The sequence below is a fragment of the Dasypus novemcinctus genome, chromosome 3 (genome assembly GCF_030445035.2).
Source record: "Dasypus novemcinctus isolate mDasNov1 chromosome 3, mDasNov1.1.hap2, whole genome shotgun sequence".
In the NCBI taxonomy this organism is placed as follows: Eukaryota; Metazoa; Chordata; class Mammalia; order Cingulata; family Dasypodidae; genus Dasypus; species Dasypus novemcinctus.
The window spans coordinates 181,966,671-182,038,759 of NC_080675.1; the positions used below are offsets into that span (position 1 = coordinate 181,966,671).

Sequence of the window (72,089 nt, forward strand, 5' to 3'; positions counted from 1 at the left end):
AAATAATGACTGAAAATTCCCCAACTCTTAGGAAAGACATAAATGTACATGTCCAAAAAGTACAACATACTCCAAACAGAATAAATCCTAGTAGACTTACTCAGAGACAGAAGCTAACCAGAATGTGAAATGGCAAAGGTAAAAAGAGAATTCTGAAGGCAGCAAGAGTAAAGGATTCATCACAATCAAGGGGTCCTCAACAAGACTAAGAGCCCATTTCCCACAGAAAACCACAGAGGTGAGATGGCAGCTGTATGATGTATTTAAGGTGATGAGAGAGAAAAATTGCAGGCCAAATTTCTTTATCTGACAAACTGTGCTTAAAATGAGGGAGAGCTGGGAAGTGGACATGGCTCAACTGATAGAGTGCCTACCACATGGAGGGTCCAGTGTTCGATCCCCAGGGCCTCCTGACCCGTGTGGTGAGCTGGCCCATGCTCAGTGCTGCCACGTGCAAGGAGTGCCATGCCATGCAGGGATGCCCCCACATAGGGATGCCCCCCACACAAGGAGAGCGCCCCACAAGGAGAGCCACCCCAAGTGAAAAAAGCACAGCCTGCCCATGAGGGTTTGGCACTGCACACACGGAGAGCTGACACAGCAAGATGATACAACAAAAAGAGAGGCAGTTTCCAGGTGCTGCCTGATAATGCAAGTGGATGCAGAAGAACTCCCAGTGAATGGACACAGAGTGCAGACAATGGGGGGGGGGGGGGGGAGAGGGGGGGAAGGAGAGAGCAATAAAATAAATCTTTTAAAAAAAATGAGGGATGAACAGAAACTGAGAGTGTTCATCAACAAAAGACCTGCACTACAACATTTACTGAAAGGAGTTCTGCAGGTTGAAAGGAAAGAAAGAAGTGGCTTGGAGAAGTGTAAAGAAATGAAGATTATCAGGGTAACCAAAGTGTAAATGTAAAACTCAATGGTATTGTATCCTCAATACACAACTCTACTCTTTCATAACTATAAGAGTCAGAATAAAATTGAACAAGAAAAAGGCCTATTTCCTGATAATGGACATGCAAACTATGAAGTGGTAAAGTGGGACAAAAACATAAAGAAGGGACACTAAGGGATATGAGTGCAAAAATCATGTGCTATTGAAGCTAAATAGGGCTCTTTTCAAATTAATATATTATAGATACAGTTTGTACAATATAGACACTAGGGTAACGAAAAAGAAAGTATTTTACAATTATACAGAAAAACACAAATGAGATAGGGACCGGTCAGATATATCACAAAAGATCAACTCTACATAATAAAGTAGCTCACAGTAGAGGAGACACACAAAATAGATAAGACAAGAGAAGATAAGATAAAAACCAAAGGACAAAATGACTGAAGCAAGTCCTGCCTTTACAGCAATAGCACTGAATATTAATGGTGAAAATTCCCCAATCAAAATACAGAGATTGGAAGAATGAATGAAAAGCATGATGCAACTATTTATTGTTTGCAGGAGATGCACCTTAGACCAGTAGTTCTTAACCAGGGGTCCACAGACCCCTTGAGATTTTAAGGGGTCCATGAGCTTGAATTGAAAATTTAAAAAACCATTATTCTTGTGGAGATGTGTTGGCATGGGTGTGGTATATTTATTAGATAACAGTATAGTGTGGACTTAATAAGGATTCATGGTTTTCACCCGACTGGCAAAAAGGGATCCATGAAACAAAAAAGGTTAAGAACCCCTGCCTTAGACCCAAAGAAAAAGTAGGTTGAAAGTGGAAGTTTGGAAAAAAGATATTCCATGCAAATAGCAACAATAAAAGAGGTAGTGTAGCTATATTAATAGCAGACAAAATAAACTTTAAGTCAAAAGCTGTTGTAAGAGACAAAGAGGATAGACAAAATAAGCTTTAAGTCAGACAAAATAAACTTTAAGTCAAAAGCTGTTATAAGAGACAAAGAGGACTTCCAGGAAGGTGGAGGATTAGGTCAGTTCAGGACTCACTACTCTCCCAGGAAAATAGCTAGAGGACAGGCAGAAGCTGGCCAGAAATATCCTCTATTGTTTAGGACACCAGAGGAAGGTGGGATACCACTCAGTAGAGAGAGGGCCAAAGAAATGGGAACTTGGCAGGTAAGATCCATGAGTAAAGCTGCAAGCTCAGCTGCTGGTGTCCATACTCCCACCCCTGGAGGAGATAGCAGTGGGTCCTCTGGACCCTGGCTGACGGCCTTGGAATGAGGGCATCAAAGGGGTCCATTTACTCTGGAAAGTGGAGAGGGAGGGACTCAGCCTATGGCTGATTGGGCCTTTGGCCAGTTGGTCTGCAGCATCCCATGGGTCATGACCATCCAAGCTTGGCAGAGCTGTGACATTGTTTTCCTGGGAGCTGCCTCCTCAAACACCCTTCCTATTGACTTGAACAGTTACTGAGTAGAAATTTAATTCCAACCTGGGAAAGAGGGTGGATGTGGCCAGCCAAGGGAGGAGAGTTTACAAAACAGGACTCAATAAATTGAAATGATAGAAAGCACACAAAGCACTTTCTCTGATCGTAACAGAATGAAGCTGGAAATAAAAAACAGGTGGGAAAGTGATAAAATTCACAAATATTTGGAGGTTAAATAACACAGTTCTAAACAGTCTGTGGGTCAAAGAAGAAATTGCAAGCAAAATTAAAAAATATCTTGAGATGAATGAAAACAAGAAAATAACTTATCAAAACTTATGGGGTACAGTGAAGGCAGTGCTAAGGGGTAAATTTATACCCTAAGCACCTATATTTAAAAGAAGGAAAAGCAGAAAATGAAGACCTAACTGAAAATTTGAGGGAGTTAGAAAAAGAATAGCAAGCCAATTCCAAAGCAAGCAAGAAGAAAGAAATAACAAAGATTAGAGCAGAAATAAATGAAATTGAGAACAAAAAAAGCAATAGAGAAAATCAACAAATCCAAAAGTTGACTCTTTGAGAAAATCAATAAAATTCAAAAACTTGTAGCTAGACTAACAACAAGAAAAGAGAGAAGATACAAATAAAATCAGGAATGAAAGGGCAGACATTACAACTGACCCTACAGAAACAAAAAGGTTCAGAAGAGGTTATTACAAAAAGCTGTACACAGATAAGACAACCTAGATGAAATGGACAAATTCCTAGAAATTCATGAACAACCTATATTGACTCTATAAGAAGTACAAGAACTCAACAAACCAATCACAATCAAAGATATTGAATCAGTCATCAAAAATCTTCCCCCCAAAAACCCAAAAACCAAAAAAAATTCAGGACCAGATGTCTTCACAGGTGAATTCTACCAAACATTTCAAGAAGAATTAATACCAGTTCCCTTTAAATTCTTCCAAAAATTGAAGAGGAGGGAAAATTACCCAAAATATTTTATGAAGCCAACATCACCCTAATACCAAAGCCAGGTAAAGATATTACAAAGGAAAAATATTACATACAGATTTCTCTAGTCAATGTAGATGCAAAAGTTCTCAACAAAATACTTGCCAATAAAATACAACAACAAATTAAAAGAATTATACTTTGCATTCAAGTAGATTTTATTCCTGGTATGCAAGAATAGTTCAACATAAGAAAATCAATAAACATAATATACCACATTAACAGACCAAAGGATAAAAAAATACATCATCACCATCTCCAAATCCTCAAAATTGGGGAATGAACAATGGACTAAAGTAAACTTATTATTATTCTACTATAGGCTTATTATTATTCTAGGAATGGAGGAACTCTTATCTTTGATATAAAGGCAGTGGCTACCAGAGGTTCTGAGGGATAGAAGACAGAAGAATAGGTGTAATACGGGGTCATTTTCAGGACACCAGAGTTGTCCTGCATGACACTGCAGTGACAGATACAGGTCATTGTATCTGTTATTACATTGTTATTCTTTCATAACCTATAAAATTGTGCGGGATGAAGTGTAAACTATAATCCATGGCTAGTAGCAATGCTTCAATATGGGTTCATCAATTGTAATAAATATACTACACTAATGAAGGATGTTGACGTAAGAAAGTTTGGGAGGGGGAGGGAATGGGGCATATAGGAATCCCTTATATTTTTTATGTAAGATTATGTAATCTAAGTCTTCTTTTTTTCTTTTTATTTATTGTGTTTTTTAAAAGATAAATAGATCACACAAAATGTTACATTAAAAAACATAAGAGGTTCCCATATACCTCACTCCCCACCACTCCCCCGCCCCCAGCTCCTCCACATCAGCAACCCTTTCACACTGTGACACATTCATTGCATTTGGTGAATACGCCCTGGAGCACTGCCACATCACATGGACCGTAGTTTACACTGTAGTTCACACTCTCCCCAGTCCACTCAGCGGGTTATGGCAGGATATACAATGCCCTGCATCTGTCCCTGCAATATCATTCAGGACAACTCCAAGTCCCGAAAATGTCCCATATCACACCTCTTCCTCCCTTTCCCTGCCCCATCAACTCCCATGGCCACTGTCTCCACATCAATGACACAATTTCTTCCATTGCTAGATCACAACAGTTCTATAGTAGAATACCAGCCAGTCCACTCCAATCCATATTATCTTCCTCCATCCTGTGGACCCTGGGATGGTGATGTCCACTCCACCTCTAAATCGAGATGGGGCTTAGATCCCATATGGCTGGTAGATGCAATTCTCCTGCTTAAAGTTGTAGACACTCTCGGTTTCTTGGTGTGGTGGTTGACCATTCTCACCTTCCTGTCAGCTGACAAGGGATATTGATGTAAGGAAGTTTAGGAGGGGGAGGGAGTGGAGCATATAGGAATCCTTTATATTTTTTATGTAACATAGTGTAATCTAAATCTTCTTTAAAAGTAAAGAAAATAATAGTTTGAAAAGAAAAAAGAATTAAAAAGCACATGATCATCTTGATTCATGCAAAAAAGGTACTTGACAAAATCTAGCATACTGTCATAATAAAAAACACTGCAAAAGATAGGAATAGGAAGAAAGTTCCTCAACATAAAAAAGGGCATATATGAAAAACCATAGCCAACATCATACTCAATGTGGAAAGATTGAGAATTTTCCCTCTAAGATTAGGAACAAGAAAAGGATGCCCAAGGTCACCACTGTTATTCAACTTTGTGCTAGAAATTCAGCAAGAGCAAATAGGCAAGAAAAAGTAATAAAAGGCATCCAAATTGGAAACCAAGAAGTAAAATTCTATTTTCTCTTCACAGATGACATGATCTTATATTTAGAAAATTCCAAAATGCCTACAACAAAGCTACTGGAGCTAATAAATTAGTTTGTCAATGTGGCAGGATACAAGATCAACATTCAAAAACCAGTATTTCTATATTGTCTATAATGAACTACCTGAGGACAAAATGAAGAAAAAATCCATTTATAATAGCAAAAACAAAAACAAAAACCCTCAAATATCCAGGAGTTAATTTATTTTTTTACACACTTTTTTTTTTTTTAAAGAAACTTAGATTACATAAACACTACACAAAAAATATAGGGGATTCCCATATGCTCCACTCTCTAGTCCTCCCACATCAGCAACATCCTTCATTAGTGTGGTATGTTTGTCACAATTGATGAACACATCTGGAGCATTGCCGGTAAGTGTGGATTAAATTTACATTATAGTTTATACTCTATCCTGCACACTTTTGTAAGTTATGACAAAATATATAATACCTGTATCTGTCATTGATATGTCATTCAGGATAATTCCCAAGTCCCTAAAATGCCCCCATATTACATCTATTTTTCCTTCACCCTTCCCTCAGAACTTCCAGTGGCCACTGCCTCTACATCCATGATAAAATTCTTCCATTGCTAGGATCATAATAAGTCTACAGTGGAACAACTGTAAGTCTACTCTAATCCATCATCCATTCCCAAATCCTGAGGATTCTGGAATGGTGATGCCTTCTCTAACTCTACCTTCTCTAAGTCTAACTGAGAGGGTCTTAGGTCCCCAGGGGCAAATGGATGGGACTTTCTTGCTTGCAGTTGCAAACTCTTTCTGTTCCTTTTTTTTTTTTAAAAGATTTATTTATTTATTTAATTCCCCCCCTCCCCTGGTTGTCTGTTCTCTGTGTCTATTTGCTGCGTCTTGTTTCTTTTGTCCGCTTCTGTTGTCGTCAGCAGTACGGGAAGTGTGGGCGGTGCCATTCCTAGGCAGGCTGCACTTTCTTTCACGCTGGGCGGCTCTCCTTATGGGGCGCATTCCTTGCGCGTGGGGCTCCCCTACGCGGGGGACACCCTTGTGTGGCAGGGCACTCCTTGCGCGCATCAGCACTGCGCATGGGGGCCAGCTCCACACGGGTCAAGGAGGCCTGGGGTTTGAACAGCAGACCTCCCATGTGGTAGACGGACGCCCTAACCATTGGGCCAAGTCCATTTCCCCTCTTTCTGTTCCTTGAGATGGTTGTTGTCAGTCATTTTCTCCTCGTTAGTTGTCCTGGATGAGTCCAATGAATTGGAGAATAGGTGTTACTAGTTTGTTGAGATTCAGAGCTCAGCTAGAACATGGACAGCCCAAATATTTAAGTCTCATGGACATACAACTATCAACTCTAGTACTAACTACAGGTTCAAATCAGGAGTTAATTTAGATAGGGATGTAAAGGAACTGTATTCAGAAAACTACAAAAACACTGCAAAAAGAAATCAAAGAAGACCAAAACAAATGGAAAGACATTCTGTGTCTGTGATCTCCAAGATAAATATTGTGAAGATGTCAATTTTCCTCAAACAGATTTATAGATTTAATGCCATCCCAATAAAAATTCCAATAGCCTACTTCATGGAAATAGAAATTTCAATTACCAAATTTATTTGGAAGAGAAAGGGGCCCCTAACAGCTAAAAACATCATAAAGAAGAATGTGAAATTGAACAACTCGTACTTCCTGACCATGGAGCATAATATAAATCTACTGTGGTCAAAACACCAAGTCATAAAAATAGAAAATTGATCAGTGGGTTTGAGTTTAAGGTCAGAAATAACTCTATGGTCAACTCATTTTGATAAACCTACCAAGTCTACTTTACTGGAACAGAACCATCTCTTCAACAAATGTTGCTGGGAGAACTGGATATCCATAACCAAAAGAATGAAAGAGGACTCCCATCTCCCTTCCTATACAAGAATCAACTCAAAATGGATCAAAGACCTAAACATAAAAACCAGGAGCATAACACTTCTAGAAGATAATATAGGAAAACATCTTCAAGCTTGTGGTAGATGGCAGTCTCTTAAACCTTACACCCAAGCACAAGCAACAAAAGGAAAAATAGATAAATAGGACCTCCTCAAAACTGAACACTTTTGCACCTCAAAGAGCTTTGTGAAGAGGGTAGAAAGGAGCCTACTCTATGGGAGAAAATATTTGAAAAGATCACATCTTTCAAGAGTTTATTATCTATGATATATAAAGAGATACTTCACTCAACAATAAAAAGACAAATGACCAGATTTTTTAATGTGCAAAAGACTTGAATAGACCTATGTCTAAAGAAGAAATACAAATGGCAGGGGGGGAAATCACTTTACTAGCTGTTAGGGAAATGCAATCCAAAGCTACAATGAATATCATGCATACCCATAAGAATGGCCACTAATAAAAATATTAAAACAGAAAATTACGGGTGTTGGAGAGGATGTGGAGAAAAATGAGTGCTTATTAACTTTTGGTGGGAATATAGAGTGGTACAGTTGCTGTGGAAGTCTGTTTGGTGGTTCCTGAGGAATTTAGGTATAAATATGATATGTGATAGGCAAGACAACTACTAGGTATATTCCCAGAAGAACTGTGAGCAAATATATGAACAGACATCTTCACACTGATGTCTACATTATCATAGTGGCATTATTCATAATTGCCAAAAGATGGAAACAACTCAGATGTCCATCAACTGATGAATGGTATATACAGATGATGGAATATTATTCAGCTGTAAGACAAAATGAAGTCATTGTTGGAGAAAAAAGGTGCTCCCTGGGACATGGAGACTGATATGACCACAGGCAGAGAATTTATTGAGAAGCTCTCCCAATGGAGGGAGTCTGAAGAGAGACTTCAGTCCACTTCTGGAAGGGGTGGATTTGAATTTATACAGAAGTTTCCCAGGTGGAGAAATAATAGTCAGTGGGAGGGGTCAAGGGTCCGAGTGACGGTTCAGGGGCTAATTGGAAGCCCTAGAGGTGAAAAATTTCCCTTGTATGACTAGAGGGTAGTAGGTTAAGGTGTTAGGTGTTCTTGGAACACTGGAGGGGTGGGTTTTTCTTTGATCTGTAGGGAGTAAAGGGTTTCTTTATCTCCCTTTGATATGCAGGTACTGAAGGTTTCCATCTCCCTCTGATATGTAGATAGTGAAGGTTTCCATCTCCCTTTACTTCCATCTCTACTGGGGCTTCTTAGTTTAACCTTTGGGGGAAGTGCCATGCCCTTAGACTCATAGGCTTATGGGGGAGGGGGTTAGCTTTCCCCAGTGCATATCAGTGGGAACTGAGCTATGGCTTGTTAATTATTGCACATCTCTAACAGTCATGAAGCACATGACAACATAGATGAAACTGGAGGAAATTATGTTGTGTGAAGCAAGTCAGACACAAAAGGACAAATATTGTATGATTGTTCTATTATGAATTAAATATATTGAGTAAACTTGTGGTGTTAATAATATAGGTCACTATAAAACAGAATTAGGTTAGAAAATGCAAAGCTGTGCAGAGTTGGTAAAAAAAAAGTTTGTAAACCTTTGGAAATGAATAGAAATGGTGAAAGCACATCATAGTGTTTGTAACTAGCAGTGCTAATATATGGGTATGGTAATGGTTGAAAGAGAAAGTAAGGTCCTCCATACCACTAACAAACTACACTGACTGTAGAAGAAATTGAAGACCTCAACAGACCAATTATAGGTAAAGAGATTGAATCAGTCATCAAAAACTCTCCAACAAAGAAAAACCCATTGAGATGGCTTCACAGATGAATTCTACCAATCCTCTCAAGAAGAGTCAATACCTGTCCTTCTCAAACTCTTTCAAAAACTGAAGTAAAGGGAACACTACCTAACTCATTCTATGAAACCAACATCACCTAATACTAAAGCCAGATAAAGATACTACAAGAAAAGAAAATTACACACTAATCTCTCTAATATAAATAAATAGAGATGCAAAAATCCTCAACAAAATACTTGCAAATCAAATCCAACACCTCATTAAAAGAATTATGCACCATGATCAAGTGGCTTTTATTCCAGGTATACAAGGGTGATTCAACACAAGTAAAATAATTAATGTTATGCACCACATAAACAAATGAAGGGAAAGAACTACATGATCACCTTGATTGATGTAGAAAAGGCATGTGAAAAAATCCCGGCATCCTTTCTTGATAAAAACTCTTAAAAATAGGAGTATTTTTAATCAACATGATAAAAGGTATATATGAAAAACCCATAGCTAACATACTCAATGGTGAAAGACAAGTTTTCCGTCTAATACCTCGAACGAGATATGGATGACCACTGTCACCACTGTTATTCAACATTGTATTGGAAGTTCTCATTAGAGCAGTTAGTCAAGAAAAGGAAAAAAAAGTATCCGAATTAGAAAGGAAGAAGTAAATTTTCACTATTTGCAGATGACATGATCTCACATGTATTACACCCCCCAAAATTCACAAAAAAAGCTACTTGAGCTAATGAACATCTTCAGCAAAGAGCATGGGTACAAAATCAACATGCAAAAATCAATAGTGTTTCTATACACAAGCAATAAACAATCAGAAGAAGAAATTTTTTAAAAATTCCATTTACAATGGCAACAAAAGAATCAATATGTAGGAAAAATGTTAACCAAAGATGTAAAACACTTGTACACAGAATATTACAAAACAATATTACCAAAAAAATTGCTAAAAGAAATAAATGAAAACCTAAAATGGGAAGGACATTCTGTATTAATGGGTTGGAAGATTAAATATCATTAAAAATCAATTCTAACAAAATTGATTTATAGATTCAGCACAATCCTAATCAAAATTCCAACAGCTTACTTTATAGAGATGGAAAAGAAAATGATCAAATTTATTTGGAAGGTTAAGAGGATGTAATAGTCAAAAGCATCTTGATAAAGAAAAATGAAACTGGAAGATTCATGGCTCCTGACTTTAAACATATTATATAAATCTATGGTGGTTGAAACAGAGATTGGTACTGGCACAGGGATAGATATATTGACAATGAATTGAATTGGCAGTTCAGAAATTGACACTCACATCTATGACCAATTGGCTTTTTTTTTTTTCATTTTAAAAACAATTTATTGAAAAATTCATACATGAACATACATAAACAATAAATGTATAGCAAAAGTTGTGACCTTACAAATAAAACATGCATAACATCATACAGGACTCCCATACATTACCCCACCACAAATACCTTGCATTGTGAAACATTTGTAACAAATTATGAAAGAGTATCATCAAAGTATTACTACTAACTATAATCCATGTATTAGTTTGCCAAATGGCTGCTGATGCAAAGTACCAGAGATCTGTTGGCTTTTACAAAGGAGATTTATTTAGGTAAAAGCTTACAGTTCCAAGGCTGTGAAAAGTCCAAGTTGAGGCACCATAAGAGTGCTTTCTCAAGGAAGTCAGCTGCCACGAGAAGCAAGATGGTGGGCAATCTCTGCCTGGTCTCTGCCTTCCGCTCCAGACCCAGCAAGGGGGCAGTGACCCAACCTGAATCATGCCTTCCTGACATAGCTGGATCAAAAGCCCTAAAGCAATATTAATGTGTAATCTAATCAAAGGCCCATCAGCTGAATTTAATGCAATCAAAAGGTATCACACCCAGAGGAACAGTTTACAACCGTAATCTTTCTCTTTTGGGGATTCATGAAATAATCCCATACTGCCGTTTGGTGTATTTTATCCTCAACCCACCTATTATTATTATTTTTGTTCATAAACCATATTAATTTAGCTAAAGTGTGCAATCAATGGCATTTGGTATAATCACAGAGTAGTGCATTCATCACTTCAATCAATATTAGAGCATTTTCATTTAAAAAAACAACAACAAAAAAACAAACCACTATCATACCCATACTTTAGCACTACTAATTAAAAATCCTATGATAGATATACTTTCACCATTTCTATTAATTTCCAAACATTTCCAAACAACTTTTAATCAGTTGATGGAGACCTAGGTTGTTTTTAATTTTGGCAATTGTGAACAATATCTCTATGAACATTGGTGTGACAATGTCTGTTAATGTCACTGCTCTCAGTTCTTCTGGGTATATACCTAGTAGTGGAATTGCTGGGTCACATGGTAGATCTATATCTAACTTCCTTAGAAACTGCCAAACAGACTTCCACAGTGGCTGTACCATTCTACAGTCCCACCAACAGGAAATAAGCATTCTTTTCTCTCCACATTCTCTCCAACTCCTGTAGTTTAAAAAAAATAGTTATAGCCAATTCATTTTTTTTATTTTTTAAAGATTTATTTATTTATTCCATACCCCGCCATTGTCTGCTTTCTGTGTCCATTTGCTACGTGTTCTGTGTCTGCCTGTTTTTCTCTTTAGGTGGCACTGAAAACCAATCCTGGGACCTTCCGAAGTGGGAGAGAGGTGCTCAATCTCTTGTGCCACCTCAGCTCCCTGGCCTGCTGTGTCTCTTATTTTCTCTCCCCTGTGTCTCTTTTTGTTGCATCATGTTGCTGTGCCAGCTTTCTAATCAGGCCAGCTTTCCATGCAGACCAGCACTCTGCTTGGGCCAGCTCACCATGTGGGCCAGCACCCTGCATGGGCCAGCTTTCCACTTAGTCCAGCTCACCACACAGGCCAGCTTGCTTTCACCAGGAAGCCCTGGGAATTGAACTGTGGACCTCCCATGTTGTAGATGGAAGCCCAATTACTTGAGCCACAACCACTTCCCCCAATTCATTTTTGATAAGGCTGCCAAATTCACTCAATTGGAAAAGAATAGTCTCCTCCACAAATGGTAATGGAGAATTGGATAGCCACACACAAAAGCATGAAATATCTACCCCACATCATAGACAGAAATGAATTCAACATGGATCAAAGAACTAAATATAAGAACCAGGATTATAAAATTCCTAGAAGAAAATGTTGGGAAGCATCTTCAGTTTCTTGCATTAGGAAATTGTTTTTACACTACACCCAAAGAATAAGCAATGAAAAAAAATAGATAAATGTGCCCTCTTCAAATTTAAAAACATTTGTGCCTCAAAGGATTTTTTGTAGATGACAGGATCCTATATGAAGAAAGACCCCAAAAATCTACAACAAAAAGACAACCTACTCAATGGGAGAAAATATTTTAAAACCACATACCTAATAAGGGTTTAATATCAAGAATATATGAAGAAATACTACACCCTTTATTAAAAAGACAACCCAGTTTAAAAATGCACAAAGACTTGTGTGATGGTTTGGAACTGGGCGTACCCTGGAACACTATGTTCCTAAAGCTAATCCGTTTCTGTGAGTGTGAACCTATTGTACAAAGGTTTACATGAGGTTGCTTCACTTAAGGCACTGTCCAGGGTGGGTCATAATTTTTTTACTGTAATCCTTTATGAACAGGATAAATACAGTGACAGAAATCCAGGAAGTTGAATGTGATGAAACCCAGAAGGGAAGGGAGAGGCCAGCAGACACCGCCATTGCTTTGCCATATTACAGAAGAGTCCAGGAGTGCTGGCAGTAGGTCTTCAGGAAGAAAGCACCATCTTGATGATGCCTTAATCTGGACATTTTCATGCCCTCAAAACTCTAAACTTGTACGCTAATAAATTCCCATTGTTAAAAGCCAATCTATTTCATGGAATATTGTTTTCCACAGACTAGGAAACTAAAACAAATTGAATATAGATATACAAATGACTAAAAAGCACATGAAAAGATGCTCAACATCTCTAGCTATTAAGAAAATGCAAATTGAAACCACAGTGAGCTATCATTTCACATCCACTAGAATGAATAGTATTAAAAACCCAGAAAACTACAAGTGTTGGAGAGGATGTGGAGAAATAAGAATGTTCATTGATTGCTGGTTGGAAAGCAAAATGGTGAAGGTGCTGTAGAAGACACTTTGACAGTTCCTCAGGGAGCTAAGTATAGAATTACCATATGACCCAGGAATCCCACTACTGTAAATAGGTTTATACTCAGCAGAATTGAAAGCAGGGACTTGAACAGATATTTGTACACATATATTTGTTCATAGTGGCATTATTCATAATCATCAAAAGATGGAAGCAACTCAAGTATCATCAACTGATGAATGGATAAACAAAATGTGGTATTTACACATACAATGAAATATTATTCAGCCATAAAAGAGGATGAAGTCCTGATGCATGTGGCACCATGGATGAACCTTGAGGACCATATGTTGAGTGAAAAAAGGCTGACACAAAGGTCCAAATATTGTATGATCACTCTGATATTACTAAGTATATTAATCAAACTCACAGAGTTAGAATCTAGAATATGTGTTACCAGAGGATAGATTGGGGCTGGATAATGAGGAGTTGATGCATAATCTGGACAAAATTTCTATTTAGGTTGATTACAAAGGTTTGTAAATGGATGGTAGTGATGGTAGCACATTATTGTGAATGTAATTATCAACACTGAATTATATAGGTGAATGTGCTTAAAAGGGGAGAGACTCTAAGTCACATATGTTACTCAAATAAAACTGAAAGACCAAACACAGGACTGCATAACACAGTGAACCCTATTGTAGATGATGGACTACAGTTAAAAGTACAAGAATGTTCTTTCATGAATTATAACAAATATACGACACTAATTGAAGGTGTGTTTAATAGGGTGATATATGGAAAAAATACATTTAGTGTTAACTATGAATTGTAATTAATAGTGCTATTGTAATAATCTTTTATCAATTGTAACAAGGCAACTACTCCTAAAAATTGTACAATTATATTAAAAAGTGCCATCATTAATTGTAACAAATGTTCCACTCCAGTGAAAGGTGCTAGTGGTGGCATGGTGTATGGGACTCCTGTATATTATATTTGATGGTTCTGTAAAACTACAACTTCTCTAATAAAAAAACGTTTAGGTAAATGAGGAGCCTTCACACTATGCCTAAGTTTTATATCCTTTTTAATAATGAAATAATAAGTGTCATTTTCAAGAATTAGTGTGGCATGTGATGTCCCCAAAAGACACACCCTATTAGAAGAGCATTTTTTAAATTTGAAGAATGTATGTTTTTATTCAACTGTATTTTCTTTAGTTTATAATTGTTTATATTTTCGATGATTAAATATACAAAATAAAGTTAAAAAAAAAAAAGAAAAATAGTACTTGGATAAATAACCTCCTGAGTATATAGCTCCTCTCTGGATCTTCCAGAGGTTGAGAGAGACCCAGGATTTAAAAAATTAGTCATTGTGTATACATTGCTGCGTAAGCCAGTAAATATTTTTTTCTGTGAGGCTAACAGCTGTCCTGAGCCGGTGCTCTGACATTCTAAGTTTCCCGCTTATTAACAGCCAAGGTTTAAGACCCATACACTCTTAACGCGGACGACAGCAAGCATGACATCACGACTGAGAATATCTCATTAAAACGAACTCCTTTCTTAGTAAGAAAGATTGGTGTAACTTCTGTCTAAAATACTTTCGTATTCCAGGCTTTTGGAATGGGAGGGGGGTGTGTTTTAAATTCTCTAGTCATATCCCAAAACTTTGCATTTTTAGAGTCAAAGATGTTTTTCCAGTTATTTTTACCAGGCATGATCCTGTTGTTCTCAAGAATGCTCCCTGCATCAAACCTGCAGAGTACTGAATTCCCTGCGTCAAACTCCTTCCTCATGCTTCCTCTTCCTGGGACACCAATGACAATTATTTTAATGCTATCTCAGTAGCACCTCATAACAACCCGGGATATGCTAAAGCAAATGTGAATGTCCTCATTTTCAAAATAGGAAAATGAAAGTTGTAAGACTGTGAGGGAAAGTAATCAGTTAGTTGTAGAGCTAGAATTCAATGCCGAGTTTTTCAGCTCTTAAAAACCCATACTCTTATTTTAGAAATTAGACCCCAAAAGGGGCATTTGATGCTTTTTGTTCTGGAAGTATCTCACATTGTATTTTCCAAGAAACATGCTCATTTAAATTTTTGGCTATTTTCTTGTAAAAGTAGTGCAAAGTAACTTTAATGAAATCTTGATCAAAGGTGTCTGTGTTCTCTTCTGGAACAGTTAATTTCTTCTTTAATGACATATTGCCTAAGGCCAGAGATTTGCATTAAACCATCCCATTGTATTTTTTCACTAGAGAGGAACTGACCCTTGTCTCTGTTCTTATCTGGAAACCAGCTAGCTCCATGACTGGTTTTCAGCTATAGTTTATTTCTAAGCACATTTCACCACTGTCTCAAGCTGGATGTGAAGAATCCCACACAAAGCACTCTAGAGTGCGCACTGCTGCAGGGCCACTGCGGGGCGGCGACAGCTTGTGCTTCCAAGTGATCCCCTGCCCTCTGCCCTCTTGTCATCTTTCCCTCTCCTAGACTATAGCTCTGCTGTGGCCACAAGGGTTAAATGGAATGCAAACTGCCTTGAGTGGATTTCTTAAAAGAGGCATTGTTGGATGGAAAGGCTGGCCTGTGTTTAAACTCTGCCCTTTCTGCAAATGCCAGATAACTTTGTCACTAGTATTTCAGAGGAAGTTCTGTTTTGAACACAATTCCTAAGTTTGACTAGATGACAGAGCATCACCTATATTGCTCAATGCGAAATCACTGCAACTTTGATTTTCTGTGTGTCACTAATTTTTAAAACATTTTGAAACTTGAGGTACTCATGGAGCCATTTTTATAACCGTATATCCTTCTATAGTTCTGGCTTCTCTTTCATGCAGGCCATAGGGCCCATGCCAGGAAGATTTCTTCAAAGAAGGAAAGTTTATGAGCCAGGGTTAGTTGTATACCAACCCTGGCTCTTCCACCTCTTTAGGAATCTGATTCTTCTTCCTCGTCCTCCTCCTCCTCTTCCAGAGCATGGCTCCTTGTGCTCAACTCCAGTGCAATTTGATTGATTGATGCTTCATTGTCTACGTGCATCAATATATCTTGTGAAGGTTCAGGTGCAGGTTGAGAAGAAAGCATCTCATCCCCTCTGCTAGAACTAACCATTGACTGAAGGGCCAATTCTTCAACCTTGAGTCGGTTCAGCTGATCGTGCAGTGCTGCCTTCAACAGAAGTAGCGTTTCCTCCTCCTTGTGCAGCTCCTGAAGCTGGCTCAGCATCCTCTAGAAGAGAATTTTAATAAAACAGTATAATGTTTAAAAAAGAAGTTTTAATTTGGAGGCATTAACTTAACAATGTCCTTAAATTAATATATTGATATATGCATATTATAATTACCTTGAGGGAAGAATTGTGAACAAGAAATTAGATGTATGATGTGACTGCCTTGAGCATGTAGGAGCAGGAGTTAAATGTGGACATGCTTAGAGAATTCTCCTGCCTCAGCAATGTAACCTTAAGTCTGTGTAAGGAGAATGTCCTTGGGGACCTTTACTTCAAGCATATAACTCTGTAACTTTGTCTTTGCTGGTTCTTTATCTTATGCATTAACTATATGTCCGTGCTTAGCATTCCATGAGTAGTGATACCCTTTAGAACAGGACATTTCACAGACTTTGTGTCTCTCCTTGGGGGGGCTGACCACATTCCTGTGGACAGACACTGTTGTCTCAGAAGATTTAATTACTCATGAGTTGCAAAATCAGCAAGAGATCTGCAGTTTCAGACTTCCTTCAAGGGGACAGTCCCTTGCCTGCCAGCTGAAGTCTCACCCAGGAGGGAATGCTCTGCCTGGGACCATGATTCCAATCAGGGGCTCTGGCCACCTGTGGAATGGGACATCCCAACCTCATGAAAGATCAGATGTTGAGTTTTCTCCTAGTTTGGTAAGTAATTGTAAATATACTCTCTCTCTCTCTTCCCCTCTCCCTCTCCCTCTACACTATTTAATTGGCTTATTGCATTATGTTGTGAGCAATCAATAACTGTGATCATTTAACTGTTTATTAGTATTGGATCACCTACATATCAGTTATAAAATAAATTGCCAGTTTTGATTCATGTCTTAATTCTCTGCCCTTTTCTGTGTTGGAGCAAGATGGCTGCCTACATCTGCCAGGGTGCGGGCTTTCAAGGTTCCTCTCTTCCCAGGTCTTGCTTCTCTCTGAGCTTAGGTCTCCTATTTTCTCCACAAGGTCAGCTGTAGACTATGAGGCACTCTAGGCTTTGCCTCTCTCCCCAGGGCTTCTGCCATGTCTAAGGAGATGTATCTGTTCCTCTGTGATCTTCTCCTGGCTCAGGTCCTCTCTTCTTGGTGCTTGCTTCTCTTTCCTCTGTGTGCTTACTTTCTGGGGCTCCAGCTTAAAGCTTCAGCATCAAACTCCGACATCAAGAACCCCAACATCAAAAACCCTCAACTCTGTCCTTTGCCATGCCTTTTATCTGAGTCCCCACCCACCAAGGGGTGGGGACTCAATGTCCTAATGACATGGCCCAATCAAAGTCTTAATCATAACTTAATCATGCCCAGGTACAGACCAGATTACAAACATAATCCAATATCTATTATTGGAATTCATAACCATATAAAACAGCTATAGGTGCCTAACACATCTTGAGAGCCTCCTTGTTCAAATGTGGCCTCTCTCTAAGCCAAACTCAGCACATAAATGCTTTACCTTTTCCCATCATGGGACATGACTCCCAGGAATGAGATTCCCCGGCACCAAGGGATTACTACTAAGCACCAATTAGCAATCAACTGGAAAAAGACCTTGACCAAAAGGGGGAAAGGTAAAGACAAATGAGTTTATATGACTAAGAGACTTCAAAGTGAGTCGAGAGGTCATTCCAGAGGTACGCTTATGCACATCTCAGTAGGATCTCATTGACTGCCAAATTAGACACTACCCCAAATGGTGGGACTCCTGAGGCCTCTGGAGACACCCAGGCACTATGGTCAGGGCAGATATCTCATGAGTTTGGCACCTTGCCAGTGGGCCCTACTTTGGGTTTGTGCTCCCCAGTGTGACAGAATTGGATTCAGTTGTGGTTTCCCTACACATGGTTCTGGTCCTCAGTCCTTTCTATTTCAGACTGTAGTTGGTGCTGGAACTGACAGGTGTACACCCAAGAGACTTGAATCTTTGGACTGTCCATGTGCCAACTGGACCCTGAACTCAGTGGAGTTGTAACACCTACTCTCCAGTTCGTGGGACTCACCCAGAACAACTAACATGGAGGTGAGGATGGACAACCACCATACCAAGGAACCTAAAGAGTCTATAACTGCAAGTAAGAGAGTCCTGTCCATCAGCAAAATGGGATCAAAACTAGCTTACAATTAGAGGTGGAGTAGGCATCATGATCCCAGAATTCTCAGAAATGGGGAATGAACTATGGACTAAAGTGGATTTTTTGGTATTCTACTACAGACTTATTGTGATTCTACCAAAGGAAGAACTTGTGTTATTGATATGGAGGCAGTAGTCACTGGAGGTTCTGAGGGCAGGGAGAGGGAAAATTGGTGTAATACGGGGTCTTAACCAGGACTTTGGAATTGTCCTGAATAACACTGCAACAACAGATACAGGCCATTATGTATCTTGCCATAACCTAAAGAATTGTGTGGGAGAGAGTGTAAACTAAAATGACAACTATAAATCCATGCTTAGCGGCAATGCTCCAAAATGTGTACATCAATAACAATTCATGTACCACCCTAATGAAGGATGTCATTATGGGGGTAAAAGTGTGTGGTGTAGGGAGCAGGGCATATGGGAACTCCCTATATTTTTTATGTAACATTTATGTAATCTAAATATCTTTAATAAAAATTTAAATTAAAAAAAATGGTAATGTTGGCCTTATGAGTTCAACTGTGCTCTCCTGTTGGAGTATAGTACGTGCAAATCCTTACACATTGGAATCTGCAAATACAACAGTGGTGCACTCCATTTTAGTGCAATTTTGCTTAAAAATGGCTGTAGAAAAGAGAAATTTCAAAGAGGAACAACACTTGCCCCTGTACTTTGGTAAGAGGGCTCACAATACACCAAGAACTGGCCAAATAACATGGAAGGAATAATGAGGCCGGGTTCCATAACATTCTCCATCACATTGGAGGCACCAGTAGAAGTGCTTATCTTGGACCCAGGAAGTCTGCAATGTGCTTTTGCTATAATTTCAAAAAAGGAAATGGCTCTCAGGGAAATACATAAACTGTGCCCACTCATCACTGAGAATGTAAAGCCATATTGGGAAGCAGTCAGGCTGAGCACTTCAAATTGTTGGTGTCTATGACACTGATTGAGTTATTCTCATAAGTCTTATCATGCTGGATTCCTAAGGGGAAGTGATTTAAGGGTCACAGTGAATGTGGCAGGACATTCTACCATCACTTACTCCTCCCCAAGTAGATGCCATATTTTGTATGGAAGGACATTGGTTGTTCTGGCATTTTCAAACATATACACCAGCATCTCTCACATTGGAAATGATCATACCCCATCTTCCCCAAAATGAGGAATCAATTCAAATATGTGATGAATGGAGAATAAACAAGGGCTCCAATAAGGAAATGCTATTGGAGAGTATTCCCTTGAGGATACAAATAGTGTGAATACCTCCTTCAATCACAATCCTATCAAATTCATAAATTTCCAGCTTTCCTCAGGAACTCCTCAATCATTCAGAGTCACTGTCAGAAAAAACCACAGTCATGCCATTATAGTATTCAAACAAGTTGAATCTGCTAACTAACATTTCCACCTTCACTCAAAAATAAATCTCTTGCCTCCCATAATGGAGAGATCACGGCTCCACGGACTTGCCTCTGAAAGATGAACGTGAAACGACTATGGTTATGATTTGAACACTGCATTATATCACACTGCTAGGAAAAATAGAACATGGAAGGCAGTCTTCTGGTAGCCAAATGGATGGCTTCCAGAGAAATATACACGTATGCCACTGAAAATCAAAGTGGCCATCATTTTCTCAAGAATCAATCACAGTCATTGCACTAGAATGAAAAGAAGGATCCCGAATACCTGTGCCTGTGTCTTCTACCAGTTGCGGACCTCTATGTAATACCTCTATGTAATGATTTTTATATCATCATATGTCTTCAACAAGGTAAATTCTTATTACTGACCCAAGCCAAGAGTCTCTCCAGGCGTCCAACCCCTTTGACTTGTAAATGCTTACCAGATGCTCCTTTGTGATGGCCTTGCTTTCCATTGCCTTGGAATGCTTAGGATGCATTGCAGTGCCAAGAGCTAAAATAATTGCCACAGTCAAGGATCTGCAGCTGCTTTCCCATGGAGACCCCATCTGTGACAACATGGATAAAGACATGATTTGAAGCTGGTACAATGAAATCATGTGTGCTCCACACCTGCCTTCTATGATCACATGAAGCACCTTGGTCACCCTAGAAAAATGACTCATTAATTGCATTGAGCGCATTCATCACTAAACACAAACTGGTGAATAGGACAGCTTCCTGGTCTTACAGTGTGTTTGTAGAGCTTACACTTTAAACCAGGCGATCCCCTGGATCTTCCCTAGCTTATATGCACAAGAATGGGACAACCAGAAGATGGGCATTTGGAATGCATCAGAACTCTCACTTTAAGGTTTTATTTTGCAAAGCCTTCAAAATCTGCACCTAAGATGGCAAGAAAATTGCACAACCACCTCGTGCCTTTTCCCTAAATCATGTGCTATCAATTCACGGACTTTCACAGAAGGCCTTGACCTGCCGCCAGTTGGAGATGTGGGCATTTGCAGTGCACCAACTCATTAACGCCACCTGGCCGCAACAGCAAGTGAACGGTCAGTAAAATCATCATCTCTTTAGATCCCCAAAACAGGAGAGAAGAAAAGGAAATGATGTCCCCTGAAACATCTCCACATCATTTTCATTGACTTTCAGACACAGATTATGGTCTCCTGAAGGTGCCAAGATCTCACCAGATATATTAGGAGAGATATTGCCATAATGGGACTCAGTTCTCAAGAAAACTTGAATCATTTGCATTCTATGATATTTGTATACCAAACACTAATAGTAGTACCCTACTCAATCCCTAGAAGGTCAAGAGATGATTGTCCTCATAGAAGGAGTCTGCAAATTGGCTATCAACTTTATCATCCTGAAATAAAGTGCCATGTTTTATGCAAAAGGATATTTGTGACAACTGTACTTTATCTAGTGTTATCAAGTGTCTACCCAGATGCAACTATTCAATGGCCCAAGATATTCCACACATCAGTTCAAATATTTAATCAATGTAGCATGAATTGCCCTCAGGCAATTGATGAACTGTCTTTTATGAGTATTCCCATGGGCATTCAAATGGGTGCCCAAACACCCTCAAATAAACCAATCCTCTTCAGTCCATCCACAATCAAATTTCCTCCAGAGGAACTCACCAATTAAATTCATGTTCAATACAAAAACTCTGATCCTGACTTCCTGTTATTCAAAGTAGTCAAGCATGGGGCCTATGTCAGGAACTGACATTTCAACAAGCAACAGGACATCACTGTAGTTCACCCACCTCCCATTATGTCCCGCTCGTGGTTCCAAGTCAGTTTCCTCTGAAAGGCACAGGTGATAATCTGCAATGCATTGAAGAAAAACACACACATCATACACACATGGTATTGTAGTTCTAGTATGTCTATGCATTTTGCAGTGTGATCATGGTGTATTCAGTTACATTCCCACAGTGTCTACATCTAGGACAACATTAGCAAGACACCTAGTAAAGTTTCAAAGGTGCTCTAAAGGGGGTTCTGCTTCTGCTTTCTCTTGTCAAGTGGACTACATCACCTTAGTCAATCTTCCAATGGGTCATATTTCTAGGGTTGAGTCTCAGCCCAGAAATGTACTTAAAGTGTACTCAAAGGTGAAAACATAAAATATTCTGTATGTTGAGTACATTACCTGAGATTTCATACTCTAATAGGACATCATACAAACAAGTTAATTGGAGTCTTTTGGGTAGGGTTCACTAGCTAATATTTCCACTTTCAACATGTCTGTTGAAAATAAGTCACCTCCCATTATGGACAGCTCATCATTCTTCATCTGTACCCTCTGAAAGACACAGGTGAAAAGAATACTGCTGTCAGTTGAGCTCTGACTTATACCCCACTGCCAACTAAAACAGAAACTTTTGGCTTATCTGCAAAGATAACATATACAGTGGAAACTCACATTTACTACAATGTTTTTGTGTCTGAATCCCAGTTCAATATATTAAAAATAAAGAGTTCCAGGCATATGGTATTGGAGTAAGAAAGCAGGCTCAACTCTTCCACAAAAACAACAGACAAGGGCAAAATGCTGTTGGAGGATCTGCTCTGGGTGTCAGCAGACCAGGAAAGTGCTGTGCATTCCACAGTAGGGCATAGGACAGGGAGATGAAAATGCCAAAATGAAAACCATGAGTTACTAACCCTGTGTCAAGGAATGGCACCTATCCCCCATCCTTAAGGTGAACAGCCTGGATAATTCCTGTGGCTCCCTGAAGCCAAGGGAGATGGGGACAGACATCTTCCTCCCTGGAAGAGGGAGGGTGTGGCAGAAGGCAGAGAATGGTTTCTCCCCAGTGAAACTGGCCAGCAAAGCCCACTTTGAATCTCAGCTCTGGACAGACCAGAATCATGGGCAAGTGGAGGGTGAAGGAGACACTGCCATGGGAAGATGTGTCAAAGAGCGCCATCTGCTGGCAGGACGGGAAGCCGCGAGGGGAAAAACCACCTTTAGGTCTCTCTAGTCCAGAATCCCTGGGAAAGGACCTGCACCCGTTAGTGATTTCCTGGGCGATTTTGATAACTTAGGCCGGGCAATTTTAAAGACTCAGAGTAAGTTGAACCAAAAATCAAAGAAGAGCCGTGAAACAAAACCACCAGGCAAGAGAGAGAAATTGACTTCATCGCAGTAAATTCACCAATATATTCAGATACCTGGACATCAGCAAATCAATAAACAAATGTATATCACTATTACCAGCTGTTAATAAAAGGGGAGTATATGGGAAAAATACACCAAATGCAATCTATGAACTATAGTTAACAGTAATATTTTAATAGTCTTTCATCATTTGTAACAAAATTACCATATCAAGGCCAAGTGTCCATAACAGGACTGTATAAGAGATATGGGGATTTTCCTTTTGGAGTAATGAAAATATTCTAAAATTGTGGTGATGAATGCATAACTCTGATAATAAAGAGAATCACTGATTGTACATTTTGGATGGATAGTATGGAGTGTGAATATATCTCAATAAAATTGCTTATTTTAAAAATCCAGATAAAGATACTATAAAAAAAGAAAATTATAGAAAAATTATTGTAATGAATATAGATGCAAAAGTTCTCAACAAACTACTGGCAACCTGAATCCAAAAGCATATGAAAAGAATTATACCACCACCAAGTGGGTTTTACCTCAGGTATGCAAGGGTTTTTCAACACAAGAAAACCAATTAGTGTAATAAACCTCATTAATAAATTGAAGAAGAAAAATTACCTGATACTCTCAATTGATGCAGAAAAGGATTTGACAAAATAAAGTATCTTTTCTTAATAAAAACATTCCAAAAGTTAATACAGAAGGAAACTTTCTCAACATAGTAAAGTACATATATGAAAAACCCACAGCTAACATTTTACTCAACAGTGAAAGACTGAAAGCTTTCCCACTGAGATCAGGAACAAGACATGGGTACCAAGGTCAGCACTGTTACTAAATATTATGAAAGAAGTTCTAGCTAGAGCAATTAGGCTAGATAAAGAAAAGGAACCCAAAAAGGACAGGAAGAAGTGAAGCCTTCACTATTCTCTGATGATATGATCCTATATCTAGAAAATCTCCCCAAAAAAACCCAAAAGAAAGCTACTAGAACTAATAGATGAGTTTGGCAAAGTGGCAGGTTACAAGATTAATAGGCAAAAACAGTAGCATTTCTATATAGTACTGAGGAGTATTCTAAGAAAGAAATCAGAATAAAAAATCCAATTATAATAGCAACTAAAAGAATCAAATATTCAGGAATAATCTTAACCAAGGACATAAAGGACCCATATTCAGAAAACTACAAAACATAGCTACAAAAAAAAAAAAAATCTAAATAAGTGGAAGTATACTCTGTGTTCATGGATTGGCAAGACTAAATATCATTAAGATGTTAATCATAACCAAATTGATTTATAGATTAAATGAAATCCCAATGAAAGTCCCAACAGTCCTTTGTACAGAAATGGAAAAGTCAATTATCTAATTTATTTGGAAGGGTAAAGGGCCCAAATAGCCATAAATATCTTTAAAATTAAGAATGAATTTGGAGGGCTCTCACTTCCTGACTTTAAAGCATATTACTTAGCAACAGTGGTAAATACAGTATGGTACTGGCATAAAGATAGACATTGACTAGTGAAACCAAACTCAGAAATACTCACGTCTATGGTTAAGTGATTTTTGGCAAGGCAGTCAAGCCCCAACCAGCTAGGCTGGAACAGTCTATTCAACAAACAGTGCTGGGAGAACTGGATATCCATACCCAAAAGAAAGAAAAAGGACAAACTCCTCTCACACCTTTTACAAATATTAACTCAAAATGGATCAAGGACCTAAATATAAAAGCTACACCAATCAAAATATAAGAAAATGTAGGGAAACATCGTCAAGATCTTGTGGTAGGCAGTAGTTTCTTAAACTTTACGCTCAAAGTATGAGCAATGAAAGAAAAAATAGATAAATGGGAACTCCTCAAAATAAGCACTTATTCTTCAAAAAACATTGTCAAGAAAGTTAAAAGGCAGCCTACTCAATGGGAGAAAATATTTGGAAACCATGTTTTGAGAAGTGTTTCAAATCCATGTCAAATAAAGAGAACATACAACTCAACGATAAAAAAGACAAGCAACCCGATCTAAAATGGGCCAAAGCTGACCAGGCATTTCTACAAAGAGGAAGAACAAATGGCCAAAAAGCACATGAAAAAATGTTCAGTATCAGTAGCTATTAGGGAAATGAAGATCAAAACTGCAATGAGATACCATTTCACACCTTATACCATGACCACTATAAAATAAACAGAAAACTACAAGTGCTAGAAAGGATGTGGAGAAATAGGAACACTCCTCCACCGCTGGTGGGAATTAGAATTGGTGCAGCCTCTGTGGAAGACTGGAGGTTCCTCTAGAACCTGAATATAGAACTACTATATGAGCCAGCAATCGCGTTACTAGGTATATATTCAGAAGAACTGAAAGCAGGGCACGAACTGACATTTGCACACTGATGTTCATAGCAGCACTATTCACAATTGCTAAAATATGGAACCAGCCCAAATATCCATTAAGCAATGAATGGATAAACAAAATGCGGTGTATACATGCAATGGCATATACTATTCAGCTTTAAGAAGAAATGAAATTGGGATGCATATGGCAATATAGAAGAACCTTGAGGATTTTATGTTGTGTGAAATAAACCTGTTACAAAAGAACAAATATTGTATGGTCTCACTAATATGAGCTAAATATGATGAGTAAACTCATGGACAGAATCTCTAGAGTACGGGTTACTAGGAAATAGAAGGTGGCTTGAGAATGGGAGCTGATGTTTAATGTATGTAGCATTTTTTATAAGGTTTATTGTAAATGTATGGAAAGGACTAGAACTATGGTAATATGTATAATGAGAATCACTAACACTGCTGATCTATAAATAAGATTGTGGCTGAATGGGGTAATCTGTGGACATAAATGTAAATTGAAAGGAAATTAGGGAATAATCTAGGGAATGTATGACATAGTAATTTCAGTGGTACATGAAGATTGTGGTTAATAATATAAATATAAGAACGCTCTTCCTTTACAAAGTGTTAAGAATATGGTGATACATAAGAAAATTATAGCTAATGTACATTATGGATGATAGTTAACAGTAATATCTTAGTATTTTTCAACAATGGCAAGAAGATATTATACCAGTTCTTAGGGACAACAAGAGGGGAGGACAAGGGGGTATGAGATTTTCCCTTTTGGAGTAATGAAAATATTTTAAAATTGAGGTGGTAACAGCACACTCTGTGATGAAAGTGAGAGCCACTGAATGCACACTTTTTAATGGACTGTAGGAAGCATGGGCTGTCTAACACAGAGGATCCAGTGGTGGGAACTGGACTATGGTTAACAGGACAAATATGAGCATGTTCTCTCATGAATGATAACAAATACGTAATACTAATACAGGGTGTAAACCATGTGAGTGTGGGGAAAATACACCAAATGTAACATATGGGCTATAGTTAGAAGAAGTATTTTGATGATGCTTTTCCATAGTTGGTAACATGTTTCATGACAATGCAAGGTGTTGATGAAGGGGTGATACACAGGAGCACTGTATGATGGCATGCATGTTTGTTGTGTGAGTTCACAACTTTTACTCTACTTACTGTTTATGTGTATTCATGGATGAATGATAAACTTCAATACAATTTTATTTAAAAAATAAAAACTAAAGAATCCCCAAACCCTGCACCTGAATCATCTTCTAGCATCAGCATATTTCTATTGATAATTATTTTTATGTTATCTCTGTCTTCAACAGGATAAGTTCTCGTTATTTAAACAGGACAGGGAACTTCACAGATATACCTTCCCTTTACTTGGAAATTCTTACCAGAAGCTCTTTCAAGAAAGTCTTTTGCTACTTTGCATAGAAGTTCCACCACATTTTTACAGCACAGATTGGTGATATAACTGACCTCTGGTCAGGAATTTTTAATTGGACTCGACCATAGTTCTCATATTGGAAAAGCAGTTAAAACACATGTGATCATTTGAACAGTGCTCTCAACGTTTTACTCATCCTTCCTGTTTTAATGTCACAGGCCACCTTGGTTATATTTTAGGTTTCTGTATTTAGAGAACATTTGCTGAGTTTTCATATAAAACCGAGACACCCTCCCTAAACTATATACAAAAAGGTAAAGAAAGTGTAACTGACATTGTGAAGTCAACTAAACTCCCTAATAGATTTTTGAACACCTCGAAATTTAATCTTACGCATCCAATAATATTCCACTTATGTCTTGCACTATTTTAATGAATCACAGTCCATGTATTCAAGGAATATCACACAAGAACTGACCTGGCCCTATTTTGCTATTCAGACGCAGATCACAGTAATAAGAAGGAAGCAATCAGTCAGATTTTTCACTTCTTTGGATGCAAAAATCTCAGGAAGGAAGGTAACCCTGGATCCAGAATTGTCTCTATTATTTTTCATGTAAAATTCAGAAACATAAATGGTTCTTTTGAAGATGTCAAACCTCACTCACTCAATTTTGCAAAGATAAAGCCATATTGGGACTCATTCTGTGTGAACACTTGAATCCATTTTTATCTATTGATTATCACTATCATAAATAATACCATGCTCTTTCCGTGGCTGCTGAAATTCTGCTATCACTTCATTTATCCACGCATATAAAGCCCTATTTCCTGCAGAAGATCTTCATAATCCTCAAATTTTCTCTTTTATTCTCCAGTGTTCCTCTGGTTGGAAAATATCATTGACCTTCCCCCTCCCCCAATACAGAAATCGGTTCAAACGTTTAATGATTTTAGACAATATTGGGCATCTTCAATTAATTGCTATCATGGAATTTGATATTAAGGATTGACATTTTATTATCTGAAGACTGCCTATAGTGTTGTATTTTTTTCATAGTGTGACCTACACACACATATATATGCTGTCACTTTCCTGAAACATGGGTCATGTAGTCACAGAAATGTCACATACGTGGTTGTGACAATGCACCAACGACTTCCAAAAACCAGATTAAGGGAAAGACTAGATTCGGGTCAGTAGATTCCTCATCTATTAGGAACCAAGACATGTCTCAAGGCAGAAAGTAACCATGGTCCCAGAAATGTCTTAATGTAATTTTCATGTAATTTTGGAAAAAGGAAATTGACCTCATGAAGGTGCCAATTATTTGCTGAATAAATTTACAGGAAAAAATTGGATCTAATTTTGTCTGAATACTTGGATCAGTAGGTTCCATAAAATTTGATTATAACTCTTATAATTAATACCATCTCTTTTTGTAAGGGGAAGAGGCTGCAGGACCATGATATTTAGGGACTGAAATTCTGCTACCACTTTACTCATCCATATATATAATGTCATGCTTTATGCTTAAGAACATTAGAAATTCTCACATTTTGTCTCTTATATTCCCAGATACCCTAGGTGAAAATTCATCCCTCACCCAAAAAGAGCCTAATATGATCAAACATATTATGATCCAAGTCAAAGGTGGGTATTGGAATTTATTGATATTAATGACTATTCACATGAACATAAAAATAAAAGACAAACCTCCTCAAATCCCAATCATATCAGAAAATTAGTCAAGATTTCCTCAAGAGGAACTCGCCACTTATTAAGACCCAAATTCAGAGAAAAAGCCATAGTGACATTCATGAAGTAAAGTTAGGTTACTGAGGGGTCGTATTCACAAAATGAAGTTTCAAGTCCCACTTGTCATTAACAGCTGATCATACTGCACCTCTTCCTTTCAAAGAATATAGGTTTAAAAAACCGCTGGGAAATGAGCAGAAGTATAAGCCAGATTGCTGGGAAAAACAGAACATTGGAGGCATGCATCAAAGACTGAAATTTATGTCTTCCATAGAAATATATGGGCCTCCGTGGGAAAACGGCGCTGAAGTACGGAGGCAGAGACTCTCACAAAAAAAGTGGAGAGAGGGCAGGGGCGTATCTAAAGGAGCTGCTTTGGGTATGTATAGAGAAAGGGCAGGTACTCTGAATCATCTAGGAGGGTACTGGAAAGATAAAGAAGCCAAAGGAAAGCTGTAAGTGGCTTGCCCCTGTGTCTGGAAATGGCACTTACACCCCGCTCTCAGGGCAAGTAGGCTTGGAGGAGCCCCTGGCTCGCTGCAGCTGGCAGAGTGGGAGGGGGTATTCCCTGGGAGGAAGAGAATCTGAAGGAGGGTGAAGCGTGGTTCCTTTGCAGTGAGTTTGGCCAGCTGAGCCCTCTGTGAATCTTGGAAGGGATCCCGACCTGATGGGGAGAGGAGAGGGGGATCTGCTCAGGTAAGCTGTCATGCCCAGCCGCCCGGGAGAGAGAGGCATGGTGACAGGTGCCTAATTGGCAGGACTCTAGCAAACTGTAGAAGTCTAAAATGCCTGAGGGAAAGAGGGCAGATAGCTTTCCAAACCCTAGTTGACCTAAGGAGACAGGCTCGGCAGAGGAATTCCCGCCTTGCACGTATGAGACCTCTGGTTCAATTCCTGGGTCTCTTTGGAGAAATGATCCAGAGAGTGATTCCCTGGGTTATCAGGCATCCAGTGATACCTATGACAGGGAGCATATCAACAATTTTTTTGCTTTAGGTTTTCTTGGATTTGTTTTGTTTCTTTTAAGTTCCTTTTATCCCCCATTATTTTACTCACTAAAACCCAGCACATCAATTGCAAAGGGCAGACTGCAGGGTGATTGCAAACACCGGCGGCCTTAGAAGTTATTGGGGGCCTAAGAGGGAAGGCTATTTTTCCTTGGTTGTTTTTTGTTGTTGTTGTTTTGTTTTGTTTTGTTTTTTAGTTGCTGCTGTTTTGTTTCTTGTTTGTTGCATTTCCCTTTTCTTTGTTTCCTCTTTTTTTAACCTGTTTTTTCCTACCTAAGTTATTTCTTTTCCTTCCATCATTTTTCTATCTTCTGTTTCCTGTTGTTTTTCTTTCATTCCACCTCTTATTGTTTGTTCTTCAATTTTTTGCTTTATTATATTATATATTTTCCTCTTTGTTTCTCATTTCATTTTTTCTATTCCACTTTTTAATTCTTATTCCTCTGTACTTCTTATGATTTTTACTCATGTTATTTCTTTTCCTATGTCTTGTATGGTTTATCTTCTACCTTTTTATTATTATTATTATTACTATTATTCTTTTTCCCTTCTTATCTCTTTCCTTTTCTCTGGCCTTAATTTTTTTGAAGGGAACATGGAGAACAGCAAGAAACCGAATAAGAAGAATGAAGTGTCAAAGTGAAACTTTACCACACACCCAAAAACAACAACAAAATAAAATCCTAGAGAAAGACGCTAATGAACTGAATAAACCCATCAAGATAAACAGATGCTTAGACACAACAAAAAATTATAAGCCAGAGTAAGAAACAGAAAGACATGGCCCAGTGCATGAAAAAACTAGATGTAGAACATGGAACAACTAATCAGAGATGTACAAACAAATATCATGAATCAACCTAATTAAATGTAGGAAGGGATTCATGTTATTCAGAAGACACTGGGAGAACACACTGAAGAAACTGTAAACATACATTAAAACATAATGGAGGGAAGCAAATGTGGATCAAGTGATAAGGCCTCTTTCTACCATATGGGAGGACCCCAGGTCAATCCCATGTGGTGAGCTGGGTGCCCATGTAGCAAGCCGAGTGCCTGAACGGTGAACCAGCGCCCATGCAAGTGAGTCACACATCAAGATGATGACACAGCAAGAGAGAGATGAAGGGGATAGTTAAGGTGAAGTGTGGCAGAGACCTGGAACTGAGGTGGCTCAATTGACAAGGAAACTCTCTCCACATCAGAGGTCCCCAGGATTGAATCCCAGTGAATCCTAGAGGAGAAAGATTAGAAGTGAAGACAAAAAGAGAAATAGATACAGGAGATCACACAGCAAATGAACACAGACAGCAAAAACAGCAGGGCGGGGGGGGGGGGGGGTTGTTGAAGGGAAGAAAAATAAATAAATAAAGTGCATTTCTTTTTTTAAAAAAAGAAATGAATATGATGGTGTTGAATGGCACAAAGCAAGTAGTAAAAAAATACACTGAAGCATGTAACAGCAGATTTGAAGACAGAGGAAAGAATTAATGTGGAAAACAGTACAGCTGAAATCAGACAGATAGTAGATTAGATAAAAAGTTAGAAAAAAATCAAGCAGGGACTCAGGGATTTGAATGACAACATGAAACACACAAACATACACATTAGAGGCATCCCAGAGGGAGAAGAGAAAAGAAAGGGGACAAAAGGTGTGTTGGAGGAAATAATAGCTGAAAATTTCCCAACTTTATTGAGAGATATGGATGTACATGTCCAGGAAGCACAGTGCACCCTGAAGAGTACAAATCCTAACAGGCCTTCTCCAAGGCATATACTTGTCAAATTGTCCAATGCTCAAGACAAAGAGAGAACACTGAAAGCAGCAAGAGAAAAGAGACCTATCACATACAAGGTAAACTCAATAAGATTAAATGCTGATTTCTCATCTGAAACCATGGAGACAAAAGGCAATGGTATGGCATAGTTTAAAGTGCTATAAGGAAAAAACCTCCAGCCAAGAATTTTCTATCCAGCAAAATAGGCATTCAAAAATGAGAGAGTACTCAAAATATTCACAGATAAGCAGAAATTAAGAGAGTAGGTCATTAAGAAACTTGCCCCTTAAGAAATACTAAAGGAAGTTCTTCAGATCAAAAGGTAAAAACAGAAGAGAGAGAGTTGGATGAGGGTGTAAGAACAACCAAAAAAATAGAAACAGAAATAAAAACATATGCATACATAAACCTAAAGAAAATAAGGCTAATTAAGTAATTACCTGACAGTAATAACATTGAATATTAATGGTTAAATTCACCATTCAAGAGACACAGATTGGCAGAAAATAAGGAAATATGACCCATCTATATGTTGTTTACAAGAAACCCACCTTAGACCCAGGGAGGCAAGAAGTTGAAAGTGAATGGTTGGAAAACAGTTTTATGCAAACAATAACCAAAAAAGGGCATGAGTAGCTATACTAATATCAGACAAAATAGACTTTAAATGCAAAACAATCGTAAGAGACAAACAAGGCCACTATATATTAATAAAAGGGGTAATCTATCAAAAAGAAAGAAAAATAATAAATATTTACACACCCAACCAGGGTGCCTCAAAATAGATGGGGCAAACACTAAGTGGAGAAAAAGATGCCTCTACAATTAGATGTGGGGGATTTTAATATACCAGGATCACCATTAGACAGACCATCTCTACAGAGAAGCAATAAAGAAACAAGTACTTTGAATAATACATTAGAGGATCTGGGCCTAATAGACATATACAGAACATTACACCCAAATACAATGGGATATGCTTTCTTCAGAAGTGTACATCGATCATTCTCCAAGATAGACCACATGCTAGGCCACAGAACAACTCTCAATGAATTCAGAAAGATTGAAATTGTGCAAAGTAATTTCTCTGACCACAATGGAATGAAGCTAGAAATCAATAAGGGGCAGAGAACCAGGTTAGGCACAAAGATATGGAAATTAAACAATGCAATCTTAGACAAACAGTGGGCCAAGGGGGAAATCACAAAAGAAATCAGTAACTACCTTGAAACAAATGAAAATGACAACACAATGTATCAAAACCTATGGGATGCAGCAAAAGCTGTACCAAAAGGGAAATTCAGAGCCATAACTGCCTATTAAAAAAAGAAAAAAGAACTAAAATAAAAGATCTAACTGCACACCTGGTGGAATTAGAAAAAGAACAAAAAACTAACTCCAAAGATAGAAAGAAGGAAATAAAGATTAGAACAGAGCAAAGGAAATTGAAAATAAGAAAGCACTAGAAAAAATAAACAAAACCAAAAGCTGGTTCTTTGAGAAGATTAGTAAAATTGACAAATCCTTAGCTAGACTTGCAAAGAAAAAAAAAAAAGAGTAGATGCAAATATATAAAATAAGAAATAAGGAAGGGGATATCACCACTGACCCCACAGAAATAAAGAGTATCATAAAAGAATACTTTGAAAAATTGTGTGTGAACAAGGTGGATAATTTAGAGGAAATGGCTAAATTCATAGGAACACACAAGCAGCCTACACTGACAAAAGAAGAAATTGATGAACTCAACAGGTCAATCACAAGTAACAAGATAGAATTAATCATCAAAACCTCCCAACTAAGAAGAGCCCAGGACCAGATAGCTCTGTGGGTGAATTCTATCAAACATTTTGGAAAGAACTAATGCAAATCCTGTTTAAACTCTTCCAGAAAATAGAATTGATGGGAACATTGCCTAACTCATTCTATGATGCCAACATTACACTAATACCAAAGCCAAACAAAGACACCACAAGAAAGGAAAACTGTAGAACAATCTCTCTAATGAACCTAAATGCTAAAATCCTCAACAAAATACTTGCTAATTGTATTCAACAAAACATCAATGTAATTATACACCATGATCAGGTGGGTTTCATCCCTGGTATGCAAGGATGGTTCAACATAAGAAAATCAATCAATGTAATACATCACATAAACAGATCAAAGAAAAAAATCACATGATCATCTCTGTAGACACAGAAAAAGCATTCAACAAAATACAGCACCCTTTCCTGATAAACAATGCAAAAGATAGAAATAGAAGGAAATTTCTTCAACATGGTAAAGGGTATATATGAAAAATCCACAGCTAACATCATATTCAATGATGAAATCCTTAAAGCTTTCCCTCTAAGATCTGGAACATGACAAGGATGCCCACCTTAACCACTCTTATTTAACATTGTATTAGAAGTACTTGCTTGAGCACTGAGTCAAGAAAAAGATATGAAAGTCAGCCAATTGGAAAGGAAGAAGAAAAATTTCACTATTTACAGATTACATGATCATATACATAGAAAGCCCTAAGAAATCTACAACAAAGTTTTTTAGAGCTTATAAATGAGTTCAGTAAAGTGGCAGGTTATAAGATTAATGTGCAAAATTCAGTAGCAGTTCTGTACACCAATAATGAGCAATCTGAGCAGGAAGTCAAGGAAAAAAATCTCATTTACAATAGCAACTAAAAGGATCAAATATCTAGGAATAAATTTAACTAAAGATGTAAATGACTTATACATAGAAAACTACACAACACTGTTAAGGGAAATAAAAGAAGACTTAAATAAATGGGAGAATATTCCCTGTTCCTGGATAGGAAGACTAAACATCATTAAGATGTCTATCATACCCATACTGATTTACAGATTTAATGCAATTTTACTGAATTGGAAATTACTGAATTGGAAAAGCTATCTATGAAATTTATTTGGAAGGGCAAGAGTCCCTGAATAGCCAAAGATATATTGAAAAAGAAAAATGAAATCAGAGGCATCACAGTACCTGATTTTAAAACATACTACAAGGCTACAGTGGTCAAAACAGCATGGTACAGGCACAAGGATAAACAAACTGACCAATGGAACTAAATTAAGAGTTTTGATATAGATCCCCACATATACAGTCAGCTGATATTTGACAAAGCCATGAAGCCCACTCAGCTGGGAGAGAATGGCCTCTCCAACAAATGATGCTTGGAGAACCAGATATCCATATCGAAAAGAATGAGAGAGGAATAAAACCTCATACCTTATACAAAAATTAACTCAAGATGGATCAGAGATGTGTGTATATATATATATATATATGTGTGTGTGTGTGTGTGTGTAAGAGCCAAGACCACAAATCTCCTAGAAGATAATGTAGTGAAGCATCTACAGGATCTTGTATTAGGAAATGGTTTCATGTGCTTTACACCCATAGCATGAGCAATGAAAGAAAAAGTAAATAAATGGGGCCTTCTAAAAATTAACACCTTTTGCACCTCAAAGGAGTTTGTCAAGAAAGTGAAAATGCAGCCTACTCAATGGGAAAAAATATTTGGTAACCATTAGGGGCCTAATATCCAGCATATATAAAGAAATCTTATAACTTGAAAAGAAAAAGAACACATTTTTAAAATGGGTAAGTGATTTGAACAGGCACTTCTTCAAAGAAGAAATACAAATGGCTAAAAAAGCATATGAAAAGATTTTCAATACCACTAGCTATTAGGGAAATGTAAATCAAAACTACAATGAGATATTATCTTACACCCATTAGACTGACGGTTATTAAAAAAACGGGAGGGGGGGAAGTGCATGTGACTTAATGATTGGGTTCCCATCTACCATGTGGGATGGGTTCACATCCCAGGGCCTCCTTGTGAAGGCAAACTGGCCTGTGCCCATGGAGAGCTGGCGCAGCAAGATAATGCAACAAAGGGAGACAAGCAGACACAGAAGAATGCACAGCAAATGGACACAGAGAGCAGACGTCAGGCAAGTGGCAAGGGGAGAGGAATAAATAAATAGAATACATCTTTAAAAAAATTTAAAAATACAGAGGACTACAAGTGATGGAGAGGATGTGGAGGAATGGGAACACTTATCCACAGCTGGTGGAAATGTAGAATGGTACAGCCATTGTGAAGAACAGTTTGGCAGTTCCTCAGGAAGCTAACTATAGAAATAACACAATATCCAGCAATCCCACTGCTGGGTACATACCCAGAAAAATTGAAAGCAGGGACGTGAATAGATAGATGCACACTAATGGTCATAGTAGTATTTTTCACTACTGCCAAAAGTTGGAAACAATCCAAATGTGCATCAACAGGTGAATGGATAAACAAATTGTGGTACATACATACAATGGCATATTACTCAGCTGTAAGAAGGAATTCGTAACACATGGAATAATGGATGAATATTGAAGACCATATGTTGAGTGAAGCAAGCCAGGTACTGAAGGACAAATATTACATGACTTCACTGATATGAATTAAGATAATTGAGCAGGTTTACAGAGCTAGAGTCTGGAATATAGGTTTAGAGGAGAAAGAAAGGGAGAAGAAGCTTGTGAGTCAATGCCCATATGGTAAAATCTAAGATAAAGTGGAAGGGTGTAGTTGTGCAGTGGACGGGCATGACAGTGGTGCAGTGATGCTATTGGGCTGGTTGGTGCTGAACTGTGAATGTGGTAGGGTGGAGAGTGTGGGTTAGACCGTCCGTGGAACTAGGATGAGGGTTGGGGGAGGGAGCAGGTGAACTATGGGTATGTGGTTGAAACTAGGGTTACGGTTAGTTTAGGTTTGGGTTTCGGGTTAGGGTTAAGGTTAGGGAATGGTCTTTTGGCAAATATGGCAGGGGAGGGTCACTGGTTTAAGATGTTGGGTGTGGGGGACACACAGAATAGGTCAGACTCTAGAGAGTGCGTAGCATTCACCTTGTCATAGTGTGCCATATCAGGGGATGAAATCTCACGTAATGAACATGAAGATGTTGGACCCCCATCCTGGGGAGTCTACTATGATGTTAAACAGAAGGGTGGGAGTCTCTTGAGAATAAAGGCAGTGCCTAACTGTGGAGGACGGGCTAGTATGCTAAGCCCTCAGTGTTGCAAGTAACTATGAATCTGGTCCTTCAATGAGTTAATCTTGGTGGTTACTGTGGGTCCTCAGGTAAGAAAGAGGGAGCACATGAGGCATTTTGGGGGCAATGGAATTGTTCTATAATATCCTGCAAGGATGGATACAGACCATGTCAAACTTCACCAAAATCTGTAGAATTGTATGGTCCAAAATGTAAACCACAATGTAAATCATTGATCATAGTTAGTAGCAATGTTTCAATATTTGTACAATTCTAAGAGACAACAGTAGGGGTACATAAGGGGTAGAGGGTTTTTCCTTTTGGAGTAATAAAAACATTCTAAAATTGAGGTGACAACAGCACAACTCTGACAAAAATGAGAGCTGGTGAGTATACACTTTGAATGGATTGTACAAAACATGAAAAACAGAGGGAATCCTATCATGGAAGATGGACCATGGGTAACAGAATAAATATGAGAAACATTCTCTTATGAACTATAACAAATATATAATACTAATACATGGTGTTAATTATTAGATGGGTTAAGGATAAAAACACCAAATGCAAGATATGGGCTATGGGAAGCGGATGTGGCTCAACTTACAGAATGTCTGCCTACCATATAGGAGGTCCAGGGTTTGAACCCAGGGCCTCCTGGCCCATGTGGTGAGCTGGCTCATGTGCAGTGCTGCCACATGCAAGGAGTGCCATGCCACGCAGGGGCGTCCCCCACGTAGGGGAGCCCCACTCACAAGGAGTGCTGCCCTGCATGAAAAAAGTACAGACTGTCCAGGACTGGCGCTGAACACACAGAGAGCTGATGCAGCAAAATGGTGCAACAAAAAGAGACACAGATTCCCAGTGCCACGGAGAATGCAAGCAGATACAGAAGAACACACAACGAATGGACACAAAAGAGCAGACAACAGGGGGGGTGGGGAAGGGGAAGGGGAGAGAAATAAATAAAATAAATCTTTTTTAAAAAAAGATACAGGCTATTGTTAGTAGTAATATTTTGATGATGTTCTTTCATAGTTTGTAACAAATATTTCATAACAATGCATGGTTTTGGTGTCAAGGTGATGTATGATGATATGAGTATTTGTTTTCTAAGTTCACAACTTTTACTATACAATTATTATTTACGTATGTTTGCTTATGAATGATACACTTCAATAAATTTTTAAATGAAAGAAAAATTACAATGATAGATCATTTCACACCTATTAGAATGGACACTATTTAAAGTATAGGAAACTAAAATGCTGGAGAGGATTTGGAGAAATAGGAATGCTTATTCACTGTTGGTGGGAGTGTTGAATGGTGCAGTGCCTGTTAAGACTGTTTGGAAGTTAAATATAGAGCTACAATATGATCTAGCAATCCCACTCTTAAGTATATTATACTCAGTAGAATTGAAAATAGGGGCATGAACAGACATTTGCACACCAAAGTTCATAGCAGCATTATTCACAATTGCCAAAAGACAGAAACAACCCAGGTGTCCATCAACAGATGAATGATATAACAAAATGTGGTACATGCATATGATGGAATATTATTCAGTTGTAAGAAGAAACGAAGTCATGATGCTCATGGAAATGGATGAACCTTGAGGATATTATATTTAGTGAAACAAGCCTGATACAAAAGGACAAATATTGTATGATCTCACCAATATGAACAAAATATAATGAGCAAAGTCAGAGTTAATAGCTAGAAGATTTGTCACCAGAAGATAGAATGAGGATAAATAATGAAGAGCAGTGGCTTAATTTGTACAGAATTGGTAATAAGTGTGGTTTTAAATGCTTAGACTTGGATAGAGGTCATGCAGCACTTTAGAGTGAATGTAATTAGAAGAGCCAATAAAGGGGTATGATTGTGTTTGAAAGGGGAACTTTAGGATTAGGTGTGTCATTAGAAGAAAAGCTAAAGGATGAAGCTGTATTTTATCATGAACTCCATTGCAGATAATGAGTATGATTAATAGAACCCATTTAAAGATGTCCTTCAACAACTGCCCAATAATGTTACAAGATGTTAATAATATGGTAATAGAATGTACCTAAAGTAAACTATGGACCATAATGAATAGCAATATATTAATATTTTTACATCAATTGTAAAACAGAAAGAATTATCATAAGCAACAGAAACCAGACAAAGTACTGCATAATGCTTGGCTCCATTTATATAAATTGAAAAAAATAAGTAAATCTGCGGAGATGGAATTCGATTGGCAGATTGGTATAGCAGGGTATCAACAGAGGGATTGAATTTAGATTTAGCCATCTAAAGGGTGGGGGACTTTTCTTTTTGGAATAATGAAAATACTCTAATAATACTGACTGCTGCGATGAGTGCACAACTCTGTAATTATACCAAAACCCACTGAATGCATATTTTGGAAGGATTGTATATATATGAATATATCTCAATAAAACTGTGCACCTCTTGCTAATGATTCTGCCTGGGGTTGTCATTCAACCCCCTCTGTTTCCTTGGTCTCCTAAATGTCAAACAGACATTTCTGGATTGACCCACCTCTCTGGATTGAAACCATCAAGGTCCCTGGACTGGGATACTCCAGTGGGGAAGAAACTGGCAGCAGAAAATTGTAACAGGAAAAAAGGGGGAAACTGAACTGTACAGAAAATTGAAACACAAAAACATGATGCTCCCAGAACAGAAAAGTTTAAGGAAAAGGGGACACTGGGTGAGGGGGAGAATTTAAACAAATCTGAGGAACAGAGGAGAAAATTCTTCAAAAAACCAAACAGAATAGATCAAGATTCCCAGAGAAGAAAGAAAAGAAAGGAAGCTTTCTCCTGGAGGACAAGCAATGACACAAAAAGTGCAATCTTAAAAGTTATACTGCATATCCAGGGCAAGAATCAGTGCAGAAGAGCTGCAAACACCTGGACAGTTAAATGCGGAATACGCTAAAGATCCACAAAAAGTTAGACCAAGCATCAAAGAAGAGGCTGAACATAAACCTTAAACTAGAAGGAGAAACTCACCTTCAGAGTTACCACATCAAAATAATCAGGTGCCCAAATATCAGCAACAAATTACAAGCCATCCTAAGAAACATGAAGATATGGCTCAGTAAAAGGAACAAGTTAATACTTCAGAGGAGACACCGAAGTTCAAACAACTAATCAAAGAAGTTCAAACAAATCTCCCAAATCAATTCAAGACGATGAAGGAAAATATGGATATAGAGATAAAGGATATTAGGAAGTAAATGTGTGTACACAAAGAAGAATTTGAATGTTTAAAAAGAAACATAACAGAAATTATAGGGAAGAAAGGCACAATAATGGAAATTAAAAATATGCTAGAGGCATAACAGCAGATTTGAATAGAGAAAAGAAACCATCAGCAAACTAGAACACAAGACAATTGAAATCATAAAGTCAGAAGAACAGAGAGAAAAAAAAAATAGAAAAGCATTGATCAGTGCCCCAGGGATTTGAGTGACAGCACGAATCATGTAAACATACATATCATGGATGTCCCAGAAGGAGAAGAAAAGGGAAAAGTGCAGAAAGTTTATTTGAGGAAGTAACAGCTGAAAATTGAGTATACAAGGAATGCTCAACAAAATGAAGGGCCAGTTTCTCATCAGAATCCATGGAGAGGGAAATGGATGTGGCTCAAGCAGTTGGGCACCCACCTGCCACATGGGAAGTCCCAGGTTTGATTCCCGGTGCCTCCTAAAGAAGATGAGCAAGACAGCAAGCTGACACAACAGGCTGGTGTGGGAAGCTGATGCAACACGATGATGCAATGAGGAAACACAGTGAGAGACAAAACAAGCAGGGAGCGGAGGTGGCTTGAGTTATTGGGTGACTCCCTTCCACATGGGAGGTCCTAGGTTCAGTTCCTAGTGCCTTCTAAAAAAAAAAAAAGAAGACAAGCAGACACAGAGAGCAGGCAGCAAGCACAAACAATGAAGGGAGGATAAGTAAGTAAGGAAATAAATAAAAACCATGAAGACTAGAAGGCAGTGGTATGATTTATTTAAGATACTGAAAAAGAAAGGCTGTGAGCAAAAAATTCTGTTTCTCACAAAACTGTCAATAAAAAATGAGGAAGTTAAAATATTCACAGATAAACAGAAAGTGATTGAGTTCATCAATAAAAGATGTGCCCTGCAAGCATTACTAAAGGGAGTTCTGCAGATCGAAAGGAAAAGACAGGAGTTAGTGGCTTGGAGAAGTGTGAAAAAATGAATTTTATACAACTCTAGTCTTTAATTCCTATGGGACTCAGAATACAATTGAACAAGAAAAGGCATATTTCCTGAAAATGGACATGCAAAATACAGAGGGTCACCCCCACAAGTAGGAGAAAAACACTGTAAAGAGAGTAAACAGGAATATGGGAGCAGAGAACATGTATGGTGTTGAAGCTAAGTTATCTTTCCCCCCTTGCGGCTTGCTTGCTGTCTGCTCTCTGTGTCCATTCACTGTGCGTTCTTCTGTGTGTCTGTATTTATTTTTATTTATCCCCCTCCACGGCTTGCTTGTTGTTTTTGCTCTCTGTGTCCATTCACTGCGTGCTCTTCTGTGTTTTTTACTTGCCTCCCTTTTTTGTTGTAGTTGTGTCACCTTGCTGAGTTGGCACTCCATGGTGCTTGTGAGCCAGTGGCTCTTCCATGGTGTGTGGTGAGCCTGCCTTCACAAGGAGGCCCTGGGATGTGAACCCAGGGTAGATGGGTTCTCCATCTGCCCTGGGACGTGAACCCAGGGTAGATGGATTCTCCATCTGGTATGGTAGATGGGAGCACAACTGATCGAGTCACAGCCACTTCCCACTAAGTTATCTTTTCAAATGAGTAGGTTATAGATGTAGGTTGTGTAATATAAACACCAGGGTAACTACATTAAAGTATTTTTAAAATGTACAGAAACCTCCGTCAGCTGAATGTGATCCTGGGTGGAATCTAACAAGGGAGGAGAGAAGGCTCTAAGGGACATTATTGGGACATATGAAAAATAAAATATAAACTATAAGTGTTATATCAATGTTAAATTTATTGAACTTGGTAACCATCCTTGTTCCTAGAAAATGTACATAGCAGTATTAGGTGTACAAGAAATATGATGTATTCAACCTACACTCATGATTTCAGAGGATGGATTGATAGATGGATAGACAAATAGATGGGTTGATAGACTGATGGAGAGATAGATGGAATGAAATGGCAAATGTGACAAAATGTTAAAATTGGTGGATCTGGGTATCTGGGGGGATAGTAACCAAAAAAGAGTGGGGTAGGTATACTAACATCGGACAAAATGTACTTTGGTCAAAAGCTGTTATAAGAGACAAAAAAGGACACTATATTTTAATAAAGGGGGCAATCTGCCGAGAATGAATAACAATCATAAATACTATGCATCTAACCACAATGCCCCAAAATACATGAGGCAAACACTGGCAAAACTGAAGGGAGAAATAGACACCTCTACAAAAATAGTTGGAGATTCAATACACCACTCTCATCAATAGATAGAAGACCAAGACAGGAGATTAATCAAAGAAATAGAGAACTTGAATAATACAATAAAGGAACTAGACCTAACAGATGTATATACAACATTGCACCCCAAAACAGCAGGATACCCATTCTTCTCAAGTATGCATGAATCATTCTCCAGGACAGACCACATGCTGGGTCACAAAACAAGTCTCAATAAATTTAGGGGAAACGGACTTTGGCCCAGTGGTTAGGGCGTCCGTCTACCATATGGGAGGTCCGTGGTTCAAACCCCGGGCCTCCTTGACCCGTGTGGAGCTGGCCATGTGCAGTGCTGATGCGCGCAAGGAGTGCCGTGCCACGCAAGGGTGTCCCCCGCGTGGGGAAGCCCCCACGCGCAAGGAGTGCACCCGTGAGGAAAGCCGCCCAGCGTGAAAAGAAAGAGCAGCCTGCCCAGGAATGGCGCCGCCCATACTTCCTGTGCCGCTGACGACAACAGAAGCGGACAAAGAAACAAAAGCAGACAAAGAAACAAGACGCAGCAAATAGACACCAAGAACAGACAACCAGGGGAGGGGGGGAAACTAAATAAATAAATAAATCTTTAAAAAAAATAAAAATAAAAATAAATTTAGAAGACAAAAATTGTACAAAGTATTTTCTCTGACCATTATGGAATCAAGCTGGAAATCAATAACAGGAAGAGAACTGGAAAATCTACAAATATATGTAAATTAAATAACACTCAAACAATCAGTGTGTAAAAGAAGAAATTGCAAGAGAAATCAGTAATTATCTCAAGATGAATGAAAACAAGAACACAACATATCAAAACTTATGGGAGGCATGGGGAAGCGGATATGGCTCAAGAAGTTGGGTACCTGCCTACCACATGGGAAGTCCTGGGTTTGGTTCCCAGTGCATCCTAAAGAAGACAAGCAAGACAGCGAGTTGATGTGACAGGCTGGCACAGTGAGCTGACGCAACAAGATGATGCAACAAGGAGACACAATGAGAGACACAACAAGCAGGGAGCGGGTGTGGCTCAAGTGATCGGGCACCTCCCTCCCACATGGGTGTTCCCAGGTTGGTTACTGGTGCCTCCTAAAAAGAAAACAAGCAGACACAGACAGCACACAATGAACAGACACAGAGAGCAGACAGCGAGCGCAAACAACAAGGGGGGGAATATATAAATAAAATAAATCTTAAACAAAAAAACAAAAAAAACCTTATGGGATCCAGGAAAGGAAGTGCAGTCCTAAATGCTTACATTAAATAGAAGAAAGAGCTAAAATAAAGGACCTGATTGCACACCTGAAGAAACTAGAAAAAGAGCAGCAAACTAATCCCAAAGCAAGCAGATGGAAAGAAATAACAAAGATTAGAGAAGAAATGAATGGAATTGAGAATAAAAACAATAGAAAACTATAATGTAAACTATAGTCCTTGGTTAGTACAATGCTTCACGATGCGTTCATCAATTCTAACAAATGTACCACACTAATGAAAAATGTTGTTAATGTGGGAAAGTGTGTGGGAGGGTGAGAGGGTGGGATGTATGGGAATCCCCTATATTTCTTACATAACATTTATGTAATCTAAACCTTCTTTAAAAATAAAAAACAACAGAAAATTAACAAAACTAAAAGATAGATTTTTAAAAAGATCAATAAATTTGACAAACCCTTAGTTTGACTGACAAAGGGAAAAAGAGAGAAGGAGCAAATAAATAAAATCAGAAATGAGAGGCATGACATTACTACTGACCCCACAGAAATAATAAGGATCATAAGAGGTTACTACAAACAAACGTGTACAAACAAAGTGGACAACCTAGATGAAATGGACAAATTCTTAGAAACATGTGAACAACCTACACTGACTCAGAAGAAATACAAGACTAATTATGAGTAGATATTGAATCAGTCATTAAAATCCTCGCATCAAAGAAAAGCCAATGACCAGATGGCTTCACAGGTAAATTCTACCAATCATTCCAAGAAGAATTAATACCAGTCCTTCTCCAACTCTTCCAAGAAATTGAATTTAAGGAAACAATATCTAATTCATTCTGTGAAGCCAATATCACCCAATACCAAAGCCAGATAAAGATACTAAATACAAGAAAACTATAGACCAATTTATCGTATTAATGTACTTGCAAAAATCCTCAACAAAATACAAATCAATCCAATAGCACATTAAAGAAATTATACACCATGATCAAGTAGGTTTTATCCCAGGTATGCAAGGGTGGTCAATATTAGAAAATAAATTAATGTAATATACCACATTAACAAGAGGAAGTGATAAAACATATGATCATCTTAACTGATGCAGAAGACATTTGACAAAACCCAGCATCCTTTCTTGATAAAAACTCTTAAAAACATAGGAATCAAAGGAAACTTCCTCAACTTCATATAGGGCATATATTTTTTAAAAACCACAGCTAACATCATACTCAATGGTGAAAGATTGAAAGCTTTCCCTTTGGAATCTGGAACAAGACAAGGATGCCCACTGTCACCACTGTTATTCAACATTGTACTAGAAGCTTTAGCAAGAGCAATTACGAAGGGGGAAAAAATAAAAGGCATCCAAATTGGACAGGAAGAAGTAATTCTTTCCCTATTTGCAGATGACATGAACCTATATATAGAAAGTCCTGAAAAAATATTGTATGATCTCACTGATATGAATGGGGGATATAGTAAATGCTTTTTTCTCTTTTTTTTCACGCGACTCTTCTGTAAACCTACTTCTCTAATTGAAAAACTTAACAAAAACAGTGCAGAGCTGGCTGAGAGACAGAGATAGACAAATGGAATAGAACTGAGAGTTCAAAAATAGATCCTCATGCTGATGTGTGTTAAGGGTGTCAAGTTGGGGAAAGAATAGTGTCTTCAATAAACATTGCTGGGAAAACTGGATATCCACAGGCAAAGAGTGAAATTGGACTCCAGTCTCATAATACACACAAATATTAACTCAAAATATTTCAATGACCTAAACATAAGAGTTTAAACAATAAAAAAACTCTTAGGAGAAAATCTTCATAACCTTGCAATATTCAGTGGATTGTTAGATATGACACCAAAACCACACACAACAGTAGAAAAAGTAAGTAAATTGGACCTAATAAAAATTCAAAACTTTTTTGCATGAAAGAACATGATCAATTAAGTGAAAATACAACATACACAGTAGGAGAAAATATTTGGAAATCATACATCTGATAAGACCGTTATATCCAGAATTAATATATAGTGAATTCCTACAATTCAACAACAAAACAACATACATCCCAATTTAAAAATGGGCAAAGGACTTACACAGACATTTCTTCAAAGAAGATATACAAATCTCCAAAGAAGATATTCTGATAAGCAAATGAAAAGACGTTTAACATCTTTAACCAACAGGGAAATGCAAGTCAAAACAACAATGCGATACCAGTTCACATCCCCTAGGATGCTATAATTTTAGAAATAGAAAATAACAAGTGTTGAAGAGGATGCAGAGAAATAGGAACCCTTGGGCATTGCTGGCATGAATGTCAAATGGTGCACCACTGAGGAAGAGTTTGGCAGCTCCTCAGAACATTAAACAGCACCACCACATGTCCTGGCTGTCCCACTTCTAGGTACGAACCCAAAAGACTTGGAAACAGGAACTTGAACATGTATTTGCATACCAGTGTTTATACCAGCATTATTCACAGTAGCCAAAAAGGGGAAGCAATCCAAATATCCATTAACCAATAAATGCATTAAAAAAGGTGCATAAAGACATGTTGTGGGAGGGGATGGTCCAAGCCAGCCTGCTGCCTTTCCCCGTGACTCATGGTTAAGTGCTGTGTTGACAGTAAAGGTGTGACTGTGTTAGCCTGGCTCCCCGGATGGGATGACCGTGAGAGCTGACTCCCTTCAAGGCAGTGCCTTCAGGTAGGACGCACCCCTAGGAGATGGTAGACTGCTGGCACCTTCCGTCCCCTTTTGCCCAGGACATATGTAAAGTTTCCCTGGAGATGGTCTGGCTAAAGTATGTCTATTTATAGCACCTGGCTCACCTCTGCTGGCATACCTGTTCCTGGAAGGAAAGGGCAGTGTCCTTCCACCACGGAACAAGTGTGTGTGCATAGAGGAGATCATCTCCCTGTCTTGGCTGCGGAGTGAGACCTACTGGCCACAGGGGACCGATGCCCACCAGTGAAGTTGGTTCTGCTCCATCTTTTCTCTTTGTGCACAAGCATTTTTGCATCAGTGCCTGTGCACGGCGTGCATCCCTGACATCCCTGAGGGTAGCCATGAGGTGGATCCCTCATATTCCTGTCCCTGGCGACGGGCATTGTTATGCTCTTTGCTACCCTCCCTGCAAGGAGACTGCCCCTCTGGAGGTGACCGTTTCCAACTGATAGTTTGGCATAGCAAGCAGAGTGCCAGCAGACTGACACATATAGTGGAATATTACCCAAGCATCAAAAGGAATGAAGTCCTGATATACACTACAATACGAAAGAATCTTGAAGATGCATTGTGTGAAATAAGGCAGACAGAAAAGGACAAGTATTGTATGATTTTACTTACATGAAATACCTAGAATAAGTAAATATAGAGAGACAGAGAGTAGAGTACAGGTTACCAGAATTTGGGGGGTGAATGGAGAGTTATTCCAAAATGTTTACAGAGTTTCTGTTTGGAGTGATGAAGAAGTTTTGGTAATGGATGCTAGTATTGGTAGCACAAGATTGTGAATGTAATTAGTCACTAAACTGTATACATGACATTGGTTAAAATGGTAAATTTTATGTTGCAAATATGTTACCACAATACAATATTTTTTAAAGATTTAATTTGGTGTACACTTAAACTAGTAACTTTTTTTTTAATCAACCACCAAGCGCACCTGCCTTCCCTATCCCAAACCACTGTAAACCCATCAGTGCTTTCTATTATTGGCAACTAGTGGGAAACTCAAACTGCAGTACACATGAATCTGAACAAGGAGGGTATATCACCAAACCATATCTGCAAATAGCCTTGGCCACAGCAGTGTATAAGATGTCAGTTTACTTGCATCCTAGGTTAGTTTCTGCCAACCTGATTTCAGTACACATATTATAACACACCTTGGCCAAGCTCTCTCACTTAACACCAGACAAGCCAATTCCCTTAGCCAGCAGAAGGTATCTAGAGGCTAATCTCAACAAATTCACGGGCAATGGCACACTGAGCCTGTAACCAATCTAATTGACTCTGGTGCTGAATGCAAGGTCGACAACAGACTAGCTTGTTGGCCACTTGCACTGGAATTGCACCAAACCACACAAACTTACCTTCCTAGGAACACAGAGAATATGAGAGCAGAAGGAGCTTGGTGGGCCTGTAGAGAAATTAAAAAGCAACAACATAAAAAGGCTTCCCTGGGCAACCTCTCCTCTTCTGACTCTGGACAATATTTCATGCACTTAGGTTTGGCTCAAAATTTAAGAAAAATGTTACTCAGCAGCCAAACCCCCAAACACTTGCCCCACAAACCATGCTAAGCACAACTCTCCAGTGCCTCAAATGAGCTTTCTCATAGTCGCCTTGTATCAAACACCATGGGACCACAAATTTGGGGAGGTTGCAGGACATCACACAATGACAAAAGAAACACAGGTGGGGGCAGGTGTAGCTCAGTGGTTGAGTGCCTGCTTTGCATGTACGAGGTCCAGGGTTTAATTCCCAGTACCTCCTAAAAACAATCAACAACCACAAGAGTGTCCACGGAAGTAAACAGCAGCTCTGCGGCGGCTTGCTCGGTCGGTAGAGGTGGGGTCTGGCTGCAGACGAGGGGTCGGTCCAGCTCTGGACGAGGGGTCGGTCCCGCTTGGGACGAGGGGTCGGTCCGGCAGCAGACGAGGGATCGGTCTCACAAGGGGTTGCGCGGTTCGGCTGACGGGGTCGCCCGGCGAAGCCGGCGACGAAGGGGTCGCCCGGCGAAGCCGGCGACGAAGGGGTCGCCCGGCGAAGCAGGCGACGAAGGGGCCGCCCGGAGAAGCAGGCGACGAACTGGGGACAAGGGAGGCCAGGCCCTTGTCGGGGGCTCTCAGGACTGGAGGGCGCACGGCAGAAGAACCACCGCGGAGACAAGGTAAACACGCAAGTCCACTTTACTGAGGGAGAGGCAACAGTTTTATAGGGGCTGGGGAAGGCTGATTGGTCGAAGCCACGCCCTGTTCTGATTGGTTGCCGGCGAAAAGGTCAGTGGGCGGTACTGGGTGGGGGAGGGGTGGTGGTTAGGGATTGGCTGTCGCTGTTGCTGGGGGAAGGGGCAGGGTTTCGGGATTGGTGGCTGCTGTTGCTGGGGTGGAGGGCAGACTTGAGTTTCCCGCCCACGCCTGGCTGTTGCTGCTGTCGGGGGAAAGGAAAAGGGCGGGCTGGATTTTCCCGCCCACACCTGGCTGTTGCTGCTGTCGGGGGAGGGGAAAAGGGCGGGCTGGATTTTTCCGCCCACACCTGGCTGTTGCTGCTGTCGGGGGAAGGGAAAAGGGCAGACTGGAATTTTCTGCCCTGCGCCTGCGCAGGGAGAAGGAAGAAGAAGGGTGCCACCCCACAAGGCATCGGGTGGCGCCATCTGGGAGGAGGGGTGGCCGCGGAAGCATGGCTGCCGAGAAGGGGAGACCCGAGGGCACTCTGCGCCCATGCCGAGCTTCCTTCAGGGGTGGCGGTGGGCCCGACCAACCACCCTATTATGGGGGCAGCGGAATTAGGCCTACCGCGGCTGCTCCCCTGCCAGGCCAGCAAACCACACTTCAGCCCGAGGGGTGACCGCATTTCCCCCTTCTTTTCAAATAAGGGCCAGGATGGCAGCAGCAACAAGTAGCCGAGGCCCAAGAGGCAGTAAGCAATGAGGGAAGCGGGGCTGAAGAGGGAGGTGAGTATGACGGGGATACAAATGTACAATTTGGGGGGCAGTATCTTGCCGTTGCAAGCAAGGGTGGCCAATGTCCAATTCTTGTTGATCTCGGTGGCTATAAGGTCCATCTGCTTGTTAAAAGTCCAGGATGACAGCGCGTTACAGGTAGTTGATCTCTTCTTGGCGGTGAAGAGCGGTAGAGGCAGACTGTGTGATGGTCTGGAGGATCGCAGCGGTGAGGACAAGTCGCGTCAGGGCACCAGCGATGGTGGTGGCGGCAGCGTCGGGATCAAGAAAGCAAAGGTTATGAGGAAGAAATAGAGTATTAAAGGCTGTGGGGGAAGTGAGAAGATCATTTAGAGGATAGGGTTGAGAATGGTATGTTTAAGACAGAAACTTTGTGGTTTGTAGGAGACTGCTTTATAAACGAAGGAGAATGAGGGCAGTAAATATAGTAACGATAGATAGGAAGATGACAGTGAGGAGGAGTCTTTGTTTAAGGTTCCAATCGTCCGGCGCAACAGTGGCTAGGCCGATAGCGAGGGGTGTTGCTAAGTAGACAATGGCTGCAAAGACAAAATCATCTTCTGTTTCCTCAAAAATAACTTTTCTTTAAATACTTAGTAGCATGCAATATTAGAAACCGTTTCCTAAAAGCAAGTTGGTATGAGAGCTTGGTTGCTGTTAATCTTTCCTGTTATAAAATTACCTTTTATTATTATTATCATCAATTCAGTTTTATATATATATATTTAAGAATGACCTTTTGGAATTAGCCATTTAATACCTTAATGTAAACTATTGAAGATAAATTTTATCTTTACAGAACACATTCCCTTACGTAAAGTTATCACAATACCTTTTACACTTGCTGCATGCAAATTAAATTTCAAGAGTTTATGAAAAATTAGCCATCTTACTTTAGGACAAAATACGTCTTTTTGCAAAACTTATTACATTTCCGTTAGCATTTTTACAAACTTTTAACCTTTTTAATATTCATATAAGTTTTACATTCTTTATATTATCCTGTGAAGAAAAATAAGTTATTCATTTTAATCTAGGCAAGAACAACTTTTTATGAAGACATACAGTTAATTTTGTTAATTAAGACTTACAATTTTTTTTAATTGTAGATATCTTATTAACATTTAAACTTATGTATTAATATAATAAACTTAAGTATTAATATAAGCGCTTATTTAATTTTTGGCCATTTGAATAGAGCTCTTTTAAAGATTTCTAGTAATTTATATTTACCATCCGGAGGTATCACAATATACGTTGACATTGAACGAACAGACAGACAAACACAGAACAATTACAACACATTAACAGAAATATATAATTTATTTACAGTTGACTCATAATTCTTACTTTCTTGGTATAGCTGCTTTTAAATCTTTTTTTATATAGCATATCATAGATTATACCCTTCAAGATTTCTTGTGGACTTCATGTTGCCTGTAATAAGCCAGGAGGGAATCTTTTACCTTCCTGCTCCACAGCAAAAGTGACCCTATCTATAAGGCGAGTATAGGTGTCCAGGTCCCAAAGCTGACACGTGGTAAGCCACGGATTAAAGGGGAGAAGAAGATCCCAATATACTTGAAGCTGTTTGAAAGAGATCTTACACCGGTGAGTGTCTAGGAGACCGGCGAGGGCCCGAACTTGTGGGGCTTGCTTAGCAGATAGGATGTTACCCATTGCTAATGGCCTTTTGGAGCCGATAAGAAAAGGGGCCCTTACCTTGAGAGCGCGGCGATGGGAGCCGAGGTGCGCGGTGAGACGAGGGGTCGGAGCCGGTGGGGCTCCGACGGTGGTCGCGGGCCAAGAGAAGGCCCCGACGAGGGGAGGGCGGGACGACGAGCAGTGGAGCAAGGCAAAGGGGAGCAAGCGCGGAGGGGAGGAGGCAGAGGTGAAGGCAGGGGTGGAGGTGCTCAGGCACGTGCTCCTGAGAGTTTTATTGGCGCCTCTTAATCATAGCGGGTCGGTATAAGCCCCCGACATGGAAGGAGAAAGCCATCCAGCGATTCTCCCAGACCGCCGTGGATCATATGAGGTCACCAAGGTTCAGGAGCAGCAATGCAGAGCGAAAAGATAGGGGTGAGAAGAGAGGAGAGCGTAGGGCTATGGTAGGATTACTTCAGACGTGCAAGCGCGTGCTCCCGAGAAATCCAAGGCTCCTCTTAATCATAGTGGGTCGGTATAAGCCCCCGACATGGAAGGAGAAAGCCATCCAGCGATTCTCCCAGACCGCCGTGGATCATATGAGGTAGCCAAGGCTCAGGTAGCAGCAATGTTGCACGAGAGAAGTCCCAAGGTGAGAAGAGAGGAGGGGGTAGGGCTGTGGTAGGATTACTTCAGACGTGCAAGCGCGCGCTCCCGAGAAATCCAAGGCTCCTCTTAATCATAGCGGGTCGGTATAAGCCCCCGACATGGAAGGAGAAAGCCATCCAGCGATTCTCCCAGACCGCCGTGGATCATATGAGGTAGCCAAGGCTCAGGTAGCAGCAATGTTGCACGAGAGAAGTCCCACAGTGAGAAGAGAGGAGGGGGGGGCCGCCAGGTTATGGAGTGAGGCTGTGGTGGAGTTGCCTTGCCCCACGTTGTGCTGTGGTGGGGTTGCTTTGCCCCACGTTGGGCGCCAGCTGCGGCGGCTTGCTCAGTCAGTGGCGGTGGGGGTGCTCTGCCCCACGTTGGGCGCCAGCTGCGGCGGCTTGCTCGGTCGGTAGAGGTGGGGTCTGGCTGCAGACGAGGGGTCGGTCCAGCTCTGGATGAGGGGTCGGTCCCGCTTGGGACGAGGGGTCGGTCCGGCAGCAGACGAGGGATCGGTCTCACAAGGGGTTGCGCGGTTCGGCTGACGGGGTCGCCCGGCGAAGCCGGCGACGAAGGGGTCGCCCGGCGAAGCAGGCGACGAAGGGGCCGCCCGGAGAAGCAGGCGACGAACTGGGGACAAGGGAGGCCAGGCCCTTGTCGGGGGCTCTCAGGACTGGAGGGCGCACGGCAGAAGAACCACCGCGGAGACAAGGTAAACACGCAAGTCCACTTTACTGAGGGAGAGGCAACAGTTTTATAGGGGCTGGGGAAGACTGATTGGTCGAAGCCACGCCCTGTTCTGATTGGTTGCCGGCGAAAAGGTCAGTGGGCGGTACTGGGCGGGGGAGGGGTGGTGGTTAGGGATTGGCTGTCGCTGTTGCTGGGGGAAGGGGCAGGGTTTCGGGATTGGTGGCTGCTGTTGCTGGGGTGGAGGGCAGACTTGAGTTTCCCGCCCACGCCTGGCTGTTGCTGCTGTCGGGGGAAGGGAAAAGGGCAGGCTGGATTTTCCCGCCCACACCTGGCTGTTGCTGCTGTCGGGGGAGGGGAAAAGGGCGGGCTGGATTTTTCCGCCCACACCTGGCTGTTGCTGCTGTCGGGGGAAGGGAAAAGAGCAGACTGGAATTTTCTGCCCTGCGCCTGCGCAGGGAGAAGGAAGAAGAAGGGTGCCACCCCACAAGGCATCGGGTGGCGCCATCTGGGAGGAGGGGTGGCCGCAGAAGCATGGCTGCCGAGAAGGGGAGACCCGAGGGCACTCTGCGCCCATGCCGAGCTTCCTTCAGGGGTGGCGGTGGGCCCGACCAACCACCCTATTATGGGGGCAGCGGAATTAGGCCTACCGCGGCTGCTCCCCTGCCAGGCCAGCAAACCACACTTCAGCCCGAGGGGTGACCGCACAGCTCAAAGGCCCAGAATGTTTGGCTGAGTTTTATTAGACGTTAGGAGCCATGGGCACCCTAGCTTATGAACTCACCAACACCCTATGCTATATATGAGTAGATAACACTCACCAAGTCTTACTCGCAGCCAAGGACATGTACCACGCAGCCCCAGTGTCACTTGACCAGATTGAACAAATCCTTTTTCTTTGTTTCTGATCTATTCTTCTGTTTTCCACTACCAAGTGGGCAGACTGGCTGCCAACAGCTTTGAAACACGAGTTTGTGTCCTTGTAGGACTGGGTTGTTAAGATGCTTTACCTGGGAAGCAGACTTGGCCCAGTGGTTAGGGCGTCCGCCTACCACATGGGAGGTCCGCGGTTCAAACCCCGGGACTCCTTGACCCGTGTGGAGCTGGCCCATGCGCAGTGCTGATGCACACAAGGAGTGCCGTGCCATGCAAGGGTGTCCCCGCGTAGGGGAGCCCCACGCGCAAGGAGTGCGCCCCGTAAGGAGAGCCGCCGAGCACGAAAGAAAGTGCAGCCTGCCCAGGAATGGTGCCACACACATGGAGAGCTGACGCAACAAGATGACACAACAAAAAGAAACACAGATTCCCGTGCCGCCGATGGCAACAGAAGCGGACAAAGAAGACACAGCAAATAGACACAGAGAACAGACAACTGGGGCGGGGGCGGGGAAATAAATTTAAAAAGATGCTTTACCCCTGGCTTCAGACATCAGGAAATAACTTTCAACTTAGATTATAAAGAGCACAAAGCCAGGGCACGTATTGTGACATAAATGAACTAACCAGAGACTCCCTGTGTGGCTTCTGTGTATTTCCTCACAGCAGCCCAAGTTCCTTAGGAAACCCGCTGGGGCCAAACTCAAATTCTTGCGAATCTAACTGCTTTAAGCCCAACTAAACCGTTTTTAGCCGTTTAGAGTTAACCTGCTTTGCATTCCTGTGAAACTGGCCCAACGTCTTGTCCCAAATAGTGAGACAAGCCTTCTAAGGCGCCTAGAGCTTCAGCCCCTCGCAGGGCTCACACTTGCCCTGGACTCGCGGAACACCTGCCCTTGCGTTTCCCCTCTCGCCCAGCACTCGCCCGTGCTCGCTCCGCCTCCAGGTGGCGCTCTTCGGCTGACCCCCAAGCGGGCGGCTTCTCTGGAATGTCTTCCCTGTCTAGCCCCGAACAAGGAGGTGTTGTGTTCCTGCCATCCAGCGGCCAGATGCTTCCCTTGGGAAACTCTGAAATCCAAAATTTCAAATTCCCTACAGGATGCGAGACGTTTTATGGACATCACTCACTGCTATGTATCATGGGCAAGCACGTGCCAGAATCTCAAGCTTACGGGAGCATTTGCCAAGGTCCTGCGGTCGTGAACAGCTCAGTGACCCACACACCACCTTAGAAACTCTGGAATATTGCAGGGATCAATTTGTCTAGGTGTGTATTTGGGCCCCCAAATATAAAGCACTCCACAGAGATGACACCAGTGAATCACAGAACTTTTCAAACTTCAATCCAAGCAAGGTTAGGTGACGAGTGAAGATCATTCCATGAGCATTTATCAAGTAGATAAGTCAGTTATGGAGAAAAAAATCCCATAATGAAATTAATTTTACTGCATAGAGTGAATATAAGTTTTTTAAGCCCATCTTCCCTGTCCGTGAATGGTTCCATCTTTTGCCAACTTCCAGCAACAGGAAAAGTACCAAGGTAAAAAGCTCAAAAATGTTGGTGAATTAAGTTTTATCAATACTACAATCAGGATGAAATTATTGGAATGTGCTGCTTACTCAGAAACAGCTAGAGGTGAACGTTATATCACGACCATGAATAGAACTTCTACCGCCTTGGAGCCTAGAATGGCCCCACGTCCCCAGCCAATATTGGTGTCTATGATGGGAGTCAGGGTAATACTTAAGGACATGGTGTTTTTTTTAGGAGATACTGGGGACTGACCCCAGCACCTCGTACGTGGGAAGCAGGTGCTCAACCACTTGAGCTACATTTGCTCCAGGACATGATCTGTATGTCATCAAATTTCCTGTGGATATAAGCCATGGTGCTCCCCTCACCGACATCTGTTTGGTCCTGAAAGTTATAATAATGGTTGGCATCATTAAATCCTTGGGCCAAAGTGGGTTGGAGTTTGGGCAGATTCAATACAATCAGTCTGGGTAGCTTTAGAATGTCCCTAGCATGGGAGGTCAGAGAGTCTTCTTTTTCAGAAGTCTTTAAATAAAAAGGGCAGTAGTAGGACAGTAGAAAAAGATGAGAACTCTATCTTATGGTTGTTATTTCTGAAAAGGAAACCACATAGCAAAAGCTCCTAATTTTATTCAATTTTACATATATGGTCAAACAAATATCTGGATCTCTCAATCCTTTGGCTGCAATTACCAGGATCCTTGAATATTAATACTTGATCAACTACCTACAAACATCACCATATATTGCAACCATGAAATAATAAAACAAGGATTACACGGTAGGTGGACTTGTGTACCCCAGTCTTTGTCCACATTCTGTAAATCCTATCTCTTTAAGATGTTACTTGAGTCAAGGTGTGGCCCAACTAAGCCAGTTTGGGCTTTAGTCCAGCTTACAGGGGTCCTTTAGATGCACAGTGAAATTCAGATGGAGACAAAAGCCACAGGGAGCACCGGAGGCTGGAAGTCAGGGAAACTGAGAGGAGGAAGAAAACACCACCGTGCGCACTGCCATTGATCGAAAAGCACGGGAACCCCAAAGATGGCTGGCCAACCAGAAATTCCTGATCCTGGAAGGAAGGAAGCCTTCTAGCTTCTGAAATCACAAATTCCTGTTGTTAAACCAACCGATTATATGGTATTTGTTTGAGCAGCTGAGGAACTAAACTGTTTCTGGTACCAGAAAAATTGCGGTCCTGCTGTGAAAAATACCTAAAACTGCGGAGATGACTTTGGATTTGGGTAAGGGGTAGAAGCTGGAAGAATGTCAGTGCTTAATAGAAAAAGACCAGATTGCTTTTTCTTTTTAGTAGTTGGAATTATTATTTTTTTAATTATCTTTTTTTAAAGTTAATAGATCACCCAAAATAGATCGCTTTGAAGAGACTGTTACTAGAAATGTGGACATTAAAAGTACTGCCTCTCAGGACTTAGAAAGAAATGGTGAACGTGCCACTGGAAATTGGAAGAAAGGCAGTCCTTGCTACAAAGTGGCAGAGAACTTGGCAAAATTGTCTTCTGATTTTAGACTGAAAGTGGAACTTGTAAGTGATGAACTTGAATATTTAGCTGAGGAGATTTCCAAGCTAAGTGTGGAAGGTGCAGCCTGGTTTCCCTTGCAGCTCATAGTAAAACTCAAGAGGAAAGAGATAAGCCAAGAACTGAATTTTTTTTTTTTTAAGATTTATTTATTTATTTATTTCTCTACCCTCCCCCCCCCCACCCCAGTTGTCTGTTCTCTGTGTCTATTTGCTGTGTCTTCTTCTTTGTCCACTTCTGTTGTTGTCATTGGCATGGGAATCTGTGTTTCTCTTTGTTGCGTCATCTTGTTGTGTCAGCTCTCCATGTGTGCAGTGCCATTCCTGGGCAGGCTGCACTTTCTTTCGCGCTGGGCGGCTCTCCTTACAGGGTGCACTCCTTGCGCATGGGGCTCCCCCACGTGAGGGACACCCCTGCGTGGCTCAGCACTCCTTCTGTGCATCAGCACTGCACCTGGGCCAGCTCCACACGGGTCAAGGAGGCCTGGGTTTGAACCACGGACCTCCCATGTGGTAGACAGATGCCCTAACCACTCGGCCAAGTCTGTCGCCCAGAACTGAACTTTTAAGCACAGAGAAACCAGAAATTGGTGATTTGGAAAATTCTCAGCCTATCCAGATTGCATGCTCTGAGACTAGGGCCAGAGTAGCTCTCCCAGGGACCTCCCCAAGCTTTTGGGAAGTGAGGCCCCAGAGGGCAGAGCTCCATTTAATGGTTTACCTAAACAACTCTTTGCAAAAGAGGGCATGGCTGAATGTGGACCAAGTCAGCCATTTCAGTGGAAATCAGACCTGGAAATGCAGCTATCCAGGGAGGATCTCTGAAAAGTTCTATTGTTGAATGGTTTGGACCCACTTGAACTGCACACAAAGCTGACAAGGCTTTTGTGAATTTGTATGAGCAGAAACACTGCCAACCTGGACTGCAAGGGACAGAGAAGGATGAATTAAAGGAAGAATAACGTCAAGGGCAGAAACATGGAAGCTGAGGTCTGGGCTTAAAAGATCTCCTTGGGCCAGAGGAATGGACTCTCACACCTGTGAAAGGGCAGGTTCACCCCTGCACTCGTGGGGCAGGCCATCTGTGCCTTGTTCCCTGACTTTGAGGGGGAGTGCCGCCCGCCCAGTGCTTGGAGGTGGTGTGCCCTGGAGTTTGTGGGGAGCTGACCACAATTCTGATGCTTGGGTAGGGTGGGCCCTGTGCTCCTGTATCCAGGGAAGGTATGAGGAGGGCAGAGCCACTGTGAAAATGCTTGGAGGAGGTGGGGCTGCCAGTCCATCAGACCTGGAGGACAGAACGTGGGTCCACAGATGGCTCTCAGACCTCGAAATCTGATGGAGTTTGCCATGCTGGATTTTGGACTTGTTTGGGACCTGTAACGTCTCTGTTTTCCTTCCACTTTATCCCTTCAGAAAGGGGAATGTTTACCCTGTGTCTGTCCTACCATTGTATATTGGAAGCAGAAAACTCCACAGATGGAGAGGAATTTTGCTCCAGATGGACCACATCCATAGTTGATGTTGATGAGACTTGGTACTTAGCATTGTTAATGAAATTACATCAGGATTTTGGGATGTTGTGATTGTTGTTTGAATTAATATACCTCATGACTAATGGCAATGAATAACTTTTTATTTTCTTATTGGTCTTTGGATATCCTCCTTTGTGAAGTAATTCTTTAAATGTCTTATCTGCCTTTCATGTTTTGACATGTAAAATTTAGTATGTCTTTTATGTAATGGTCCTTCATTTAATATAAATTTGATGAATAAAAGCTTTTATTTTGATACAAGCCATTAATTAATCATTTCCTTTATGGCTAGTGGTATTGGTATTTGATTTTAATTTCCCCTTCTCCAAAACCATAATGACATTCTCTCACGTGCTGTTCAAGAAACTTTACTGTTTTGCCTTTCATCTACAGATCTGCATTACATCTGGAAATGATTTCTTTGTATGGTTTGAAAGGGGACTTCATTTTTTTCCATACTGATATCCAATAGATCCAGGACCAATTGTTGAACAGACCTTCCTTTCCTCACTGTGCAGCAGTGTTACCTTCTTGTTTGTGGAGGTGTTTTTCATTGGGAAAGTTTTCTACATTTTGTCAGTACACAGATTACATTTAGTCATCATGTCTATGTATTTTCTTCTTGGTTTTGACATGTTCTTAGACTTCCCTTGTTTTTTATGACCTTGACAGTTTTGAGGACAGTTGATAGGAATTGATAGGGTATTGTGTAGAATGTCTCACAATTAAGACTTGTCAGATGATTTTCTCATAATTATAATAATATTATGGGTTTTGGGAGAAAGAGCATGGAAATAAAGGCCTTTCCCATCACTTCTTAAAAAGGATGCATACCTTCAACAAATAGGATCTCTGTTGATGCTAAATTTGGTTAATCGGCTGTGTCAGGTTTTTCTTTGTAAAATGACTTTTCCCTTCTCACTCCCCACCATTTCCACCCTTTATTCTTGGGAAAGAAGTCACCAAGCACAATTCAGAGTTACAGTGTGAGGGGCTGGGCTACACCTTCTACGGAGTGAAGCATCTACAAAATTATGTGGCATTTTTCTGTACAAGACATTTGTCTACTCTCCCCTGTTTATTTATTTATTTATTTATTTATTATTTATATCGGTATAAGTATTTAATGGCTCCATTTAGTAGTATAATTATTCAGAGATCCTTCCTGTATAGCTGCATTTCCAGGTCTGACTTCCACTGACTTGGTCCATGTTCAGCCACAACCTCTTTTGCGAAGAGTTGTTTAGGTAAACCATTAAATGGAGCCATTATAATAATTATATCAGTAAGATATACTTTGGGTTATATTCCAATTACTATTTTTTTTGTTGCTCAAGTTGGTCCAGCTTTGACCATTGGAGATTTTTTCATTTGTCTCCTGCATCCCTTTGACACACCCCTGGGTTTTTGGTGTTTTTTTTTTAGCACATTCTTACTTTTTGTCACTGCAAGATGCTTCAGGCTCATCTGTTATATATTTCCTGCCCCGCTTCTAGTATCAGCCATTCTTTTAGGAGCCCTGGTTCATTTACCGGAGCCTGGTTTTGGATACCAAGATCTGTAGGCTAAGTGTGCTTGTTGCTACTGAAGTGTCAACAAGTAAGGAAATATATGTGTGTACAATAACTATATTTATACATATACCCATAAATATTTCTACATGTAACCATTTATATGTATTTAAAGCTAAAGGAGTTCATACTGATGGTTCTCACTCTAATCCATAATCACATGGATTGGTCTAGCCTTCTTCCCTTGCTTGTCTATAATCTTCCACTCCAACAGTGAGAAACCTGCTTACACCATATGCCACCCATTTACTTAGTTGTTCAATTTCAGTATACACGTATACATGTATAGTGGTTTTGGAATTGTTAACCTTTATACCCATGGGGTAAAGCTTTATCAAGGAGAGTATTGGGCTTATGTACAGTTCCTTTAGATTTTAGTCTTACAGATGCCACTCATTTCCAGACTTACTTAAGTCATCATCTTGTCCTTCTCACTACTTTCAGTGAGGCTGTTTCATACATTTGTAGTCAGTCAGATTTATATAAAGACAGTGCTCATCAGAGGTTCCGAGGGAGGGGGAGGAAAGAATAGAAGTAACATGGGGCATTCTGGGGACATTGGAATTGTTAATGACATTGCAGTGATGGGAACAGGCCATTACACATTTTGTCAAAACCTATAAAAGTGGTACAAAGTGTCAACCATAATGTAAACTATAGACCATAGTTAATTGCAATCCTTCAATATTTGCTCATCAATCATAACAAATGCACTACACTAATAAAAGATGTTGTTAATAGCAGAAAATGTGAGATGCATAGGGGGTGAGATATATGGGAATCCCCTATATTTTCAATGCAAATTTTCTGTAATATAAAATTTCTTTAAGAATAAATAAAAAGAATAAATAATAATAATACAGTTTGAGTCTTTTGTCACATTATGTATTCTATCTTGGTATTCCCCAACCTCCTAAATGGCTTTTAAAATGTTTTATTGTCAAATTTGTGTCATATAGTTCTGTGGATTGTGACAAATTGCACAGAATCATGAATTCACTGTTATAATGTCATTCAGAATAGAGTCACTGTGCTGTATCCATTCAATCCTCATCCCCACCCAAACCCCTGGCAACCACTGAGATATTTACTGTGTCTAGAATGCTGCCTTTTCCAGAATGTCACATATATGCAAAGCCTCTTCAGACGGGCTACTTTCACTTAGCAATATGCACTTAAGATGTAGCCATGCCTTTGTGTGGCTTGAGAGTTCATTCCTTATTTATTGCTGAATATTATTCCATTGTATTGGTATAGCAGTTGTTTATCTATTAATGTATTGAAGGACATCTTGGTTACTTCCCATTTGGGGCAATTATAAATAAAGCATGTTGGATTTTGTACGGACTTAGGATTTCAAATTAGTGGGTAAATATATAGGAGTTGCTGGGTGTATGGTAAAACTATACTAAGCCTTGTAAAAAAACAAACAGCAAAACTGTCTTCCAAAGTGGTTGTACCATTTTACATTTCTACTACCAATGAGTGATAGTTTTTGTTGCTTTGCATCCTCACCAGCAATTGACATTTTCAGTTCTTTATATTTTAACTGTTCTTTTAGATTGTGTAGTGATTCTTGTTTTTTAATTTGCATTTCCCTAATGACAAATAATGTTGGGCATCTTTACATATGTTTATTTGTCATCTCTATATTTTCTTTTGTGAGATGTCTGTTCAGATCTTTTGCACATTTTAAAATTGGGTTATTTGTTTTCATCTTGATTTTTAAGTTTCTTGTATATTTGGATGGAAGTCCTTTATCAGATATGTGCTTTGCAAATATTTTCTCTCAGACTAGGGCTTTTCTTTTCATTCTTAACAATGTCTTTAGGCAGGCAGAAGTTTAAGTTTTAATAAAGTCCTCTTTTCTTCTTTCATGGATTGTGCTTTTAGTGCTGTACATAAAAACTTATTTTAAAGAAAACCCAAGGTCACACAGATATTCTCCTATATTTTGTTCCAGAAGTTTTATAGTTTTTCCTTTTAAATTTTTTTCTATGATCCATTTTGAGTTAGTTTTTGTGAAAGGTGTAATGTCAGTGTCTAGCTTCACTGTTTTACATATGGACATCCTAGTGTACCACCTCCAGTTCATTGAAAACTCTATTCTTTATTCCTTAAACTGTCTTTGGACCTCTTGTACATTATGACCTTGCCAGACCCACTTATTAGCTCCCGTGGACGCTTAATAGGAGTGATGCAAGAAGACATCCTTGCCCTGTTCATGAAATTAGCATGCAGTCTCTAACCACTAAGGATAATGTTAGCTGAGGTTATTTGTAGATGTTCTTTATCAAGATGAGGAAATTTCCCTCTATTCACAGTTTGTTGAGTACTTTTTTTTATTATCATGAATGGGAGTTAGACGCTATCAAATGATTTTTCTGCATCAATAGATAAAATATGATTTTTCTTCTTTAACCTGTCAATGTAGTACATTGATTTTTGAATGTTGGTATAGCCTCGCATATCTGGAATAATTACCACTTGGTTGCAATGTGTAACTTTTTCTGTGCATTGTTGGATTCAATTTGTTAATATTTTATTGAGGAGTTTTCTATCAATGTTCTTGATAAATGTTTGTCTGTAGTTTTCCTTTCTAGTTATATCTTTATCTGGTTTATTTGTTCAGGTCATAATGGCCTAACACAGTGCGTTAGGAAGTATTCCCTCAGATCCTATTTTCTGGAAGCAGTGGTGAAGAATTAGTATTATTTCTTCCTTAAATGTTTGGTAGAACTCACCAGTAATGGTGATTTCTTTTTGTAAGGTTTTTACTTGTTAATTCATTTTTCCTAGATATAGGGCTATTTGGGTTATCTATTTCTCCTTGTGTGAGTTTTACCAGTTTATGTCTTTGAAGGAATTGGTTCATTTCATCTAAGTTTCACATTTGTGGACCTAGAGTTGTTCTTACTATTCTGGTATTATCCTTTCAATGTCCACTGGCTAAGTGTTGACGACCTTTCCTTTACTCTGATATTAGTGATTTGTGTCTTCTTTCTCTTGGTTAGCTTGGTTAGAGGTTTATCAGTATTATTGACCTCATTAAATTATCAGCTTTTGGTTTCATTGATTTGTTCTATTGCTTTTCTCTTTACAATTCCATTGATTTCTAATCATATTTTATTACTTATTTTCTTCTATTTGCTTTAAGTTTACACTGTTCTTTCTCTAATTTTCTAAGGTGGAAGCATAGATTATTGATTTTAGAGCATTTCCCTTTCCTTTTCCTTTTAGCATCTAATGCTAAAATTTTCTGAGCACAGCTTTAGCTGCATCCCACAAATTGTGATAACTAGTATCTTCATTTGGACTTAGTTCAAAATAATTTTTAATTTCTCTGACATCTTCATTGACTTTATTATTTAGAAGTGCATTAGTTAATCTCTAAATATTTCCCAACAATATCTTTCTGTTACTAATTTTTATTCTTATATTGTTGTCGGAGAAAATACTTTGCTCATAATTTGTTAAGGTATGTTTTATGGTACAGAGTTTGATCTGTCTCAGTGAACATTCCATGCAAGCTTGATAAGAATTGCTGGGTGGAGTATTCTATAAGGGTTAGTCAGATCAAGTTAATTGATAGTGTTGTTCAAGTCATTTATATACTTTGTTTTTATGCCTGCTTGATCTATCAGTTACTGATACAGGTGTATTAAGGTCCTCAGTTAATACAATGGTGGATTTATCCTTTCAGTTCTATAAATTTTTGCCTCAAGTACTTTGACTCCTTTGTTAGGTGCATACACATTTAAGGTTGCTAGGTCTTCTTTTAGAAATGATCCTTTAACATTATGTAATACTCTTCTTTATGTCAGACAGTTATTCTTGTTCTGAAGTCTGTTTGCCTGAAATCAATACATGTAATCCAGCTGTCATTTGATTAGTGTCAGCATGATGTATCTTATTCTATCCCTTTACTTTTTTTTTCATTCAACACTTTAAATATTTCACTTTCTTCTTGTTTTCACAGTTTCAGATGAGAAAGTCCACTGTAATTCCTATCCTTGTTCTTTTCATAGCTTCTTCCAAGATTTCTTCATTGTCTTTGGTTTTCTGCAATTTGAATAGGATCTGGCTTGGGTTTTGTTGTTGTTGTTTTGTCTTTTTATTTTTATTTTTTGTTTTTTATCCTCTTTATATTCTCTGGGCTGCCTGGATATGAGGTTTGGTGTCTGTCATTAATTTTGGAAAGTTCTTGACCTTTATTACATAAAATAATTGTTCTGTTCCATACTCTTCCTTCTTTAACTATGTTACACCTTCTGAAATTGTTCTCCAGCTCTTGGGTTTTCTGCTCTATTCTTTTTTTTTTTTTTTCTTTTTGCATTTCCATGTGTAAAATTTCTCTTGATTTATCTTTAAGCTCATTGATTCTTTCCTTGGCTATATTGAATCTACTGATGAACGCATTGAAGACATTCACTTTTATTATGGTATTTTTATTTCTAGAATTTCCTTTTGACTTGATCTTATAGTTCCATGTCTCTACTTAGGTAACCCATATGTTCTTGCATAGTGTCTAATTTTTCCATTAGAGTCCTTAACATATGTGGGAGGAAGGGCACCCGGCTTGCCACAGTAGCAAACAGTGCGGCAAGAAGTGATACCGCCTCTGCCCACTGGGCCTAGATAAGGTGACCACGCCTGACTAGGCCTTTGCTGCTAGCGGCTGGCCGGCGCTGCCCTCCCCCTTTCTATCTCCCGCCTAGCCCAACATCCGGCCAGCTCTCACTCCCCCTTTCCCCTCCCCTATTCCAAACCTCTCAGCCAGCCCTCTGCCTAGCAACCGCTTACAATCACCTATCAGGAAGCAGTATCCGCCCGCACCTATCAAATCCCTCCACGCAGTCCCTAACCCTATAAAGCCGTATCCCCTTCCGCAATAAACCAGACTTGTGCCATCAGCCTGTCTCCGCGACTCCTTCCTGGGTCGTGCACCCTCCACGCCTTCGGAGCCCCCGAGGGAAGCCTCAGCGGCCATACGAGGCTTTCTTCCCCACGCCAGGGACCCCTCTCGTCCCACAACGGGACCCCACTCGTCCCGCAACAGGACCCCGCTCGTCCCGCAACAGGGACCCCGCTCGTCCCACAACGGGACCCCACTCGTCCCATAACAGGGACCCCGCTCGTCCCATAACAGGGACCCCGTTTCGTCCCTCAAACATATTAATCATAGTTATTCTAAATTCCATATACAATATTTCCAACACCTGTGTCCTATCTGCTTCTGGTTCTCCTGATTGTTTTGTTTCTTCAGACTGTATTGTTGTTGCTGTTATTTCTTGTCATATGCTACACATTGTAATTTTTTGTTGAGGTGTTTGGACATGAGGAACTAAGGCCTTTATTGTGAAGTCTTATGGTAATCTGGCTAGGAGTCAGATTGTGTTTAATGTTTGCCATTAGTATAGGTGTCAGAAGCTTAAAATCCCTTAACTGTCTGTTTTTTTCTTTCTTAACTTTTAGCTGCCCTAAGTATCCCTCCTCAAAGAGAGCGTTTTCCAGCTCTAACAGCTGTAAGCCATTGTTATTCTATGATGTCCTGCTGATGGGGTGTAAGGTGTGGAGAAGTGTTACATAATCTTCTGAATAAACCTCAATGCTTTAGAGGGCCTGCGTCTTGGGGCTATGACCTTCACAAGTGTTTCTCCAGTGGTATAGGTGTGCCCACTCTCTCCTGGCTGTAGTGTTCCTTTCTATTTCTTTGAAGCCTTTCCCCTGTTAGCTATATTTCTTTTTTCTTCTTCTTTTTATTTTTGGTAATACAGGAAGGAAAAGAGAATAGAATGGGATGAATGCCCTCCTCCCACCTGGGATAAGCCTCTGGCAAAATATTGTCCCCTACAGATTAAGCCTTTCTTATGGGTTTGTTTCACAATTCTTACTCTTCCCCCGCCCCTCCACTGCCAGAACAAGGAAGGGATGATACTCAGCTCTCCACCATGAGAGATCAGTGTGGTTCTTGAAGGCTGAAGCCTGGGAAGGTGGAAGGTGGGGCAGCTCCTTGAGACAATGCTCCCAGGAGCTGACAACTTTCACACTAGTCCACACCCAGTCCAGGTGTTCATCCAAACTGCCATTTAAGTTTCCTACCAATTTAAGACTCCAGCGGCCTCTGATTTGACTAAGCAAATCTCAGGTAGTTCTCTCTGGATTCATCTGTCTCTCCAGATTTTACGGGGGACAGTTTCCCTGAAGTCCTAGTTCGATGATTGGCCCAAGAAAATCATTGACTTTCAGTTCATCTAGATTTATATTTTTATGACAGAGGTGATGACTTCTAAACCTTTCAAATGCTGAGACTGAAACTAGAAGTCTTGAATTATTTTTTTGAGTATTAAAAAAAAATCAATTTCATTTCTGAAGCAAATCCCACATGGATGTGATCCATTACCTGTTTTTCTAAAATATTTACCTTAATTTGATTTACTAGTATTGTATTTAGGATATTTGCATCTCTATTCATAGTATCCATGCTCTGTAAATTTCATCTTTAGAGCATTATTGTCACATATAGTTACTAGAATTAAGCTAGTCTGAGAAAATGATTTGAGAAATCTTCTTTCTTTTTCTATTTCCTAGAATGAATTTTGTAAAAAAAAATTTTTTTTTCATTCATTATTTGGAGCATTTCACTGGTGAGAACATTTGGGCCAGAAGTAGTATTTGCTTTAGAGAATTTATGAATTCAATGTCTTTAATAGACATAGAGCTATTTATATTTTCTATTTATTTTTGAGACTTTCTCATTGGTTTTATTTTAAGGAATTTGCTTATTTCATTAATAAGTTTAAATGACTTTCAATAAGTTACACTTTGAATGTTCTTTGTATTTAAAAGTTTTTTAATTGTGAAAAATTATAATCACACATAAGGGCAGAGTATCTAGATTACTGTGCAAAAGCTACTGTGTTACTGCTTTTATGCTCCCTGTGCTTTTCTAAAGTTTGGTGGTGGTGATGAAAAATGTGACACTTGCCTGAAGGGTATGAGCCACATGTACAAAAAGTCACAATTGCTACTCTCTCCTGAAGTCACGATCACTGCAAAACTGGTTTTAAGTTAAATCCCCACAATCAGCAAACACTACTTAAACTAACATTTCTAATGCATCCATTCAGGTCCATTTTGTTTATATTGAATCAGAATATCCCTGATAAATTTTACTTAAATTTCATCCTTTTCCAAAATTCTATATAATTTTGCCTCTCTCTGAGAAGCAAAAATCTGAATTTCCTCTTGCAGTTTCTTCTTTACCAGACAAGAATGTAAAGTAAATTTAACTTTTAATTTTCAGAGTAAGTAAATGTTTATTTCGGTCAGGGAATTAGTATTTTAGCAGTAAAAAACACAGTAAAAAATCCCTATCCTCAGTTTGTTTACATTCTAACCATTAGAATTTAATGCAAAGAGACATTCATTAACAAAATATAATATACTTTATATTAGATGCTGTTAAGTGCTAACATTCATGGAAGTGGATAAAGAACATATTGTGGATATGACACTTCAAAGGGAAGGCCTAATTTGAGAACTGATGGAGGAGTAGGAATAAGCATTCAGTTACTGGTGGAAGATGCTGGAGATCAAAAGAGAATATACCCAAAGCACGAGCAATGAAAGAAAAATAGATAAATGGGACTGCCTCAAAATTAAACACTTGTTCTTCAGTAGACTTTGTCAAGAAGGTGAAATAGGAACACTCCTTCAGTGTTGGTAGGAAGGTAAATGGTGCAGCTTCTAAGGAAGACAGTTTGGCGGTTCCTCAGGAAGTTAAAAATGCAACTGCCATATGATCCAGCAATCCCACTATTAGGAATATATTCAGAAGAATGGAAAGGAAGGGTGCAAACAGATATTTGTACACAGATATTCATAACAGTATTATTCACACTTGCTAAAAGATGGAAACCTAAGTGCCCATCAATTGGTGAATGGGTAAACAAAATGTGGTATATACATATGATGGAATACTATTCAGCTATAAGAAGAAATGAACTGGGAAAGCATATGACACCATGCATGAATCTTAAGGACATGATGTTGAGTGAAATAAGCCAGATACAAAAGGATGTGTATTGTATGGTCTTCTTGCTGTGAACTAAATACAGTGAATAGACTTATGGAGTTGGTCTATAGAGTATAGATTAGCAAGAGACAGAATGTGGGTTGAGAAGGAGCTGACACTGAATGTATGTGGAATGTTTAATGAGGTCAATTGTAAATACGTGGTAGCGAAGGGAGTTGATGTTAGCACATTATAATGAGTATAACAAAGACTGTTGATTTATAAATGTGATTGTGGCTGAAAGGGGTAGTCTAGGGAGGTTAATGTTAATGGGAAAACAGCTAGAAGATAATTCAGGGACTGTATGATAGTGATTTTGGTGGGATGTGGATTGTGGTTAATAACATAAAATAAGAGTGTTCTTCAAGCACAAGGTGTTAAGAATATGATAATACATGGGAAAATGCAGCCAGTGTAACTTGTGGATGATAGTCAACAGTAATATCATAATATTTTTGTGGCAAAGGCAAAGAAGCTACTACATCAATGCTAAAGGTCAAGAAAAGAATATGGGGTTTAATTTTTTGAGATGAATTTGATTAAGCATTTTTTCCTCATTTTCTTCATTAACAAAGAGACCTTGGTCATGTCCTTTAACAAATCTATGTTCTTTTATGTTTCTTTCTGAACACTAGAGAAACAATTGAGTTTGTTTTTAGGATTATATGAGATAAATGGCCTGGACAGAATTTTTTAAAGTAATGCTTCCATAATTCGTTAAGTTGCCCTTTGTCTGTTATTTTTTGAAGTTCATTTTAAAAAGAAAGAAGGGGAAAGGTGGCCTACTCAATGGGAGAAAATATTTGGAAACCACCTATCCGATAAGAGTTTTATTTCCATGTTGCAGAAAAAAAGATAAGCAACCCAAATAAAAATGGAAAAAAGACATGAACAGATGTTTTTACAAACACAAAATATGAATAATGAACAAAAAGCAAATGAAAAGATGTTCAACATCACTAGCCATTAGGGAAATGCAGATCAAAACTACGAGATACCATTTCACATCTATCAAACCAGAAAAGTATAAGTGCTGGAAAGGATGTGGAGAAATAGGAACACTCCTTCACTGATGGTGGGAATGCAGAATGGTGTAGAGGACTGTTTGGCAGTTCCCTAGAAAGCTTAATATAGAAAGGCCATATGATCCAGCAATCCCACTACTAGGAATAGATTCAGAAGAACTGAAAGCAGGGTCATGAGCAAATATTTGCACACCAATGTTCATAGTAGCATTATTCACAATTGCTAAAAGATGGAAACAACCCAAATGCCCATCAACAGGTGAATGCATGAACAAAATGTGGTACATGCATACAATGAAATACTACTCAGCTGTAAGAAGGAATACAGTACTAACACATGGGATAACATGGATGAATCTTGAGGACCTTATGTTGAGTAAAGCAAGCCAGGCATTGAAGGACAAATACTACATGACCTCTCTGGTATGAATAAAGCAAATCAACCTGTCTCAGAGAGGTAGAGACTGGAAGATAGGCTTACAGGAAATAGGGGGAAGAGGACGTGAACCAACGTCCACATGAGTGAAATCTATGATAAAGTGGAGGTAAGTAATTGCGCAGTGAAGGGATAAGACAGGGGTATAGGGATACTACTGGGTTGGGCTTTGCAGGCTTGAGGGGGCCTGGGTTGGGAGATGGGTCGGTTGGTCCAAGAATGGGGGTGGAGTGTTGGGGGAGAGCAAGTGAACATGGGAGACTGTCGGGTATGTGGTTGAAACCATAATGTTGAGAAAACTCTTTAGAAAATTTAATAAGGAAGGGTTACCTGTTAAAGGTGTTTGATGGGGGGCATCTGGCACAGTGTGCACCTGGGGCAGACTTCTAGGGAGTGTGTGAGTGCTCATCTGGTCATAGTATGTTATATCAGTGGGTGGAGACTCATATAATGAGCAGAAAGGTGTTATACCCCCATCCTGGGGAGACATGATATTCTCAAACAGAGGGGAGGGTGTCCCTCTAGAGCATGGGTGGCTCCCAGTCTTGGAGGACAGACTAGTGTGTCACGTCCTTAGCATTGTTGCAAGTATCTAATGATCTTGTCCTTCAAGCAGTGGAGCATGGTTGTCACCGTGGGCACTGAGGGGAGGGGATGAGAAGAATAGAATAGTTGGAAGAGGGGGTAACTGGGGGGCAATTGAAGTGTTCTACATGATCCTGCAATGATGGATACAGGCCATGTTAAACTTCACCAAAAATTTATAAAAGTGTATAGTCTAAAAGTTAAACCATAATGTAACCAAAAATTTATAAAAGTGTACATTCTAAAATGTAAACCATAATGGAATCATGGTTGGTAGCTAAGTTTCAATATCTGTATATCAGCTGCAGCAAAAGTAACATCCACATGTAAAAAGATCATTGCTGGAGAAGGGGGAAAAGGGCTTGATGCTGGGTATATGGGAGTCCCCTATATTCTATATGTGACTTTACTGTGACCTAAAACTTTTTTGAAGACATTAAAAAAAAATAGACACTGAGGAAGAAATGGAAGAGAATGCCTTGCTATTGTACATACAGGGCAACACCTATTACAGTGATGAAAGGCAAAACATCAAAAAAAATTTTGTGAGATAGTTTTCATTTTTTTAATACCCCAATTAATTTTTTTACATTATTTTAGTTTTTCTAAATTATATGTATTCTATTTCTAATCTGTAAACTTATCATTACTATTTTATTTTCCTATTAATTGAATTTGGCAACATATTAGACTTCATTTTTTAAAGAAGTTTTGGATCACAGAGGGGTTCAACTATGGCAGGGGAGGAGCACAAATGGAAGGTGTCATTGATGGGGGATGCGTGGATGGGAGAGAGTTTTCCAGAGCATGCATATAGAATATAGATATGTTCAGAAGTTTGTTGGATATTGATATAATGGGTAGAGTTTCACGTGACAACTGGGGGAGTGCTGAGTTCCCATTCCAGGGAACTCTGTTGTACTCCCCAATGAAACAGCAACAATCCCCCAAGTACGAGGGCAAAGACAAGTGAAGAAGGATGGTCCAATGATGGGCCCTTGCTACTGATGACTATGTTTGGGAGCCTGCGTGCTTGAAATTTCAACTAGGCCTAAAGCTTCAGGGTTCCTAAGAGTTTCCTCCTGGGAGTCTCCATGTTGCTCAAATGTGGCCACTCTCTAAGCCAAACTCTTCAGGTAAATGCATTGCCTTACACCCAGCATGGGACATGACTCACAGGGAGTAGCCTCCCTGGCACCAAAGGATTTCTACCAAGCACCAGCTAGTGATGCAACTAGAAAATGACATTGAATAAAAGGGGAAGTGGTAAAGACAAATGAGTTTATATGACTAAGAGACTTCAAAGTGAGTCAGGAGGTCATCAGAGGAGTTGCACTTATGCATGTCTCAGCAGGATCTCAGAGACAGCCAAAGTAGGTATAACCCCTGGTACTGGTGCTCCTGAGGGCTATGGAGACACCCAGGTCCTACAGTCATGACAGATGGCTCTGGAACTCAATACCTTGCCAGTGGGCCTTTTTTGGAATGTGTGCTCCTGAGTGTGATGGAGTTGAACTCAGATGTGACCTCTCTACACATGCCTCTTCTGTCACTTTTACTGAACCTGTTGTTGGCAATAGGGTTGGTGTATGCTTGGGAGACTTGAATCTCTGGACTGTGTGCCAGCTGGGTCCGAAGCCTCAGTGGAGTTGCAGCACCTACTCTCTGGTTCATTGAACTTGCCCATGTTGGCTAACAGGGAGGTGGGGATGGTCAACCACCATACCAGGGAACCAAGAGAGTCTACAACTGCAAGCAGGAGAATTCCATCCATCAGCTATGTGGGATCTAAGCCCCTTCTCATTTTAGAGGCAGAGTGGGCATCACCCTCCCATGGTCCTCAGGATGGAGGAATAAAATATGGATTAGATTGGGGGAAAAAAAGAAACTACAATGAGATACCATTTCATACCTATCAAACCCAGAAAAGTACAAGAGCCGGAAAGGATATGGAGAAATAGAAACACTCCTTCACTGATGGCGGGAATGCAGAATGGTGCTACCTCTGTAGAGGACAGTTTGGCAGTTCAAGAGATCAGTTGAGAATTGGCATGTTACCAAAGTTGAGTCTTCTGATCTATGAGAAAGATGTATTTGTCCATATATTAAGGAATCTTTATCACAGAATTCTTTTTTAGTTTCACTATAGAAACATATTGTTAAATTTATCCCTCTGATTTACAGTTTTGAAACTAATGTAAATGAAGATTTTAAATCAATGATTTTTAAAAGTATGTTTTCTTAGAGTCATAAGTAACCTTTATTGAACATGTAATATGCCAGACATTGTGCCCTGCAAAACTTTTTCCAAAATATTTCATTTAATTTTCATAATGACTGGCATATCTCACCTCCTTTCACCACAGGTACAAGCAGGAATGCATGTGAATGAGAATTTAAACCCAGGCAATCTACTTGGTATCTATTTCCTTGATGAGCATGCAGTTGTAACTATGAAAGTAATCTATTTCCATGATTGCAGGGTGCCCTATTTTCCTGACAGGTGCTTCCCCGTTGCCTGAAATGCTCCTATTCCCATTACATACTCTGCAAGCATTGTTAAGGTGAATGAATGAATTGAAAATATACTGAATGCCGGTACACAGAGCGGTATCCTAGATCACGGGTTTTGTGTCTAGACGTTCAGAGTTAGAGTAACATATGTGTTACCACAGGGGCTAGAGCAGACTGGGTTCCACAAAATAAAAGTCTTGTGTTGTTAGAATTCTTACATTGTTTTCACCCCAGTACTTTTCTGCCCTACAAATGATTTCATTAAGTGGCATATACTTTTGTAACCTTAACCTTGTCTTTGGTTATTTAATAACATACAAGAAGCTGCTCAATATTTTAGTTTAAGTTTTTTACTTTTGGAGGTTTCTATATGTGTCCAGATACTACACACAGAAATGGATCATAATATTGTAATGCTTAACACCTCCCAGTTTGTAGTAGGGATGAAAAGAAGAGGAAAGCAGGGAGGCCAGAGTGTGAGGGAGTAAATTTTATTTTTGTTGTAATGGGGATTCTGCTCAAGAGCTCTAGAGGTGAGTTCTCCCCCTGGGTCAGTGTATGTTATCCTGGATTTCTCTTTAATT

General features: G+C 39.8%; 2 non-coding genes across 2 annotated transcripts; both read right to left on the reverse strand.

Annotated features, from left to right (window-relative positions):
- Positions 1-20,170: 20,170 nt before the first annotated feature.
- Positions 20,171-20,250, reverse strand: LOC111763395 (small nucleolar RNA SNORD115). The gene has a single exon (XR_002796275.1). It is a non-coding gene; the product is annotated as a small nucleolar RNA SNORD115 (small nucleolar RNA).
- Positions 20,251-26,674: 6,424 nt separating this feature from the next.
- LOC111763396 (small nucleolar RNA SNORD115) lies at positions 26,675-26,750 on the reverse strand. The gene has a single exon (XR_002796276.1). It is a non-coding gene; the product is annotated as a small nucleolar RNA SNORD115 (small nucleolar RNA).
- Positions 26,751-72,089: the final 45,339 nt, after the last annotated feature.